Here is a 71,448-nt window from a genome sequence, read left to right on the forward strand (position 1 = left end):
CAGGAAGAAATAGAAAATATGAACAGACCAATCACAAGGAATGAAATTGAAACTGTGATTAAAAATCTTCCAACAAACAAAGTCCAGGACCAGATGGCTTCATAGGTGAATTCTATCAAACATTTAGAGAAGAGCTAACACCCATCCTTCTCAAACTCTTCCAAAAATTGCAGAGGAAGGATCACTCCCAAACTCATTCTATGAGGCCACCATCACCCTGATACCAAAACCAGACAAAGATACTACAGAAAAAGAAAATTACAGACCAATATCACTGATGAATATAGATGGAAAAATCCTCAACAAAATACTAGCAAACAGAATCCAACAACACATTAAAAGGATCATACACCATGATCAAGTGGAATTTATCCCAGGGATGGAAGGATTCTTCAATATATGCAAATCAATCAATGTGATACACCATATTAAAAAACTGAAGAATGAAAACCATATGATCAACTCAGTAGATGCAGGAAAAGCTTTTGACAAAATTCAACACCCATTTATGATAAAAACTCTCCAGAAAGTGGGCGTAGAGGGAACCTACCTCAACATAATAAAGGCCATATATGGCAAGCCCACAGCAAACATCATTCTCAATGGTGAAAAACTGAAAGCATTTCCTCTAAGATCAGGAACAAGACAAGTATGTCCACTCTCTCCACTATTATTCAATATAGTTTTGGAAGTCCTAGCCATGGCAATCAAAGAAGAAAAAGAAATAAAAGGAATCCAAATTGGAAAAGAAGTAAAACTGTCACTATTTGCAGATGACATGATACGATACAAAGATAATCCTAAAGATGCCACCAGAAAACTACTAGAGGGGCTTCCCTGGTGGCGCAGTGGTTGAGAATCCACCTGCCAATGCAGGGTACACGGGTTCGAGCTCTGGTCCGGGAAGATCCCACATACCACGGAGCAGCTAAGCCCGTGCGCCACAACTACTGAGCCTGTACTCTAGAGCCCGCGAGCCACAATTACTGAGCCCGTGTGCCACAGCTACTGAAGCCTGCGTGCCTAGAGCCCGTGCTCCACAACTGGAGAAGCTACTGCAATGAGAAGACTGCGCACTGCAACGAAGAGTGGCCCCTGCTCGCTGCAGCTAGAGAAGGCCCACTCACAGCAACAAAGACCCAACACAGCCAAAAATAAATAAATAAAATAAATAAATTTAAAAAAAAAAAAAAAAAAGAAAACTACTAGAGCTAATCAATGAATTTGGTAAAGTTGCAGGATACAAAATTAATGCACAGAAATCTCTTGCATTCCTATACACTAACAATGAAAGATCAGAAAGAGAAATTAAGGAAACAATTCCATTCACCATTGCAACAAAAAGAATAAAATACCTAGGAATAAACCTACCTAAGGAGGTAGAAGACCTGTACTCAGAAAACTATAAGATACTGATGAAAGAAATCAAAGATGACACAAACAGATGGAGAGATATACCATGTTCTTGGATTGGAAGAATCAATATTGTGAAAATGACTATACTACCCAAAGCAATCTACAGATTCAATGCAATCACTATAAAATTACCAATGGCATTTTTACAGAACTGGAACAAAAAATCTTAAAATTTGTATGGAGACACAAAAGACCCCGAATAGCCAAAGCAATCTTGAGGGGAAAAAAAAAAACGGAGCTGGAGGAATCAGACTCCCTGACTTCAGAGTACTAAAAGCTACAGTAATCAAGACAATATGGTACTGGCACAGAAACAGAAATATAGATCAATGGAACAGGAGAGAAAGCCCAGAGATAAACCCACCCACCTGTGGTCAACTAATCTATGACAAAGGAGTCAAGTATATAAAATGGAGAAAAGACAGTCTCCTCCATAAGTGGTGCTGGGAAAACTGGACAGCTACATGTAAAAGAATGAAATTAGAACACTCCCTAACACCGTACACAAAAATAAACTCAAAATCTATCAAAGACCTAAAAAATGTAAGACCAGACACTATAAAACTCTTAGAGAAAAACATAGGAAGAACACTCTTTGACATAAATCACAGGAAGATCTTTTTTGACCCACCTCCTAGAGTAATGGAAATAAAAACAAAAATAAAGAAATGGGACCTAATGAAACTTAAAACTTTTACACAGCAAAGGAAACTATAAACAAGACGAAAAGACAACCCTCAGAATGGGAGAAAATATTTGCAAACGAATCAACAGACAAAGGATTAATCTCCAAAATATATAAACAGCTCATGCAGCTCAATATTAGAAAAACAAACAACCCAATCCAAAAGTGGGCAGAGACCTAAATAGACATTTCTCCAAAGAAGACATTCAGATGGCCAAGAGGCACATGAAAAGCTGCTCATCATCACTAATTATTAGAGAAATGCAAATCAAAACTACCATGAAGTATCACCTCACGCCGGTTAGAATGGGCATCATCAGAAAATCTGCGAACAGCAAATGCTAGAGAGGGTGTGGAGAAAACAGGACACTCTTGCACTGTTGGTGGGAATGTAAATTGATACAGCCACTATGCAGAACAGTATGGAGGTTCCTTAAAAAACTAAAAATAGGGCTTCCCTGGTGGCGCAGTGGTTGAGAGTCCGCCTACCGATGCAGGGGACGCGGGTTCGTGCCCCGGTCCGGGAAGATCCCACGTGCCGCGGAGCGGCTGGGCCCGTGAACCATGGCCCTAAGCCTGCGCATCCGGAGCCTGTGCTCCGCAACGGGAGAGACCACAACAGTGAGAGGCCCAAGTACCGCAAAAAAAAAAAAAAAAAAAAAAAAACCTAAAAATAGAATTACCATATGACCCAGCAACCCCACTACTGGGCATATACCCAGAGAAGACCATAATTCAAAAAGACACACGCACCCCAATGTTCATTGCAGCACTATTTACAATAGCCAGGTCATGGAAGCAACCTAAATGCCCATCGACAGACGTATGGTTAAAGAAGATGTGGTACATATATACAATGGAATATTACTCAGCCACATTTGTAGAGATGTGGATGGACGTAGAGACTGTCATACAGAGTGAAGTAAGTCACAAAGAGGAAAACAAATATCGTATATTAATGCATATATGTGGAATCTAGAAAAATGGTACAAATGAACCAGTTTGCAAGGCAGAAATACACACACAGATGTAGAGAACAAACATATGGACACAAAGCGGGGAAAGCAGGAGGGCAGGGTGGTGGTGGTGGGAGGAATTGGGAGATTGGGATTGACATATATACACTAATATGTGTAAAATAGATAACTAATAAGAACCTGCTGTATAAAAAATAAATTAAAAAATGCATGCAAAGTGCTTAGTACAGTGCCTGGCCCATAGAAAACTCTCAATAAGTCTTTTTAATTGAAGTATAGTTGATTTACAATGTTGTGTGTGTTTCTGGTGTACAGCAAAGTGATTCAGTCATACATATATATATTGTGTATATATATATATTCTTTTTCAAATTCTCATCCATTATGGTTTATTACAGAATATTGAATATAGTTCCCCCAGTAAGTCTTAGCTGTTGTGCTTATCCATTGCTGAGACTTCACAGATTTCTGAGCCAAAAAAAAAGAAGGATTTTTATTTTTCAAATGCATACTAATTTGAGCGGGTTTCTGTTACTTGCAACACTGAGGCCTGACCAATACCACCCGATTCTCCCGTTGTACTGTGTACCTGCCCCCATTGGTCCCTAGCTGGACTGCGAGTGCCTCCCAGAGTGACTTCACACATGTGAAGCCCTTAGAAAAGCGCCTGACATGTGAAAAATGCTCAGTAAATGTTAATATCTATCACTTGGGATACTGTAACCAAAAGTGGGGTCCAGCCGGTCGCTGCTCAAAAGCCAATAAAGAGGCAAGGTTGGTGGAAAGGAAAGTTTGCTTTATGTCAGATGCCGGCAACCGGGGGAGGGGATGGGGCAGACGGCTGTCCACAGGCCCACTGCCCCCCACGCACACAATCAGGGGGCAAGAACTTTTCTAAGTGGAGGGAGGGGGCTACATGCAGAAACGGCACAGTCAGCTCCGACAGTCATCTGGAAACTGGTCACGCGGTTGTCTGATCAGCGTCATCTTGATTGCTTTAAGTACAGTTGATCTTCAGTTCCAGGATCGGTTTGTTCTCATTTATTTGAGGCCAATTCTCGGAATTATAGGCAGGCTGAGGACATGGGGCAGCTTATGTCATGGCTACGGTCTGGTCATCATGTAGTTAACTTCTTCTACCTGGTAAGGGTTTCAGGATCTACAAAACAGCTCGCAGGATATGGCTGAGAATATTATCTACAGCCCTTGAGGAGGAACTAAATGTCCTCAATAAAGCAAGTCTTCCGGGGAGCAGTTCAGTGTTCAGCCTCTCAATACCGGCCAGGATGCACGAGGTAGGTCATCAACAACATCGAGAAGCGTTTATTCAGCATGTATTGGTATGTGGGGCTAGGTTCTGTTCAGATCAAAGAGAACAGTCTAGACATGGCCCTTTCCTAGCCGTACCTTTCAACACACACAGAATGATAATGATCCCCGTCAGTGCCATGGGCCTTTTTGGTTTACAAAGACCTTTTAGCAACTCAGTGAATTAGGTAGGGAAGGTATGAAAATTATTTTCATTTTAGAGGTGAAGGAACCTCAGACAGGTTAAGTGTCTTGCCCAAGGTCACACAGCTCGTAAGGGTCAAAGATCCATTTCAGAGCAGGAATCGCACACTCAAAGGGGTAAATGAAGAAGGTTCAATGAAAGGATTCTTTAACAAGCTAGGGGCAGGGCTAAGGGAACTGACAGTGGACTAGGAAGCAACCCTGAGCGTTATGGGTTGAAGTGTGTCCCTTAAAGATGCTTTGTTGAAGCCCTAGCCGCCAGTACCTCAGAATGTGACCTTATTTGGAAATAGGGTCATTGCAGATGTAATTAGCAAAGATGAGATTATCCTGGAGAAGGGTGGGCTTAATCCAAAGTGACTATTGTCCTTATATGAAGAAGAGAGACACAGAGAGGCAAGGGGACAATGCCCTGTGACCAGGAAGGCAGAGACTGAAGTACTGCATATACTGTGAGCCGAGGAGTGCAGAGGAGCTTGGAGGAGTGCCAGGATCGCCAACCAGCCACCAGAAGCCAGGAGGAGGGAAGAAGAATGGATTCTCCTCCACAGGCTTCAGAGGGAGCTCCGCCCTGCCATCACTTTAATTTTGAACTTCTAGCCTCCAGAACTGTGGGAGAATGCATTTCTATTGTTTTAAAAAATAAATAAAGCGAGTCACATGAATTCTCTAGTTTCCTGGTGCATCTAAAAGTTATGTTTACACTATGCTGTAGTCTATTACGTGTGCAATAGCATTATGTCTAAAAAAAGCAATGTACATACCTGAATTTTAAATGCAAGACAAAAAATTACAATAGTAACATGAAAGATCACCGATCACAATAACAAATATAATAATAATGAAAAAGTTTGAACTATGGCGAGAATTACCAAAATGTGACACAGAGACACAAGGTGAGCAAATGCTTTTGGGAGAATGGCACCGATAGACTTGCCTGATGCAGGGTTGCCACAAACCTTCAATTTGTAAAAAATGCAAATGTCTGCAAATTACAGTAAAACGAGGTTTGAGTGTAATTGAACTACCCGTTTGGCAGTTTAATTGTAATTGCTGAGTGAATACCTTGTTTCCCAGAGTGTAAAGGTCTCTGCCAAGACTCACAGCTAGTGAAGTGGAGCTGGGATTTGAACCCACGGAGGTTTAGGCTCCCAGCCTAAGCACTGAGCTGCCGTGCTAATGACTCAGAGCTTCTCAGAACAGAAGCTGTGGAAAAGTCAGAGTGCCCGGAGGACTCATTCTCGCCGAATGCTGGCTCCCTGGTGCCAGACTCCCTCATCCTGTTAGAAACCCAGAAGGGAACATGTAGTGGCCCCTTCCCTACCCAACCCATGGCAGGCATTGCTAATAGGAAACAGCATTTCTTCCCCTTCCTAAGAGAGGGATAAGACCTCAAATCCTCAAGAACACCAGAAACCACCCGCAATTAACTGGAGTTGATAGGTCAGATACAATCTATTTGCTGTTATTAGCTTGAGGGCTTGGGACATGCCAGACAACAGTACAGTATGCTAGCTGGGGACTGCTTTTATATCAGTAAGAATCTTCGTGTCATTCCCTAAAAGACTCACTTCACTCATCTAGATGAACTGAAAATCACTAAAGTAAATATGCAAACATACATATATTAAACAGAATCCATAGGGAGACCCCCCTGCCAATCTTAGGAAAATCAAGGTGTTTCACGGTTGTATTGGTGGGCAAATCCTGATCACAAAGGGTCAGCTGGGCTCTGTGACCTCCCCTTGGGCATCACCTCCACCAGCACGGCCACAACTCCTGAGGAACCTGCAGGCCCTCAGGTTAAGAAAACAACAAGGGGGAGAAAAAACCAGCCTGGCAACGGAGAGGGGGGTGGGGGAGGGATAAATTAGGAGACTGGGATTAACATATACACACTACTAGATAAAACAGATAACCAACAAGGACCTCCTGTGTAGCACAGGGAACTATACTCAATATTTTGTAATAACCTATATATACAGGTTATTAACATATATATACATATAAAACTGAATCACTGTGCTGTACACCTGAAACTAACACGATATTGTAAATCAACTTAAAAAAAAAATTGACAATGGGAGCAGAACTGGCTGAAAGGGAAGGGCGGCCACACCATGAAACCCAGCATCAGGCTGGGTGAAACTGGAAGCCGGACATTAGGGACCTACACACAGTACCTGCCACCACAACAATGCTTTGGAACCACCATCTCTCCTTCCAGACTCACTATTCTCAAACATCCTCATACAGTAGAGCACCAAACACTTTTGGGGGATATCATGAAATATGGATAAATTAAGCAAAACATAACCAAATGCTATAAAAGTTTATGCCAGCTGTCACAGCATCTAAACTAGAATCAAGTGGTGACAAGGGCCAAGAAGCTTAAGAAATTTTATGCAGGGACACCTTAAAATTGAGAAAATTCTATTACCTTAAACTTCTTCTAAAACTGAGAGATTGCCGTTTAAATTTTAGCTGTAAAATACCTCTCTGTTCAGGATAAAATTGGTTGGAGCAGAGCTATCCTATTACATTACTATTAGTATCCCGAGGTAAACTCGATGCCAGATCCCAAGAGCAACGCTGTTCAAACTACCCAGTAGGACCGAGTCTTTACCTACCTTTGATCTACAGTGGAGAAATCTAATATATGGATGACCACAGGCCGCCAACAGAAGTTGGCCTGAGGTCGCCAGGAAGGCGCAGCAGCAAAGGTCGTATTTCAGCAGCTCACAATACTGGCTCTGTGGCCAAACAATGGCCTGACCTTCCCAGCGATGTCTGACCTTTCAACTCTGACAAACACATGTATTTACTCAGCAATTACAATTTAAGCTACTAAAAGGGCAGTTTAATGACTTATATCAAAGGGAATAAATTAAAGCTTCCCTGGATCCCAGAAGAAAAAAAGCTACATTAGCCTTTGACCTCTAAAACAAAGAAACTTTTCTTTTTCACCAGGGCATACAGTGGTTTCTCCGAAATCCTCATTGTCTGTAACCAAGACAGAAGGAAGGTTCAGCCCCAAATTACAAGTTAAAAAATCTGAAATCTAAAAGGACAGTCGTAGAGTATCTAAGTTGTTGTCATTTTTTAAGCCGAGGGAAATTGCTATTCTGATTTATTTTTAACATCATTCGAGACTGAAATATGAAAACTTGGGAGATGACATTTTCCAGTTTTATAATCTAGTGGTAACCCCCGGGGATTATACTTGACAGCATTGAATTTAACAGCTATTTAGAGGAGTTAGATACAGAGATAGAAATTTGAGAAATATTCAATTTCAGCGCATTTTGGGGCAAAATAAACACATATCTCCTCACACACTGAGGGTGGCAATGTAAACTGGGAAACACACCCTGGAAAACAGTTTGGCTGTATCTATTACAGCTGAAATCCACCTGATGATTCAGCAATTCCACTCCACCAAGGCAGGCACTCAGCAGAAATGAGAAAGTGTATGTACCAGTATATGTGTAGATGTTGATTTCATTAGACAGTCAGCCGCCCTCCCCCACCCCCGCCCCACAGGAAAAGCTGAACATCTCATTGACAGTAGAATGGAGAAATACTATACAACAATAAAGACAGCATAAGCTCCTGTTACAAAGCAACATGGATGAATCTCATGGAATCTTTTTTTTTAAAAAATAAATTTATTTATTTATTTATTGGCCGTGTTGGGTCTTCCTTGCTGTGCACGGGCTTTCTCTAGTTGCGGCGAGCGGGGGCTGCTCTTCATTGTGGTGCACGGGCTTCTCATTGTCTTGGCTTGTCTTGTGCACAGCATGGGCTCTAGGCGCGCGGGCTTCAGCAGTTGTGGCGCACGCGGGTTCAGTAGCTGTGGCTCGCGGGCTCTTGAGCACAGGCTCAGTAGTTGTGGTGCACGGGCTTAGTGGCTCTGCGGCAGGTGGGATCTTCCCGGGCCAGGGCTCAAACCTGTGTCCCCTGCATTGGCAGGCGGATTCTTAACCACTGCGCCACCAGGGAAGTCCTCTCATGGAATCTTAAGTGAAAGAAGCCAGACACCCGAAGGGTACACGCCCTGATTCCATTTACATAAAATTCAAAACCTGGCTAAATCAATCCATGCTGACAGAAGTAAGGATATGCTTACCCTTCGGCTAGAGTCTATTTCTTTGATTTGGGTAGTAACGGCATTTAAGTGTGTGCACTCTGTGAAATGCTTTGAGCTGTCCATGCAAGTTTTTATGTTTCTGTATGTATAGACTTCAACAGAAAGCTTTTATCAAAAATATAGGTTTGTGTGACAGTCTTACGGCTGTATCTGTATCTTGAAAAATGATTATATATAACTGAAAACTAGAGAATTACTTCAGAATTAAAGTGGATTTCTACATTAAAACATGCTGCCTTACTGCTCGGTTTGGCCACTGTGGTTCTTTTTGCTTTAACAGTCCAGTCACTTGGAAAGCCATGTGCTGGAAAAAAGCAAGGTATCTAGAGGATGTGGCCTCTCCCTGGGGCCAGTGCCTCAGATAATCCATGGTAGACAGTGCAGTCTGGGCAGACTTCACACACTGGAAGACGAAATATTATCAGATACTTACTATGTGCCGGACACCTCATGTACAATATTTTAATTTCACTCTGTCTACCCTACGAAGGCAGTATAATAGACAAAACCCCTGAGGTTCAGGGAGGCTACATAACCTGCCCTTGGCTAATAAGATGAAGTCAGAGTCAATGTCAAGTCTCATTCTGGCACATGGAGCCCTGTCTAGCGTTTACCGCCTCCCACCGTCTCCCTTGTGGGTGGGAATGAGAGTCAGGGTGAAAGGAGGTGATGTTGCCGAAATTCGGCCTCTGTTCACCAGGGACAAATAGGAACGCAGCCACAGTTTTGGGTGAAGTAGAAAAGAATAGCTTTATTGCTTTGCCAGGCAAAGGGGGCCACAGCAGGCTAACACCCTCAAAACTGTGTGTTCCCCACTGGAGCGTGTAGTGAGGGGTCTTCCAGTGTTCAAGGAGCAGGACATGATCAGCTCATGGACGTTCTTCTGATCGGTTGGTGGTGAAGTAATCAGGAATCAGCATCATCAACCTTCAGGTTCCAACGGGTTTGGGGTCTACGTGGCTTGTGGGCAGCACACAGTTAATTTCTTCCACCTGGTGAGGGTTTTAATCTGCAAAACAGCTCAAAGGACACGGCTCAGAATATTATCTACAGTCCTTGAGGAAGAACTTGACTCTGTTTAAAGGTTCTTGACTTTGTTTAATGGCTAAAGTATGAGTATTTTGTCCTGCCTGTTTTCCTTTCTTTCTGCATTTTCTCACTTCTCTGATTAAATTTATTCTTTGACTAAAGTTTTTCTAAGACAAAAGGCAGGCGGAGCACGTGGGTGGGGACCTCTTCCGGGAAGGCCTCACAGGGTCCTCCTTACAGTGAGGTGGCAAGAGTAGGAGAAAGATGACCCGGGCCCACAAGGAGTTAGTAAATACCTGTCACTCAATCTAGAGGGCCAGTAATAACCTAACGGCCTCCATCCCCACCCTAAGCGGAATGACTCCCTCCCCCTCTGGGTGTACCTTACAACTGGTTCATCCGCAGGACTTCTTACTGTGCTTGCCTTGAGGTTGTCTGTTTCCCTCTCCCTGAAGACAGGGCAGAGCCTGGCCCAGGGCGGGCACTCTGGAATTATCTCATTAGTCCCTGTGACTTAACATAATTTTAACAACAAGAGGGCTTAGAGCAGAACTGCAGGCTCTTAGGGTACTGGAGGATTCAGGTCCAAACATGTTTGTGAGGAAAGGCAAAAATCAGTGCACACAACTTCCCAACAGAATCTCCTTAATTGTGAAATCCCACTGCATGCTTATGATCAATGATTCCTCTTCCGAACCTGAAAGGGGCGAGGTTCTCACGTGTACCAACTCTTTTGCCAAAATCCAGCTTACCTGAGAGAGAACGAGCATTAACTACACAACCCACCTCCTGCCCATGTGTCATTCAGGAATCAACATAAAGTTAACACTGCTGTACCTAGGAAATGAGAAATACAATACGCTCTCCTTGGCTAAGGAGAAAAGAAACTTAGGCCTATTCTAGCCATCTTGAAAGCTTAATTAGAAGGGATAAAGGCTGAACGTATGCTGAGTTCCAGTAACCACAAAGTACTGGTAAGTACATATAAAATGCCTTTTCTCCTATCTGAGCATAACTGATCTCTAATTTCCTTCCACAAGGAATTATAATCTTAAGAGTGCTATGGTGTCATGGTTCTATATCCAGGTAAAAGTCAACAATATACAATTATCTACTTTATGCTGGAGTCCACAAAAAAACACCTAGGAGGATCAGTTTTCAGTGGTGGAATAAAGAACTATACATGTTTTCACCAATGGAGGTGAACTGAATAAAACTACTGATTTCTTAAAACTTTCCTTATTCAACTGCAATCTAAAAGAAAACAATGTACACCAAAGATTGCTTCTTCTTTTTCTTTTTCTCCCCAAGTCCTAGAAATCTATTTCGGAAAAGAGAGGAAATTCAGGCTGCTTTGATACTGGGTTGGCCAACAAGTCTGTTCAGGTTTTTCTGCAAGATGTTAAGGATAGACCTGAACGAACTTTCTGGCCAACCCAATACTATCAAAGTAAATTGCTTTAATAGGACCCGATCAGCTCAAGGTTTAACTCTGAAAGAAAAACGACGTGTTTAGAAGGATAATACAATAACTTTTTAAGGATATTCATAAAAATTTGCAGACCTGTTACAATGCGATTAACCTTGACTTTTATTAGTTTATTCTTACAACCACCCTGTGAGGTGGGTTTAAACAGAGAACTAGGAACAGGGTCTTTGAAAGCCTCTTTTTTCTTACTTCAGACCGAGGTAACAAACCACTCGTACCTGCCTGGAGCAAGATTAACCTGGGGAAACTTGAGTGGTTTTGCAATTTTTCAACTCTCTCCACCTAAATGCCCCCTGCCTTCAGCTGCCTGAATATTTAGACTTCTGCATCAGCACAAGTCTGGCTGTCACAGCCAATCAGAAGAAAGTGCAGCCCTGGGTTCACTCCTGCTTGGTCTCCCTGTTCTGAGCCTCAGTTTCCTCATCAGACTGCAAAATGCCTTGTGTGTCTGACATAAAGGAGGACCCCAGCCGGCAACACGTCTTAATCTTTTGGCGGGCAGAATACAGCCCACCTTCTCCCAAATCCTATTTGTAAACAGCATCACAGAAAATGGCCAGTGCATACAGTTGACAAATACCAGGAATGCCAGAAAGGAAGGTGTCGAAAAAAAATTTTTTTTAAGTGTGTCAAAATGCATACCTGGCAGGTTTGGGGAAACCCAAGTGCCAGACCCATCAGACCAGCAGAGGGACAGGCGGAACACGGTAGAATCCAATCTTACACTCAACTTAGACAAAATGAAGCTGTAAAGCCCAAAACAAATGTCATTAGATTGGTTCCGAAGTCCCCAGAGTTCCAATATCGTCTGTGTTTGAGTTCAAGTCAGGCAGGCAATCGCCAAAACCAAAGGGTGGTCTCTGTGCCAAGACCTTGGGAAGGAGCTGTAGATTGTGCTTTGCAGCCAGGCATGGGGAGACGTTCCTGCCACCAACTGCAGTTTCCAACGAAGAGACCTGCCCATGACACTGACCATCAGAATCGCCATTTGCTGGCCTTGCTTCGTCTGGGAGCTGAGGGGTTACCTCCTCCGGCCCAATGTTCTGCTAGCATTCTGGAACAGCCTTAAACGCATGACAGTAAAACTGACGGAAAAATAAAAATCAACACAAATCCTGAAATACTGTGGTGCTTGTAGTACCCCCAGGGAGTAGTGCTGTAGCCCCACCCCCATCCCCGGAGGACGGCGGTGCTCGCTTCTGCTCCCTGGAGTGCTCGGACAGGGACGTCCTGGACTGGACTCAGGGCTTTGCTTTGTCCCTCTGTGTGTTCTGGGTCAAGCTTCACTTTCCCACTTTTTCCCCCCTTTGCTTCCAAAACATCTAAAGCCTCTCGTGGCTCAGAAACCGTTCCTGCTAACAGTAGCGATGGCAACCACTGAATGGGTGTCTCTGGGCTTAGGTATGGTGTTGTGGCTTTACACAAATTACTCCCTTCACTCACAACCCAAGAGGGACCTTTACTGTTCCACTGTCCAGATGAAAAGAGTGAGGTTCAGAGCAGTTAACTATGAAGGGATCAAGCCAGGGCCTGACTCCAGGCCTGATTCTAAAGCCTGGGTCCTCATTGCTCCTAACACAGTGCCACTGAATCCCGCCATGACACAGCAGCACATCCCCAGATCAGAACAGAACACAGTGCAGAAGGAAAGCCGGCTCATCTGGGACTCAGAGGCTCACAGCGTATCTCCATCTGCCCTGTTGCCTCCCTGCTCCTATTAATGCCCCCCAATCCTTTTAACACTTGTTCCATGCCCCATTCTTGCTTTCACCTGTAGTGAGAGGTATTAGTGATGATAGTTAACACTGGTTAAAGGGGTGATTCTTACCACACACACCAGCTGTGAAGGGACTTGTGGGCAAAACCTACTCAAATATCAGAGAGTGGCCTGGCTCTCCTCCTGCACAATAAACTAGGATTTAGAGGACCAGTTCTGAAAGCATGTCAATCCAACTGGAGCACCGAATAACGGATTCAGTTTCCAACGAGCTGGTTCCCTATACCTGGTCACAGGCCACACCCCAAAATCTAGTCACCGACAAATCTGCCATCTGTGGCCGAAGATGGACTGGGCCAGAGTGGATGGGCCAAACTGTTACAGAGAAACCCCCTCTAAAGAGCAGAACTTCTGGCTGCGCAAGGATTATGACACACAAAGGACTGTTTCGACTGTTCCTGGATGAAATACTACAATTCACATGTACATTAAACCACGCAAAAAACTAACCCACAAAACCCTCTAATTGAAAATGTGTAGAAGTGATGTAGTTAAAACAACTGCTTTCTAGTCTGACCAAGTTATTTATTTTTGTTTTGTTTTGTTTTTTTGCGGTACGTGGGCCTCTCACCGTTGTGGCCTCTCCCGCTGCGGAGCACAGGCTCCGGACGCGCAGGCCCAGCGGCCATGGCTCACGGGCCCAGCCGCCCCGCGGCATGTGGGATCCTCCCGGACCGGGGCACGAACCCGCGTCCCCTGCATCGGCAGGCGGACACTCAACCACTGCGCCACCAGGGCAGCTCCCAAGTTATTTTTTGACCTGTCACATTTAAAAATATTTTCACTACCACAAATTTAGAACTTGGGACAAGAATATATTTTATTTTCTCATGTAAGTTCTACCAAAAATATATTTTTTTCTTAACTTAAAAATACAGCTTTGGAAAGCAAAATTTGAGTTGTTATCATCATTACATGTTTTACAAACAGTTGTGAAAGGAGAAGATCAACGGAATGGATTCAATTTTTAAATATAAAAATGTTCATTTTAAAAGCTTGACCTTGTCCTTTAATAACTTCAAGGTGGGGTTCTTGCTGATTTTCTTGTTAAAGATGACCAGGAGTTCCTCTTCAGATTTGTGATGTTCATTTGTCACTGCATAATACTGAGCTAAAACCTTCACAAAGGAAAACAACTGTCAAATGGGTGTATTTGTCCTGAAAATTGACCTACAATGTTCTTTCTCTGACCCACAATAAGGCCGACAGTGACAAATGAAAGAACCCAGGTACTGGTTACACAAGGGTGTCCTGCTCGTGACAATTCGTGTAGCTGTACACGTGTGAGCACTTGGCTGCATGTTTCAGACACTGATAAAAAGTTACAATGAGAAAAAACCATTGTTCTGCAATAATCAAAAGACAGCAACATACGTAGAGCAGTAATTTTCATATTTAATGTAGGCACTGCTCTGGCTGAGGAAGCGTGGATGGGGTCTGGCTCCATCCCTTCCCCACAAGCCCTGAGGGGCTAAAAGGAGCAACTTGAAAGTCACTGCGACACACACATACACACGACAGTATTTCAGATTTAGAAAAACAGAACAAAACTGTACATTTTAAAATAAAGAACTGATTCTCCCCAGCTTATATATACTTGGTTCATACTTCATACCTTTTTCCTTAGCTTTTTGATTGTTATTTCATTGTCTGGGGCCTGTTTCAGAACAGCTTTAATAGTTCCCTTCCAGTTGAATTTACCTACGATATAGAGAATTATATGTAAAACACTGTATTTTGTTGTACTACCAAAAGGGTTAAGAAACCATTTCTGCACCATCTATTTGCTGCTACCCAGGAATGAAGAAGCCCAGAACGGACAGGATGCCACAGTACCGTGCTGCAGACACCTGACCTGTCCAATCACAGTGGCCGAGAAGCGCTGACTACCATCCACAGAACTCATTCTTAGAGTGAGCAGGTTAACTAAGAACCATTAAGTACCACCATCCTATAAATTCCTATAAAAAAGATAGGGCTTGTATCTAATGAACTTAAGATTTACTAAGGATCCACTAAGATCAAGGGGCTTTCTAAGCACAGTAAGCAAGGCAAAGATGAGCGAAAGGAGCTGAACCTTGAACCAGAGAGGACAGAGGACAGCCACAAATAATTACTGTCAGCAGGTTAGGACTCATCTCGGGAACTTCTGCTTCTGGGGAGATGAAGACATGTAGGCTGAAGATACATAATGCTAATGAAAGAAATCGAAGATTTAAATACACGGAAAGACATGCTATGTTCATGGCGTAGAAGACTCAACACAGTAAAGTGATCAATTCTCCCCAGATCAATATACAGGTATAATGCAACTCCTATATGAATCACAGCAAGATTCTTTGCAGACATAGGCAAGATTATTCTAAATCTTCTAATTCTGAAAAAGAATAAAGCGAGAGGAATAAGCCTACCCAGTTTCAAAACTTTGGCTATAACTACTCTAGTCAAGAATGTGTGGTGGAGGGACGGATACACAAACCAATGAGACAGAACCCAGAACAGAACTACACAAATCTGCCCAACAGATATTTGACAAAGGTGCAAAAGCAATTCACTGAGGGAAAAGACAGTGTTTTCAACAAATGGTGTGGACCAACTGGACGTTGATGAGCAAAGAAATGAACCTTGAACCAAGTCTCATACCTCATAAAAATTAACTCAAAATGGATCATGGACTTGGGTGTAAAAATCTAAAACTGTAAGACATTTCGGGAAAAAAACAGAAAAAAAGTCTTTGGGATTTAGGGCTGGCAAAAAGAGTTCTTAGATGACATCAAAAGTATCATCTCTTAAAGGAAAAACTGACAAGTGAGGCTTCATCAAAATCAAAAACTTTTGCTCTACAAAAAGATACTGTTAAGAGGATAAAAGGACAAGCTACAGACTGAACAAAAACTTGCAAACCACATATCTCACAAAGGACTAGTATTTAGAATATATAAAGAACTCTCAAATCTCAACAGTTAAAAAAAAATCAAACAATTTAATTAGAAAATGGGCAAAGAACGAGAACAGACAATTTAATGAAGAGATAGACAAATGGGAAATAAGTACATGAAAAGATATTCAACGTCATTAGGGATATACAAATTAAAACCACTGTGAGCTGTTACTACATACCCATTGAAATGGCTAAAATAACAAACAGTAACACCAAATGTTGGCCAGGGTGTGGGGAGACTGGACCCCTCACACATTGCTGGAGGGAATATTAAATGGTACAGCCACTCTGAGAAAGTGGGCAGTTTCTTAAAAAACTAAACATGCAACTACCGTACTAGACAGCCATTGCACTCCTGAACATTTGTTCCAGAAAACATGACGCATGTCCACAGGAAAACCTGTACATGCACTTTATTCATAATAACCCTGAACTGGAAATAACCTAGATGTCTGTGAACAGATGAATGGATAACCAAATTGTGGTACATTCACACCAGGCCACTGCTCACAATGAAGAGGAATGGATTATTGAGATGTGCAGCAACCTGGATGAACCTCCTGAGAACAACGCTGAGTGACAAGAGCCAATCTCAAAAGGTTACAGACTAAATGATGCCATTTATGTCACATTCTGAAATTATAAAATTATAGAAATGGAGAGGTAAACGGAGAGGTAAATGGAGGTAAACGGACAGTGTTGACCTCTGGGGTAAAGGAGGGGGTGGGGCGAGAGGAAAGTGGATGTGGCTATAAGTGGGGACGGGAATGTTTGTCTCTTGACTGTACGAGGTCAACAGCCCAGTGGCATTTTGTCCTACAGTTGTGTGAGGGATCAGCCTCGGAGGAAATGGGGTAAAGGCTACAGAAGGGTCCGTAAGTCTGTATCATTTCTTACAACTGCACGTGAATCTACAATTATCTCAAAACTGAAAATTTAACTTAAAAAAAAAAGAGAAGCTTCACATAATCAAAGTTACAAGCTAAGAAATCTAACCCAACTCAAGCAGTTACTGAAGTTCTGTGAATAAAGTCTTGATTCCCATCGAGTCCTCGGGCCTGTTCTTGACTGGCAGGACCCTAGGGAGTGCTCTAGGCCTGAGCAGTGGGAACAGCTCTGCGGAGGGGGCAGTGCTCAAGAGGAACCTTGGAGCTGCCAAGTGCGCACTCTGGCTGAGGGACGGGGTGGCCATGGGGCTCTGAGCGCGGGGACAGCAGGGACAGACCCAGAGACGGGAGGAGGAAAAGCCAAGCCCGGCTGGACCTCAGGGTACTTCTAGGAGAGGATGAGAGGCAGGGACAAGAAAGCAGGGAGAGCGAACAGGGCCTCAGAACCAGGGTTTATTTTAAGCTCCAAAGATAACACATGCTTCCAATCCAGACAGCTGTACATTCCATCCTCAAAGCTGGACAGACCCTGTACGACCAACTCACACAGCTCTCGCTCATTACTTAGCAGTCACACCCTAGAAAACGGATTTTGCTTCAAGTTCTTCCACGTGCCTCTGGAGGGCATGACCATCGGACGGGCCCAGCTCTCCTCCTCCTCCCCCAGCCTAAAGAGGGCAGAGCTTCCAAATGATGGCAGCCATACCTTTTGCAGAAGCCTCATGGTTTTCCGGTTCTCCGTCCTCAGAATGTCCCAGGAGCTTAATCTTTTTCTTCTTAGAATCTGCTTCAACTAAGTAATTAGAAAGATTTAAAAAAATATTTCGCATTTATACTAGCGGCTACCATTTAATGAGAAGCCTACATGGCCAGGCCCCTCACATCCATCACCCTGCTCATTCCCCAAGCACCCCAGCCCCGTGGGGTTTCTCCTCCAAGGCAGATGACAAAATGGGCAGTTGCGAGGTGATGGCACCTGCCCAGACTAAGCCCAGGACGGCCTGATCCCAAACCTTATGCTCTTTGCCTTACGTGGTTCAAAATGCAAGGTCTAACAGATTTTAGACATCCCAAACTCACAGCTTAAAAAGTATTTAACAGGGGCTTCCCTGGTGGCGCAGTGGTTGAGAGTCTGCCTGCCAATGCAGGCGACACGGGTTCGTGCCCTGGTCTGGGAAGATCCCAGATGCCGCAGAGCGTCTAGGCCCGTGAACCATGGCCGCTGAGCCTGCGTGTTCGGAGCCTGTGCTCCGCAACGGGAGAGGCCACAACAGCGAGAGGCCCGCGTACCGCAAAACAAAAACAAAAACAAAACAACAAAAAAAAGAATCCGCCTGCCAAAGCAGGGGACACGGGTTCGAGCCCTGGTCCAGGAAGATCCCACATGCCGTGGAGCAACTAAGCCCGTGCGCCACAACTACTGAGGCTGTGCTCTAGAGCCTGTGAGCCACAACTGCTGAAGCCCGAGCACCTAGAGCCCGTGCTCCACAACAAGAGAAGCCACCGCAATGAGAAGCTCGTGCACCACAACGAAGAGGAGCCCCCGCTCGCCGCAACTAGAGAAAGCCGGCACGCAGCAACGAAGACCCAATGCAGCCAAAGGTAAACAAAAATAAATAAATTTATAAAAAAAACAAAAAACAAAACAAAACAAAAAACAAACCCTGGAGCATAAGCTAGCCACAAACCTTCCGAATGCTTCTGCTTTCTTTTCCCTAGACTGGTTTTTGTCTCCCCTTCCCGCTCTGCGCCTCTATCCACCGCCCCGTCCTGGGTGCACTCAGCCTTGCTCCTCTGGCTCTTCTTCCCTGCAGAGCTGGCGGCCTCGAAGACGGCCTCCCCTGCAGCCTCCTGCTCGGCCTCCTGTCCTGCTTTGCGCTTCTTAGGCTTCTGACTCTTTGAATTCTCTTGGTGGTTTTCTAATTTTAGTTCTTTCTTTTCCTTTTTTCTCTTCTTCTGCCGTTCTTCCTTCCTTTCTCTCTTATTCTTCTTCGTCTCTGCTGGCTCTTCCACGCTGTCATTTGCTTTGGAGGACGCGACCTTGGCGTTGTTCTCTGCACATGGTTTGGCCGCTTGCTCCAGCGGCTTCTGATCTTGCCCCTTACTGACTGGTTCCTTATTATTAAGCGAAACCAAGAAACACATAAATTCTCATTCCAGACACATATCATCTCATGTATCTACTGAATAAATTCTTCTAAGGAAATTTTTATTACTTACCATTTTACAACTGTGACCACCCCCAAAAACAGTTAACATGTGGCAGTAAATATACAAAGATGGAAAAAACTACCCACAGCCCACATTCCTCTCTGCACTTAACATTTTCATTCCACTGGAAAAGTGAAGAATCCGTATGCCATGTAAAAGCCAGACCTTTAATTCTGGCTCGCTATTTGCCTTTTTGGTAGAAGATGAGCATGTAGGTGTGGCAGAAACCACCAGATTTACGCATCTGCAGACCTGGGTTCAAGTTCCAGCTCTGTTCATTACTAGCCAGGTAACTCAGGGCAAGTTATTTACCTGCTCCAAACCTATTTCCTCATCTGTGAAAAGAAAGCTAGTGATATCTACCTGATACAGTTCATGTACAAATAAAAGGAGAAAAGCGATGCTCAATAAAGCAGCCAGATGTACGGGAAGAGTTTTGTAAACGACTGAGTACTAGACAGAGGTGCTGTTATCATCATCAGTGTTTAGATTGATGGTTACCCTTAGCGGACAGTCAGGGACACCTGGACAGAGTATAAAGTGGAGAGTAAGGAACCATGGAAACGTGAGCTGGAATAAGATAAACTTCCCATTTACTGCACCACCTTACTCAAACCAGCACACAGACTGTTTTAAAAAATGACTTCAAGCCCCATTGCCTGCTGCAGTCTCTAGGCCTGCCCTTTCTCAAGAGAAGATGTGGAGCAATTCACTGAACTGCTCAAGGAGCCCTGATGCATCTGGAGGGACAGGGCCAAGGTCAGTGCTGGCGGCTCCGGGGCTGCTGCCCGTGTGGTGGACAGTCCGAGGCCAGGGCCCACGTTCCATCTCTGTTAGTTAACGGCCAGGTGACTGGCACAAGTCACCGCAGTCCTCCTCCTTTGAGAGGCGAGGCCACAAGGGGGGAATGCTGCCCCCAACCTGGACCAAATGAAGGACTGGCTTTCACTGACAAACAAGAACTCTACTGAGCTCCCGCCTCAGGCAACCCTCAATGCCCAGCCCCGGGCTCAAAGAGTAGCATTTAGGATATTAATACTAAAGATTAAACTAAATAGTTGGAGTTTTCTCAGCAGCAGTTCAGAGAAGTCAAGTCGTCCATGTACATGCGGGCGAGGCAGGGATGAGTTCAGAAAGGATCTCAGGAGGAAGAGGGACACCCTGTCCTACAAGCTCCTTCCTAGGGTACAGTGTGTAGTGGGCATGATCACACCAGGGTCTGAGCGCCGCAGCCCTGAGACTGACCCGTTCAGCTAAGTCTCTAGCTGCTGCCTCACCTCCACTTCCAAACCAATCCTCCAGCTGCTGGAAGAAGGTGGAGAGAGGGAGGGGAGAGAGCGAGGAAAGGAAGGAGGGAGGGAGACACACATTCACCCACCCAGCAGCTACTCAATAAATGAGTGAACAAATTCACTCCCCATCTACTTCCTATGTCATTCCAGGCTCTCCTCCAACGTGGTCCCCTCAGGGACGACTTCACTGACTCTCTCCTGACAGAGCACCCTCCTTTACTCTCTGCCCCGTCTCCTGCCTCCCATTGCTTCCTGGCCCGTATCACCACCTCACACCATAGCATCAACCCTTATACGCAGCTGTCTGTCTGTCTCCCCCACTAGAATACAGCTCTGGAGGGCAGGACTTGGGCCTGAGGATGGCTGCGTCCACAGTGACCAGGTGCGATGCACACCAGGGTACAGAGAGTGTTGCAGCTGAGAAGAATATAAAGTCTCCAGCCCAACACCTCCGGGGCCTCTGAACTCTTTGCACCACAACCTCTAGGCACATGCTGGGACATTTACTGCACAAAGGCAATGCAATAACAAGCCTCGTTTTACAGAGCTCAGAGTTTACCACGAGCTGCTTGCTGGTTATTTTATTTAATTCTTAGTATGTTCACAGCTTTAAAAAGGAAAGTGGAAAACCCTTTTTTTTTTAACTCTGGAGTTAAACTAAGTAATTTTAAACTTTTGATTCTTAGTTAAAATGTAAATAACCTTTAAAAAGCAGGTGCCACATGACTGCCAATTAAATGATTGGTTGTAAGGTTTCAAAGGCCTAGTTTGTATGTTTAGAGACACACGCTAGATATACTGCCAAGAGAAAGTTTCATTTTTATCCCAATCTGTGGCCAAAACCATTCTCTCTACATAAAAAAGCAAATCAATTGCTGACAAGGTGACTAGAATAAAAGACCAGTCAGACCCCACTGTTTTTTTTGAAACACTAACAATATGTCTCCAGATGGGACTTAAGCTCCAAGTAGGAGCTAAGTGCAACTGAATTAATGAGAAAAATGTTTAACAATGTAACCAAGAATGTGCCTACAAGATATCAAAGTAAGACTCTCTGCATGTGTATTCCACGTCTGGGGCCTCTCTGATCAAACCATTTTGACTGAAGGTGGTTGACTCATTTACTCCCATGACTTCTCCGTCCAGCAGAAGGAAGGAGACCAGCACTTACCGAGTGCCCCCTACCTGCTGGGCATGAGCTGGGATGCCTGTATACCCTCATTTGCCTTCCGTGACCCCTCACCCCACACCTAAAAGAACACCTAGTCACCCTCTCTGTCCTCACCCTGTTTATTTTTCTTGGTGGCACTATCACACCTGAGATATTTTCTATTTTTTGTTTGGGGCCTGACACACATCAGGTACCCAGTAAGTACTGAGTATAAATACCCACTTTTATTTAAGATAAAGAAACTCAGGCTCAGAGAGGTTAAATAACATGCTCAAGATCAAACGCTTGGCAAACAGCTCAGCAGGGATTCCAAACCAGCTCTGTCAGAAACCCGAAGGTCCTGTTCTTTCTAACACTTCCCGCTGCCTGATTTCTAAGCGGATCAATTCATGTTAGCTGGTACCATTATCAAACATTGGGATTAAATACCTTTCTCTGCACAATAAGGAAATCTTCTCTGCAGTGCACTGTTTATTCCTTCCCATTAATGAAGGTACAGAGAGGCTCTCTGAAAAAGAAGGCTGTCTTGACCTCCAAAAATAAGACATTCCCGTTTCATTACTACCAATCATTTTTGCCACACTGCAAGTCTAGAGTGAGATCTGACTTACATTGCTGGAAGCTTCAGAAAAGATATTCCACACCTGCTCCAGGATGGATTCATTATGAACTTTTAAACTGTTCTTCATCCAATTCTGTATGAAAAAAAAAAAGAAAACACCTCACTTATCCCATATTCTGACAGGTATACATAAGCTGTCACCAATAGGCCCATATCCCTTCCATTCAAGGAAGTCATATCAAATACATACCTGAAATTTCGCCCTTTTCCTGGGAACGTTGTCAAAACCACTAATTTGCCCTAAAAGTTCCCTCACTTTGGGGCCGACATTGGGTCTTTTTATTAATTCATTAATTTTCTACAAAAAATGAAGATAAAACAAAAACAATAAATAATTGACAGATGAGTTTCATGAAAGTCAAACTCGCGGGTTCACACGTCACGTACAGATTTTGTATTAATGTCTATGTTTACAAATTCAACATAGTACTGAAAGTCCAGAGCAATTAGGCGAGAAATATAAAGCATCCACACTGGAAAGGAAGAAGTAAAATAATCTCTGTTCGCAGATAACATAGTCTTACACAGTGCAAACCCAAAAGATTCCACGAAAAGAATCTTCAGGGCCAATTAACAAGCTCAGCAGTCACAGGATACGAAATCAACACTCAGAAAGCAAGTTGCATTTATATACACTAACAGTAAACAAATCGAAAGAGAAATTAAGAAAACAATTCCACTTACAATACCATCAAAACGAATAAAATGCTTAGGAACAAACTAAACCAACCAAGGGGCTGAAAGACATACACTGACAACTACAAAACACTGCTGAGAGAAATTAAAGATACAGATAAATGGAAAGATATCCCATGTCCATGAATTGAAGACAATATTATTAAGATGTCAGTACTACCCAAAGAGAGCTACAGATTCCAATGTAATCCCTACCAAAAAATGAAAAAGCTCTGTAGATAGATGGTGGTGATGGTTGCACAACATTGTGCATGTACTTAGTTGTATATACTTTAAAATGGTAAACTGTATGTCATGTATAATCTATCACAATTTTTAAAAACTGAAAGAAAAAAGTATAAACAAACCAAAAGTGATCAAAAGAATAAGACAAAAGTGGATATTCTAGGGACTAAATTTAAGATCAAGACAACAATATTAAAATCGAACAAACAAACATGACATAGCAAGAACAAGAGATGAAAAATAAATAAGTGATCTAGAGAAAGGGCTTATGGCAATCGCAGTGAAGGCAGAGGAAAAAGGTAATTATTAAAGTTAGGGAGATGGCAATCCATAAGAAAGATGGTCACTTATGAGCCAACAAATAAAGACAAATAATGCAGCTAAACAAATATAGTGCAGGAAAGGGTCCCTGCATTAGGGAAGAACTGCAGCTATATATAAACAGACCAGAAAAAAACTGATACAGGATACAAAGAGGATAAGGCACCCAGGCAGAAAAACAAATCAAGAAAGCATGAACAAGGAAGAAGTCAGGCTAGCTCAGCACAGGGCAGAGCCGCGTGCTGAACCAGAGGAGAAGCGTACCAGCGACCGAGTTTGGAGGAAAACACTGAGATCCATGCCAAATAGGGTATTTCTCCCTGACCCACTATCCACTCTCTGTGTGTAAGCACAGAGACATTGGGAAGGATGCTTGGTGAACATTAACACTGATGGGATTCCAAAATTCAATCTTTAAAAATGGAGAATTTAAGGATTTAAGGAACAGAATAAATACCCAAATCCATGTCTGTTGGACAGGTCGCAGCAGGACCCGTGCACTCTCCCAGCAGACCACATTCGGTCTCAGGTGCCTGCTAACGATGCCAGCTAGCGAGCTAGAGAGGACTTGGATGGGGAGCGGACCGGTGCACCAGGACAGAATCCGGAACAAAGTCCTCGGATCTCTAATACAGTGGCACGGCTGCTGAAGCCTGACAGTTTAGAACAAGGGTGGGCAAACCTTTTCTGAAAAGATTTGAGGCTTTGCAGACCATTTAGTTTCTGTCCTAACTACTCAGTGCAGTCCTTGTAGCACTAAAGCAACCATAGACAACGTGTAAACAAATGGGTATGGCTGGGTGTCAATAAAACTTTACAAAGAGGCAGTGGGCCGGATCTGACCTGTGGGCTGTACTTTGCTGACCTCTGCTCTAGAGGATTTCATTCAAGATGTGATGTCAACAGACACAGAACTCACACACCAGGTACCTCCAGCTCAGGGGCCTAGGAATGTTATCCGGTACTCAGGGAGAGCAGACATAGGGCCCCAAAGTATGGCTGATGGCCGCCGGCCCAAATATCTCAGTTAAGACAAGGGGTCTCACTAGCGTCTCAATCTGCACTGGCAGACTTTGTTAGTCCTTCGTGAACCGATTTTCCCTCCCAGGAGTTTTCTAACTCAGTAAGCTAGTCAATATCAGAAAATTCACATTTAAACTCTGTCATCAAAGAGAGTAACTATTTATTTGATTTCCAGGAAAATACAGAGTTTCCACACAGATGACATGTCTTTTCATTCTCCTACCTTCCTTTCTGGATCTTTCCTCCTGCTACTCTTCTGTAAATGGTGAATAACATACTGGAAGCTATACCTCAGTAAACTAGGGATTTCGCTGCTTTTGCCACTTTTATAATGTATGCTTTCATTCTATTTTAGAAGTAGAAAATTCCTCACATTTATGAAAATGTCTCTGTTTTGCCCGACTCTGATGACAGACACCACAGCTTAACATAGTTTGAGTTATAAAAGATGCATCTTCACTAGATGCAGATACAGATTAGAAAGGTTCCGTTCGGTTTCGTAGCCAAGGGAAAGTCAGTGAGAATTTGGAAATATTTTTGCAAGAAATCTGCAAAACGTGTAGATTAAAGACAAAATACACTGCAGTTGCACTGAAAGAGAAATAAAGAGCTCTATCCGAAGACGTGATGTTTCTGGGTCTTGCCTGCACGGATGATAACATTTATTCTTGGTTTCTTAGGTGTCCCAAGAAACTAGAAGATGTCAGATGAAGCTTTTTGATGAATTAGATCTTACAGGGCTTCCCTGGTGGCGCAGTGGTTAAGAATCCGCCTGCCAATGCAGAGGACACGGGTTCGAGCCCTGGTCCGGGAAGATCCCACATGCCGCAGAGCAACTAAGCCCATGCGCTACAACTACTGAGCCCGCGCACCTAGAGCCCGTGCTCCGCAACAACAGAAGCCACCGCAATGAGAAGCCTGCACACCGCAACGAAGAGTAGCCCCCGCTCTCCGCAACTAGAAGAAGCCCGCGTGCAGCAACAAAGACCCAATGCAGCCAAAAATAAATAAAAATAAAAACAAATTAAAAAAAAACAAAACAGTTGAAGTCTTTAAGAAAAAAAAGAGATACAGTCCAAGTAAAATAATAATAAAAAGAAAAGAAAAGGAAGACCTTACCTGAATCCATGCCTGCTGTTTAACATCACCTTTGTGGGTTTTACCTTCATACCCTTTGCCACCATACTTCTGATTTTCGCTTATGCATTTCACATGGTTTTTATAGTCGTCACCCCTTAAAGTGAGAAAGTTCCACCGTTAGATAGATTCTCAAATTGGAGTCTCTGTCTAAAGCTAGCACGCTGCCCCAGCCTTCTGCCGTCCACACTTACATTCACATCTGTGCTCTGTACAGCCATCTCACCTCTTTCACTTACTATACTGGTAACCTCCTGGTCACATCACATTTTCCTTCTTCCCAACTGTTCAAAACCCACCACCAAACTTTCCACCCATTTTTATATACAAATGTCTTAAAATCAAATTGATAGGCAGCATTTTTTTTTTTAGTCATATATGAATATATACTAAATAAAAAAGGAAAGAACTCTCTACAACAGGGTGGCTTTATCTTAAATTACAAAACCTGTAGGACTTCCTGGTAATATAGTAGGCAATCAATAATCAGTTGTAGACTAAGTTAAAAGGTGGTGTAAAATGGTGGTATCAGGTCACAAAAAAGATCTAGGAGTCTTGGAAAAAAAGGAAACTTGATTCTGTCTCAAACGATCTTTCTAAAGCTCTATGGGGTCCTCAGGGAAACGTGGGAGCAAGGTTGAGGGCAAAGTCCCCTAAGGAGAAACCACCCAATTTTCACCTGTTCTATATATCCCTCCTCCTAGGATTAGGTATGAACGAAGACTTTAGCAGTTTCCAAACTTTTTTTTTTCTTTTTTTAAATATCACTGCTTTAGAAAGAAATTAAAAGGGACTGTCAGCAAGTATCCCCCAAATGCCATAGAGGCCATTAGGACGGATGCACCAAAAATGACCTTTTTACCTGAACCGTCTGAAGCTGAAGGGAATCAGTATGAGGCTGAGGTTGGCCAACTACAAATGACCCTCCCGAAGAAACAGTGGACGAGCAAGATCCATCCTGCCCCTCCCCTCAGTCCTCCCCTTTCCAGAGACCCTCTCAGTGGAAGCACCTGACACACGGGGGGCCAGGAGCTTCACTGCCACCATCACCGCCGATTTTCTAGGGAGGGCCGAGCCTCTTCTCCCAGATAGCTCCTCCACTGTGAATTAATAAATTCATTTTCCGGTCTATAAATCCATTTCTTCACTGTGATCAGCACACCACACCCCTGAAACCCTACTCCACATGGTCACCTCCCTGGGTCTGGTAACGGTGCCAAGGACACAACAGCAAGTGTCACAGACTGATCAGATTATGACCGAACCCATAATTCCCTTTCCCTGAGTCTTCTCTTTACATCACCCTTAAAAGGCAAATGGTCTTGTAAGGCACTTTTAATTTTTTTTCTTAATTTCTTTTCTCAAATTTGCCTCTTGCTTATTCTTTTTTTTTTTTTTTTTTTAACTGCTTTGTGGGACCAGGGGTTCCATAATTGGTCTGGACCTTTACTATGGATCTACCTGAATTCTGTGGAACTTACCAGAAGTCTTTACCGCAGTCAATGCAGGAAAGACATTCACAGTTTCGGCAAAGAGCCACATGCTTTTCTACTTGTATTTTCTTCACTGATTCACCACATGCATTGCATGTAAAAAATACCATTTTTAGCTAAATGATTAAATATTTTTTTATCCAAGACAGGTTTTAAGTCTTATCCTAAAAGAAAAATCAAAAAGGAAAAAAGATAATTATCATTGTAGTCTGAAACTGCTTTTCCAAATACATGATTCAGACAGCTAGCTTTTCACATGAAAACAACAACAGAATCAAAGCTGATTAGCAATCTACATAAACCTCTACCACCACATAAGTAAAATTATAATCAACAATAATAATATGGCTAACTTTTGTTGAGTGCTTACCATGTGCTGGGCTCTATTCTAACAGCTTTAAGCTAATGAACTTATTTAATCCTCACAGCAACCCTATGAGGTAAGGACTATTACTGTTACAATTTACACAAGGTATTGGTTCTCAGAGAGATTAAGTAATTTGCCCAGGGTCACACAGTAGCGGAACCAGGATTTAAGCTTCACAGGCTGTCTCTAGAGATGAAGAGTTTTGGGGGCGTTAAATGAAATATCCTACCTTTCCCAATAACTTAAAGTGCATACATGCGTTCTCTTTCTCTCTAATGCCTCTAGGTATGCGCTGCAAATTATTTCAAGTCCCCAAACACAATAAGAACACAGCAAAAGGGGAACTGAGGAAGGTTTGGAAAGTGGAGAAGAGGCCTAAAAATAATTTCTATAAGCACAAAAAGCACTCCTATAGGCATAACTATGTACCCACCAGATGTTAAAAATGAGGATGTGCCTCTCAGTTTTAATGGACAGGAGTAGGTGTGGCTCCCTGTCAGATCAATAAGAAAGAAACGGGACCATATTCAGGTGTCCCAATGCTGGGTGCTGCATTACTGGAGGGTGTTCCCAAACCCAAGTGTCCCGAGCACTGCCCCATGATCAAGTGGGTCCACACCTACACATAACTACCATTTAAAAAGTTCACGGAGATGCTATTGTGCTTAACAAAACATGAATTCACCTAAAAGTGTGACAGAAGTCATAGTAACTTTCCAGGGTTATATAATTTTTTATCACTAGATTCTAAGAGTGTTGTCATTTTACATTATAAATAAGTTTCACATTATAAATAAGTTTCACAGCAAAAATATTGAGAACAATTGTTTAACCCAGCACTTTCTTCCTCATGGTGAAGGTAAGGATCAAGTAAACTGATACAATTTGTTTCCAGATAAGACTTCATTTGAGAATCCTTCAGCACAAATGAGTGACTCCTGGGTCGTGGAAAATTCTCATTTATGAAATCACTGTCTCTCCTCCACTCCCACGTTCTGAGTCACTGCTGGAGAGGACATACCTAAGCAAGGATCAGGGCTATTCCCATCCATTCAACCCTGAATGGAAATGTACATCCTGGCTGCAACTCCAGGGTTTACAGAGGCCCAGCTGGTCTCTCTTGGGGGTCTCTTGCCCCACCGAGCACTGCTGGATGTCAGTTTGCCTGATGTGCTACACACAAAACGCGGGTCCCTGACCCCAGGACCCCTTCCTCAGCTCACCATCAGGGTTACATGTGGTCAGCTACAGCCTAGCAGAGAATCCAGAGGAAAACAAACCTGACTGTTCTGGGATGCGCACCAACAAAGACCATCTTCTCACCTGGTTATGGTAAAGATGTGAAACAGTCACAAGTCCTGGGGGGCTGGCATCACTTGGACTATGACCTATTCCCCCAAAGCCAGCATTCTGTACCCAGCAGAAGGATGATAGATTACTGGCAGGCAACAGAGAAGCCACCCTGCCTCACAAGGAGAACAAGGCCAGAACAAAAGCCCACACCACACTGTCAAATAAACAGTCTCTAGCGGCACTTTGGTCTAAGAATGACAGTAAACCATTAATTAAGCACCCAGAAATGGACTGTCATTGTACACACAAGGTAGAAGCAGCTGCGATGAGCCAAATTACCTGCTGGAAAATTTAAAAGTACTTTCATAAGGAGATTCAACAATGAAAAAAATACCCCCTCAAACTGAAGCTATGGACTGGAGCTTTCCAACCTTCATTTTTGAGGTCTATTCTGTATCTTAATCAAGGGGGAGAGGGGAGGGGAGGAGGCTTAGGCAAGCTTTGAGATCCAGTTGGGTGGTGCAGGCTGCAGTGGAAGGTCAGGAATTAAAGGCCTGAAGAGGACCGCTGGAGACAAAATTTATCAACTCAAAGCCAGTGATGTTGACAAAAAAGATGATCGGAATATCTGTGTAAAACATGTTTTTACCTCTGGGGATTAACCATACACAGTGTAAACATCAGTTCAGGCGAGGATTAGAACTTGGTCACGTGTCCGTCAGAAAAATACCCCTCCAAACGTTTTCATTTGGTTTTTCGTGGCATATGTTTACATTTAGAAATCTGTTGCGATTCTTTAAAAGGTAGAATGGGTAGCTTGCACAGTAAGCCAGAACTCAGTCTCACAGTGCCTCTGGATTTTTAGAGCCATCACTGCATTTTTAGAGTTGATGAGCAATGGGGGCAGTGTGGCCACCTGCTTGCTAAGGAGGTAAGGTCTGTAAGGAGCTTACCCCTTTCTTTTATGCAGTAAACACTTGCCTGTGTGCCTGTGTGGGGAGAGGAGGGAGGGGCTGCAAAACAGCAAGCCCAAAACCACCCTAACTGCACAGCCTGCCTGGCAAGCCTGAGCGCAGGGCTGACAATTTCAGAAGTGCAAACGCTACAAACTTACAAGAAGACACCCTGTGAAAATTCAGTTCCTCTAATTGAAGATAGCACTGCACTTCCTGAAACAAAAGACTCAACTCATTCAAACTTCACAAGACTAAATAAATGTGGAAGAAATTTAAATAATTAAACTTTCAAATGATGTTTTTGGTAAATTTGTAACATTTGTAGCTCAGAGGTTAGAAAAGCTAAAAACATGCTGCATTAAGACTTTTAGGACACCTGTCTACTGGGTTCAGGTGCCATATATGTCATGACCGTCCATTTAAAGGAAATCTAAGTCTTTAGCCTAAAGCCAGGCCACACTGGGCAAGGAGACCACCCTTGTCACAGCAGAGTATGATGGGTATTGGACAGTAGCGCTGAGTTGATGGGCAACAGACAGCATCAGTATGGGGCCGGGAACTTGTGAAGCAATCCCGGCACCTCAGTCTCCTCTTATCAAGACGGTGGCCGAGTTCTGTTGACCTGGGCCTGGAGTCAGGGCCAGAGGATCTGAGCTGGAGCCCGCATCTGCCAAGTGAAAACTAAATGACCTCGAGGTACCTAAACTTCGCAGATTCCGTTTATCTGTAAAATGGGTCTATTATCTATCGTAGAGCACTGTGTGGAAAGTTAAACAAGATCCCAGATGTCAGTGATGGATCCTTACCCAATGGTAGAATTTCTTGTGATCTATTAATCTGCACGTCAGTGACATGGCTCCCAGTCCCCTCCAAACACATGCTTCTTTAAATGTGACCCTCAGTCCATCCATCCATCTTCATAAACTCTCTCTAGTCTCCTATGGCTCCCCACCCCATGGGTGCCCACGCTACTGCCCTGTTCCCTGATGACATGAACTCAGGTTTGTTCTGGGATTGTATTTGGGGTGATTTTTTACCTTCCTCCCTACACATTTTTGTATTGTTTATTAAAAAAAAAACAACTATTCTTAAAACGTTCCTTCGCATACACACACAGACCTAAACCCCATTGCCACCATCACACACCGAAACAGCCCACCTGAGGGGCCAAGCTGTCAACAGCCCCCAGTGAGCTGTGGCCTTGAGCACTCAACCCTCAAAACTTAAATTCTCCCATCTGTGAAACAATGCATCTGGTCATCTAGGCCAGCCCTGAGCCCCTTGGGGGGTGGCAGGGAGGAGGGAGAATTCCAAGAAACGAAGGGTATGGTGAAAGGGAAGGACAGACAAGTACAAACTGTCCACCATCACACCTAAACCTCTGAATGTGGGGTGATGAGGGTCTGGATGTGCACTCAGGGAGGACCTCTCCCTTGCTCTGCAAAAACTCTAGTTGGCAGGTACACCCATCTCCACTGGACAGATGAGCCAGCTGAGGCTGGGAGAAGCTGAGCCGTGTCTCTCTGCCTCCCAGTTCCAGTCTCACACCCTCCCCACACACTACATCACCAGCACGGGTTTAAACACTGGTGTAATAACTATCTGTGCAAGCCTACCTGTCAGGCACTATGCTAGGCACTGGTGGGGAAGGCTGGGGCCGCTCTTTGAATAAGTCCCAGATGGGTCCTCTGCAGGAAAGGCAGCCTTGTACGCACTCACACCCCACTTCATGCCCCTAATCTCTCCTCAGAGGCAGGGGCTGCAGAAAATCCTGACATTTATTGAGCATCTACTATGTGCCAAGCCCTATCATAGGCGGTTAACACGTTTGGGCTCATGTAATCCTTACAAGAATTCTCTGAGTTAGATTCTATATTATTCCCTTTTGACAGACCAGGCACGAAGTGGTTCAGTAACCTGCAGCAGGTCACACGTACAGTTAGTGGCAAACCTGGATTCACACGCAGCTATTCTGGCCCTAAGTCCCGGGCTCTCAACCACTATGCCCTAAGGCCTCCTCCTTTGGGACCCAGCTCCCCAAGACTCAAAGAAGGCAAGCGCCTCGTCCCCAACATGCCTTGTAGCCCAGTCCAGCGGTGACCAACCATCCTGGCTGCAAACCCCTCTGTGGGTTCAAGGCACGGGGGCCTTTCCATTTTAAAACCCGGAGGGATTGGTCATCCCAAGTCCGGAACTCCTTCCACTTCCCCAGAGTACGAATGGGACCTGAATGCATTTCCTCCTTCCATGCGTATACGCCAAAGGAGAGACTCTCTAACGGTGGAAACGCAGGCATCGGCCACAGCGCGTCCCCCGCCCCACTCTCTGAGCCCCAGCCTCCTAGGTCGGACCTCTGGGCCACCGCCCCTCACCTCTGAGCCAGCGCCCGCCAAAGGTTTCAACCGGCCGCGAGAGCACGTGGAATCGCCACCGCCCGCCCAGCGGAGCCGTCACCTCCCTCCAGAGATTCCCCCAGCAAAACTCGTTTCTGCGCCTTCCCGCGCGCCTGCGCGCCGCGGCCACACCTCCTGGCGGAAGTGACGCAACCGGAAGCCGGAGGCGGATCGTGCTGGACGAGGGGGCGTTGTCTGGGTGGTTCGGCTGCCGGCGGAACCCGGCTAGCGGCGCTGAGGGCGGCGGCGGCGGCAAGAGAAGAGAAGGCGGCGGGGCGTGGATCGGCCTCCGAGGGGAAGGTAGGCGCCGGGCCAGGAGGCCGGCCTCTTAAGGGCGTGCGGGTTCGGCGCGGTGGGAGCACCCCGGAACCCACGCTGGGTTCCCGAGGGTCGGGCAGAGCATGGAACCACTGCCGCCCTCGCATCCCCGGGCACCGCGAGGGTCCGTGGAGCTGCCGGATCAGTCGTGTTAACCCGTGGCCGCGCGGTGCTCTGGCTCAGAGACCAAGACCGGTCCGGGGCCTCGAGCGGGGCCCTCCCCTTCGTGCAGCTCCCTCGGCATGGAAACCCCACCCGCGTCCCCTCCCGGCCTCCTCCGGCTAGTCGCTGTCGGCCGCCCGGGCACCGCCCGCGGGAAGAAGCGGGTCCCTCCCCGCCCCGGCTCGCTGCATCACGCTGTAGTTGATAATAGTGCTTAAGACTACAGAGCTCCTAGCCCCCCCCCCCCAGCCCCACTGGCGTAAGACCTCTCCGTGCCTCGGTTCCGCGTCTGTAAAACGGGTGTAATAACGGTTCCTACGTGGTGGGGTTCTTGTAGGATTTCAGGAGTTGGTGAATGTAAAGCACTCAGAGTGCCTACGGCTTAATCGCTTGGCTGCTCTTCGCAGCCCTTAAGACAGGTCGCGCACACAGAGGTGGAGACTAAGTGTGTGTTGCTTCAATGAGTGAATGAAGGTTGAACGGGGTTTGAACAGGGAATTGTGAGAAGCATTAGGCCTAGAGTGGGGCTGTGTGGGTGATAAGGAGGCTTTCTTTCTGGAGGTGAGCAGGGTTGGGAATGGAACAGAGGGTGTATGTGAGGGCTGCTATAACAAAATACCGCAGCCTGGTGGGGACCTTGAACAGTAGACATTTATTTTCTCACAGTTCTGGGAACTAGAAGTCCAAGATCAAGGTGTCAGCAAGATAGTAATCTATACTATCTTGGTATAAATTTGTAGCATTTAGAACAGGAGGATACCTTAGAGATTATCTGACCCAATGGGGGAACCCCTCCACTTTCACAGAGGAAAAAACTGAGGCCCAGAATCTCCATCCATCCTGAAACCATGTATTGAGCACCTACTGTGTCGAAGGCACACTTCTAGGTACCAGAGATACGCTGATCAACAAGACAGAAGATTTTTTTACCTTGTGACAAAGTGAGTTAGCTGAAAATATATAGAGAGCCCCGTGCCTCTTGTATCACAACACAGCGCCTGTGTTGCACGTGTTCATCCTCATGTGTGCTGTGCTGTGCTTTACTTTGGTGCTTATCTCTGGGATCACCTGGATAGTCAGGTATAGGTAGTAGACTGAAGAGGCTACTGACTTATTCCAAGGAAGGCCTTTGAGCTATTGCATGTAACTTGGAGAAGTGGTTAAGCATGTGGACTTTGGAGTCAGATTCCCTGGGTTTAAATCCCAATTCTGTGCCTTATTGATTACCTATTACTTATTAGCTGTGTTTGTCCTCTGTAACTCTGTTCAGGTTATCTATTGCTGTGTGACAAACTATCCCAAAACTTGGTGACTTAAAAACTGTTTTATTTTATCTCACGGTTTTGTGGGTCAGGAATTCAGTCAGGGCCGTGCTGGGTGGTTCTTCAGCTCCACATGTGTGGACTGGGAGTGGTGATCAGCTGGAAGGGCTGGTGTGGAGCATTCATTGTGGCTTTGCTCCCACATCTGGTACCTGGGAAGGAATGGCTGGAAGGCTGGGCTCAGCTGAGACCTTCTCCTGCCCCATGTGCTCTCTCCAGCTGTGTGTCTGACAGTCCTGCTATTGACTCAGGCCTTCTAGAGCCTGTGTCCAAAACGTGGAAGGTGGAAGCTGTCGGCTTGTAGGGCTTGGGCCCAGAAATGGGCACAGCTTTACACCCTTCCTTTTACCTGTTCTGTTGATTAAGGTAGAGGCTGTTCAGATTCAAGGAGACCTAGATCCCACCTCCCCTTGGGAAGAGGGTCAGAGAAGTTGTGGACCTCTTTTATCCACCAAATGCTTCATTGTTCTCGTCTGTAAAATGAGGCTAATAGTATGTAGTATCTATTTTACAGTTATTCTGAGGATTAAATGAGTTAATATGTGTAAAGAGCTTCAAATACTGCCTGGCATAGAGGAAACATTTGATAAATATTTGTTGTTATTGTTACTAGGTACATGATACATTATTATTCATAGCTGTTATTCATAGGACACATAAGAAATACAAGATGCAAATTCGTTTTCTGGAGTTTTTTATAATCTTATTGGAGAGGCACAGGATTGACATCATGAAGCAATTAGAGAACTATATTAAGTAATATAGAATAGTTACAATTTTTATAGTCAAAGTAAACTGTGGAATGGTTCATAACTTTGCATGTCACTTCTCTATAGCTAGAGAATGTCTAATATAGATTCAGAATATTTTCTGTATTTTAACATTTAAGTCTTTGGAGGAAGGTTCTATGTTGTGTTTTTAATGTCCTTTTTCTCATGGGCATAAGAGCATGGGCTCCATCCAGGGTTTAGGAACCAGGAGGTGAGATGATGGGAGATGAGATGTGGAGATTCTGAGTTGAAGGGTCATACGGTTGGAGATGTTCACAGAAAGCTGGACATTTGGAACTGGTGGCTGAAGCTGGAGTTTCAAATTTAGGAATTGTCTGCTCTGAGCAGGTGAAAGCCAAGAATAGATGTGATGGTGATGGGAAAGAGAAGAGGGCCCAGGTGCTGAATCTTAAGGGACATTAACGTGTGGGGGGCTCACAGGGGAAGAAGTGCAGCCTGGAGATGGGACAGATCAGGGACATGGAGAACCGGGAGCCTTCTGGGCAGGAGGAGTTCCACAGTGGAGGTGGGCAGGCTGCACCACCACCTGTTGTGGGAAAGCTTGGGGGGAAGGGACTGAGGGCAGGCCACTGTGGGGAGTCTGTTTCAGCACAGTGAGAAGGGCAGCAGGTTGTAAGGTGAAAAAAGGAGTGGTGAGAAAGTAAAGTAGGGTATGTAGATTGCTCTTTCAAACGTGTGAGAGGGGGGCCCTGTGATGACTAGATATACCTGGGGGAAAGGTTTGTTGTCCTGTTTTGTTTTGTTTTGCTTTTTTCAACACGGGGCCATCTTGGCGTGTTTACAGGGACTGGTGAACCAGTGGAGGACAGAGTGGAGCACTGAAAGGGGTGATGAAGCAGAGTCCTAGAAGGGGAGGAGAAGGGAAGTCAGCTTTGGAAGGAGAAGGCGCGCTTCATCCTTTGAGGTGAAGGGATTGAGGGGGGTGAGCGGGAAATTTGGAATCACAAAAGGAATTTAAAGGCACTCAGGGTATAGTAAGTCATTCATGGAATCAACCTGAGTGAAGTCAGCGTCACAGTCATTTTTATGGAAGAGGGAGACAGACGTGGTGAGAATGAAGAGAATGGAAAGGATTCAGAAGCACTGTTGTGGGGAATGTAGACGGAGTTGAAAAGAAACAAATAGAAAACGTTACTAACCAGCAGCAGAGATCAGCTAGCGTGCATTTTAGTGGTTGAGTATCTGCTGTGTGCCAGGTGAAGGTGGATAAGATGGTACCTTCAGAACTCACGGCAGAGTTGGAGACACAGGTGATAGGACATAATGACAGGGTATCTTACTGAAGTATTTATGCGGTAAGATCGCACAGATGTGACCCCAAAGTCAGACTTGAGGAAGGAACGGTGGGGAAGGGGAAACGTGGCCGGAAAGACTTCAGGAGCAGGTGACAGCTCAGCCAAACCGTGTTCAGAGCGTGGGCGTTATCTGGAAGGTGGGAGAGTCATTTGTCAATAAAGTATTCCCAGGGCAGGAAGTGTCAGAACCAGAGACTTTTGAGGAGAGAGCAAGGCAGAGGTCTGCAGTCCACCTGCTTCAGAATCACCTGGATGCGTACAGTGCAGATGCCTCGGCCCCAGGACTCTGCATTTTAACTGGCTCTCTAGGTGTTCCTTCTAGATAACATGAGTTGAATATTTAATACATTGCCAGGGGCTATATTAAATGTTCACATGGGTTCTCACAATTATCTCAATAACTGTGAGATAGGATGAGGAAAGTAGGACACAGAGAAGTCATTTGCCCAGTCGTATAGCTAGTGAGTAGTGGGCTAGGGGTCCAAAACTGGCCAGGAACACAGCTTGTTTGGGGAGCTGCAGGTAGTTTATTTTGGAGGGCACACCTGGGATTAATAGGAAGTAAACCTAATAATAATAATAATAACAATAATAACAATAATAGAAGTAGAGGCCATGTTAAAAAGATTTTGCCTTCATGGTTTAGTGACTTCTTCAGTAATGCTTATGTATTGAGAATGAAAGCAAAGAAAGCAGGTAATGGCTTTTTAGTTTTTACCACCAAACTGCCATTTTAACTTCCATAGTCTCACCTCAGTCTGACTCCATTTCTCCCCACTGTTCCTCTTCCAAACACCATCTCTTACTAGACTGAGCTCCTCATCATCAGAGCCCGTGTCTTAACTCATGAAGTATCTAGCTCAGACTGTTTGTCTTCATTGTCGTGTACTTGTGTGTGTGTTTCCTCCCCTAGAATGTAAGCTTCAGGAGGGTGGGGACCTGGGGTGTTTTGCTTACCGCTGTAGCCCTTGAGCCTGGCACAGAGGAGTCAGTAAGTAGATGATGAGTGATGAAATTTTCTGTATCCATATAATGGCTTCCGTCTCATTCAGAGTCAAAGTCAAGGTTCTTAAAAGGCCCTGCAAGGCTCTACGTGGTCTGGCCCTCTGCTTGTCCTTCCCCTCCCTGCCTCTTCCTTCCCCCTGGTGTCAGGTCCTCCCTCTCCCTTGGCTTCAGCTGCCCACTCAGCTCTGGCTCACACTTCATGATTGCCAGTGTTTCTGTTCCAGGAGCCCCGGCTCATTCCCGTTCCTTCCTCAGGTCTCTGCTAAAGTAGCGCCTTGTCAGAGAGGCTGGAGGGACGAATGGATGGAGGTGCTGCCTTGCGGTACCTCTCTTATTGCCGTCTTATGGTGTGTGTTCATTTATTTTGGCTTGTGTCTTATCTCCCCAAATAGGCTCGTAATTTTCCTCAACTTCTACTTCAGTGCCCCATATACAGCTGCTCAATAAGTATTGATTTCATCTTATCCAGTTGGCCATTTTCCAACCTCATAAGTGTTTATATATGTATATTTTTTCATTGAAGTAATCTAGGTAGAAATGAGAGACGTGCATGTAGTATTAGCATGGTCATATTCTGGATTTGCACTGCCAAATATGGTGACTGTTTAAGTATAAATTACATTACATGTTCAGTTCCTCGGTCGTACTCACCACATTCCCAGTGTTCAGCGGCCCTGTGTGGCTCACGGCTGCTGTATTGAGCAGTGCAGATAAGGAACATGTCCATCATTGCTGATGGTTCTGTTGAACAGCGTTGGTCTAGATGCTTCAGAAGCTATGTTTTTTGCTCGTTTTTTTAAACTGTTGTGACAGGGAATCATGACAGTGAAGCACAGGTCAGCCACTGGGTTTGGGTGCCATTTGATTTCTGGTGATGGCATCAGGAATCACAACTTATCCATGTCCTTTGTCCTAGGTCTCCTGGATGGTGGAGCATGGACCCAGTTGCTACTCACAGCTGCCATCTCCTCCAGCAGCTGCACGAGCAGCGTATTCAAGGCCTGCTTTGTGACTGTATGTTGGTGGTGAAAGGAGTCTGCTTTAAAGCACATAAGAATGTTCTAGCAGCTTTCAGCCAGTACTTTAGGTACATATTTTAGACTTTGTTCTTCCAATTGTACGGAGAGAAAGCTCTTCTAGAATGGAACTATTTTGACTAAATTTTATTTTCTCCTTGGATTTCACTCTCCTTATCTTTTGTAGCACATTGTGGGTTTTTTGCTTTTGTATTGAATATTTAGAGTAACCTGAGAGGGAAAGAGCCTTTTAACTAAAATATATTTGGGGCACTTGAAACTATTTTGGCACTTTGTCTTTGATTTTAATAGTTCCAATTAACGTCCGTCTTCTGTATACATTTCTTATCCTTTCAGAATAAAAAGATTGAGAAATAGAATTTCTGGTAAGAACATTTCTTTGATAAGAAATCAGAGAGCATTCTATACGCTATTTTTTTTTAATTAAAACATTTTAGTTTTTGTTTCTCATTTGACTATTCTAAGTAAACAGGTTTGAACTCAGTTTACTTACCCCTGTAATCATTTTTGCCTCAGTGAAAGATTTACTTATAAATAATAATATCAAGCGATAGTATTTCATTTATTTTTAACATTAGATTATGTATTCTACATACATTTTCTGATTAACTAGATTTATCTCTCTTTAAGCACTAAAGCTTCTTTTTCAGTACCTTTTTTCCCCTAAAATTCATACTATTTTATTGCTCTAGTAAACAACATATGGAAAAGGATTTACTCATTCCTTGATAATCCGGAATCATCAAATTAAATCCCAGCTGTCATATATGCTACAAGTTGTATTATAGTGGATTGGCTCACTGAGGTAGGCAGCACTTTTTGCCCGTGTGCAAAATGGTCCCCTACTTGGTCTTTGCTTGTTCTGTTTTCATAGAACAGTTAGGTTTAGATGTTGTGATACATTGGCTATTTTGAGTTTTCCCCACTCTACTTCTGATATGTACTTTCCTTAAGTACATATTAGAACAGAACTGAAGGCTGTTTGGGGGATGCAGGTGATTGCATTTGATAAAAAGTCTTTAACAAACTTGCAAGACAATTTACCTGACTCAACTTGGTAGTTTTACATGCGACAAATTCATTCACCAGTGAACTTGACTTGTGCCCAGAACAAAGTGCCTGGGCTTTATGGTGCCTTTTCCCCCCATTAACTTATAGGGCTCTCTCACTGCTGGTTTATGGACCATTGGGTTGCTGAGAAACATCTGACAGCCAGATAAATTACCACTTAAAAAATGAGTATCTGTCAAGTACCTAGAGTAGTCAGATTCCTAGAGACAGAAAGCAGAATGGTGGTTTCCAGGGGCTGAGGGGATGGGGATAATGGGAGTTATTGTTTCACAGGTATAGAGTTTCTGTTTGGGATGTTGAAAAGGTCCTGGAAATGGTTAGTAGTGATGGTTGTACAACAACGTGAATGTACTTAATGCCACTGAATTTATCGTATGAACCATAGTCAAGTGTTTGACATTATGTGTATTTTGCCACAATTAACAAATTGAAATTTTAAAAAATTAGTGTATATCTAGGGTTGGTTTATTATAGCTATTTTTATTTTCAGATGTTTTTAAGACATATGGAAATATTTTTGTATGTGTTTTATGGTCTGAGATATGTACTTTGTCAGACTAAACACAAAATATTGAAAAATGTGTGTTCTTTAGTTTCTATACTCTGCAATTAGTATTACATTTAGATAATTGCATTTTGAAAAAAAGAACAATGAGTATATTTCAAAATTTTATGTTGAGATTTCCTTGGAAGTTTGGATATTCAACACACTAATTCAGTGCGTCCGAGTTGCTTTATTGGATGGCTTGCCAAAACCTTTTAAAGGATTAAAGCATACTTAATTTTAAAATCTTGGCATTTATAGAAGGATGGTAATTTTGAATATTAACATGGATATTATTTATAAAAAAAGCTATCAGAATGTATGAACTGTTAACACTGTAAGCAGATATCCTTTCTTTTATCAGGAGCCTCTTTCAGAATTCTTCAGGTCAGAAGAATGATGTTTTTCACTTGGATATTAAAAATGTAAGCGGCATCGGGCAGATCCTGGACTTCATGTACACATCGCATCTGGATCTTAACCAGGACAATATACAAGTCATGCTGGACACGGCACAGTGTTTGCAAGTTCAGAATGTTCTGAATCTGTGTCACACATTCTTAAAGTCAGCCGGTGTAGACCAGCCACCCGGCCTGCCTTGTCACAGTACATTCTCCCTGCAAAGTGCTTTGACTCCTGACGCTAATTGTGTTATCAGTGAAAACTACGCCCCTCATTTGCTGCAGGAGTGCTCAGCAGGTGTTCAGCAGGGTAGAGTTGTGGATGAATCACATTCTCATGCCCCACCCTCAGTTGGTCTTCATACTTCCACAGCTGAAACCTCAAAACAAGCCCCTGATACGTTAGATGGCAGCTGCACAGAACTGCCTTTCAAACAGCCAAACTATTACTACAAGCTCAGAAACTTGTACAGTAAGCAGTACTATAAACAAGCCACCTGTCCCAGTCATGAGAGAATAATCAAGCAGCCTTTCACTTTCAGCACATCCTCAGACCTTCATGCCGCGGAACACCAGCCCTGTGCTGTTGGTCACGCCGAGTGTGTCCTGGAGTCCTCCGAGCACTTGCCTTCCAACTTCCTGGCCCAGCCTTTGAGTGAACCTACCCCAGACCCTGAGCCAGACCACACAAGCCAACAACCTACCAGACAGATGAGGCTCAAGAAGGCCATTCACCTTAAGAAGCTAAATTTCTTAAAGTCACAGAAATCTGCAGAGCAGACATCTGAACCCAAATCAGATGACAGGTTAACCAAGAGGATAGAATCTGCCAGTGACCATAGTGTAGAGAAAGTTAACAGCCAAAGTGCTGAAGAAAAAGAAAGTGAAGAACTCATCAGTTCTGAGAATTTTAATTGCATGAATGAGATGGAGAGGCCCGAAGACACTGCGGCCCTGGAAGACCAATCCCAGACACTTCAGTCACAGAGACAGTATGCGTGTGAATTGTGTGGAAAACCTTTTAAACATCCCAGCAATTTGGAGCTTCACAAACGGTCTCATACAGGTACACTGATTCGGTCCCCGCAGGCAGAAGGAAAGGAAATAATGCAGACGATCAGACACCACTGCCTGCTCCTGTTTTTGTAAGAAGTTTTGCTATTGCTTGATGACGTCATTGATATTTACCCCAAAAAATCAAAGAGTGTTAGCTATTTTTTATTTTATACTTTTGGTGATGCCTTTTAAAGAATAATCTTCATTTCTGTAAATGCTTTCATAGAACCAGTTTAAAAGAATGGTACACGTTTCATTTTAACTTTAATTGCGGTTGTATATGGGAAACTTTCCATCTCTACAGTATGGCAGATTATTTTGATGCACTCAGATTTTCAAATTAATTCTAAAACAGATAAGCAATATTTAGTTCTCTCTTTAGAATTAGATTGTTTATTTTTTAAAAGCCTAAGGTAGGTTAATTCAGACTGAAGTAATTTAGTTTGAGTAATCCTGAAAGCTTTGGAAGGTAATTTGAATATCAGGTTTAAAAAATTGTGATTTGGGAGGCAGGAGGCAAACTTTTTAATAAGGATCAGCTTTAACCATTTGATATTTTCAAGTGAAAATCCTTCCATCTGAACATTGAATTTTCAAAGTTTTGTTACCTTAATTCATACCTTAGTTCATGTAATTCATACCTCCCCTTTCCAAAATGTTTATTTTTTCCAAAAGCTTTAAAAGAAAGTGTTACACAGTATGTGTACATTATGTAATATAATACATATATATTACTTTCCTTCCTGCATTTAAGCATGATGACTCTAGTACACATTACAAATTAATGGCAATTATCTTAGAGGCATGAGAAGGAATATGTTATAGGATGCTTCTAAAGTAACTGCTTTTCAAGGTACTTGTGTAATTGTGACCATTGATGTGATGTCCTGTTATCACTTTTGATTCCCTGTTTGCTTAGGTGTTTACTACCTCATTGCACTGTTGAGACTGAATTAATATTTATGAAAGCCCTTTATAAATTTTGGTGTATTTGAATATAAGATGCTATCATTATTATTACTCCATATGAAGACAGTATCATTGACTCAGTTTTGCCCTGTAAAAACTTAATTCAGGTCATTCTGTAATTTTCTGGAGCCTAATGATCACTATAATTTTTATTTGAGAAACTTACCTATTTAGCTTTAAAGGAAACAAGAATTGTTTATTCTGCAAGAACATCTTTGGTTAATAGTAGTCATACAGTTATATGGCACAGCTGCTTCCTGGGACATAAATATATTGAGAAGGGCAGCAGTTCTCAAAGTATGATCTGGGGAACCCTTTCAGGGGGTCATTGAGGCCAAAACTATTTGTATCATAATGTAGGATGCTCCTTGCCTTTTCCTTCTCCTTCTCCCACAAGTGTACAGTGGAGTCGGCTAAAGGCTGCAGGATCTGTGATGAGGCCTTCACTCTGGAGGCCAGTGAAAAATGTCTAGTCGTGTGTTTCAAAAATCACTCAGTTTTGATTTCTAATATGGACTATACTGCCAAATATGGCCCATGTGAACAAAAGCTCTTAGGGTCCTCAGTTGTTAAGAGCGTAAAGAGGTCCTGAGAACAAAAAGTTTTGAGAACCACTGGAGTAGGGTTGTTAACCCTGGTCACTTGAGAGTCTTAGGAACTAGTGATCTCTTTTTTCAGACTCTCATATCTCATAGGGCGGACTTTAACGTAACATCTATTATCCCTTAACTTCAGACATAAATGTAGTACAAAATACAGCATCCATATGATTATAATTACAGTTGACCCTCGAACAACGCAGGGCTGAGGGGCACTGACCCTCTGAGCAGTTGAAAATCCTAGTCTAACTTATAGTTGGTCCTCCATGTACTGGTTCCGCCACATCTGCAGACTCAGCCAACTTCCATCATGTAGTACTGTAATATTTACTACTGAAAAAAATCCATGTATGAGTGGACCTGTGCAGTTAAAACCCTGTTGTCCAAGGGTCAACTGTACTTGGGGTCAGAAGCTCCCCCCTTATCCTTGAGGAAGCCATTAAATAGTTTTTAGGAAAAGATCAAAATAAAAGTACCTTAGCAGAAGCCCATAAAGCTGGCACACCCCAGCAATACAGTAGGAAGGGAAACATTTGTGTTATTTTTTTAAAAGGCTCTTAATGAAAGCACTTGATTTGAGGGGAGTGGGAAAAATGGAAGGTTCTTGGTCTTAACAGTCTGTTTATTAGGGTTCTAGAGGTGTTAAAGGCAGTACCTGAAGTATGTTTTTAAACAGATTATTTTCTAGAGACTGTCTTCAGAATTGCTGTGGTTTCTTTGTAGTAGAGTCCATTCTTTCCATCTATTCTGTACCAAACTGTAATTATTCAGAGTTGCTGAAGTCGGGGCCAAACAGTCAGCAGGGGAACATGTCTCATCATGGAATCTTCTTTTCCCCTGTCAGCACGTTGCAACCAAGGCTGAAAGGCAGTGGGGAGGGGATTTTTCCCATCACACTTTCAGGAGATCCCGCTCTGCTTTGGGCTGTCCCAGGTTCATACCTCATGTGGTGTGAATGAGTCACCCTGGTTCTGTTAGGAATCGGTGGTCATTGCAGGAGTCAGGCTGAGGACGGGTGACCAGGTTCATGCTGTTCAGCCAGAAAACTCACATTTGATTTTCAACTGAAGGAAAAGTATGTGTCCAAAGCCTAAATATGGTTTGAATGCAGATAAATACGTTTGATTTCAACACAGGTGTAAATTTGGAGAACAGTTTAATTTTTTAGAGAAAAGTAAATATAGATTTCACTTTTATCATCTCTGCCTGTCATCTAAGGGCGCGAGAGATGATGAGGATGAGGACAGAGGCTCCCGTTTTCATAGTCTGTTGATAAAGTATGTAATGCTGTGGTTTGGAAAGTGGGACAAAAGAGACAGCTTAAACATTTTACACAGAAAACTATCCTGCAGATGTTACCCATGGTTTTACAAGTTGTTGTTTTGTTTTGTTTTGTTTTAGGTGAGAAACCTTTTGAATGTAACATTTGTGGGAAACATTTCTCTCAGGTGGGAATTCTTTTATTTATTGTTAATAATTGGAAACCTGAAACCCAGTGTTTATTTTTATTACAGATAAGACATACTTTTGGACTTGGGAGAGAAGCCTCTGATGATATCTGTAACTTAAAAGACTTCAGACTAAATCAAGAAAAAAATAATTTTCAAGAAAAGAAATTTCTAGTTCATTGGGCGGAAAATACCATTTTTTATAAGTGTGTGAACTCTCATAATACCTTTTTCCCCCATTAAGGATGGGTCCATTTCTAGTATATTTCTTTTCCTCCACAAGTGATATAAACCATATTGAACACCACTTGGGGGCTGCACGTTGTGCTGGGCTAGATCCAAGACAAATGTCCTTATTCTTACTGAGACACTAGGTGTTAGGATGTTGGAGAAAAGACCAAACACATTTCATTCCCTGCTTTCACTACCATTGCACATGTATTCTCTCACTCAGCCGGCATGTGTTGTGTCCTCCTGTGGGCTCTGTACTGATCTGGGCACTAGACGTAGAGAAACCTAGAGATTGAATGTTCTAAAGAAAATTTTGAACATGATAGAATGGCTGTGGGATCCTGCTTTTCCTTCTGAAATGGAAGGTAACTCTTCCCTTGCCACGTGCCGGGCATTGGCATTCCAGAAGCTTCTCGCAGGGTCCCAGTGCACAGTCCTGCAGAGGAAGCAGTCACCCCACAACTGTTTTTTACACACGCATGCTAATCCTGGAGTAACAGCATGTGCAAATGCTGTCTTGCTGGGGAAGGACCTTGGGGCTGGGCCTCAACGGAGGACTCGAGCCCTCTATTGTGGAGAGAGCGGGGCAGCGTGGCCCCGCAGAGCACGGCAACAGCAGGAGTGCGGCCCCTGCTTTTGTCACATCCCCACGGAGCCGGCTCTTCCAGTTTACCCTTCATCAGTCTCCCACACACCCAGACCTGCCATCTAATTACTTCTCACTCTTCCTACTGGCTGCAAGCAGTGATTCACCTCATCCTAACGTGTTCCTGTGTATTACTAGTCCAGGCAGGGTCCGTGCACCCACCAAGTGTTCAGTGAGCTGCTGCTGAACTGAGTGGAGGGGTCGTTGCTCTACCTGCCTCTCTCGTTGAGGCCTGTGCTTCTTCCTACCAGCCTCACCTGGGGGTCAGAGCTTGGCCTCTAGAGCCAGACAGTCTGGATTTGGATCCAGCCTCTGGTTTACTGCTCTGACCTTGGACAAACTACCTAACCATTTGGCACTCAGCTTTCTTATCTATAGAGCAAGGGTGTGAGACCCTTGACCCCCATGGTGTGTGAGGAGTCAGTGAGTTCATAAGATGATTAGCATCTCACCTGGCTCATGGTGAGTCCTCAGGACACGTCACTAGTCCCTCTCCTGTTGCCATTGCCTCCCTTCTCTCTCTGTCCTCTCTGCTCTTGTAGACCAGTCTTCCTAAGGTGCACTTTCTCCACCCCCCATCCCACCATTTTAACCTTTCTAGTTTTGGTGTAGTGGGAAAGCGTAAAACCTGGATTAATGACCGTTAATAGTTAGCAATCTCTACTCTGGGCCTCATTTTTCTAATTCTTAAAAATAGGGATAATACCACCTCATGGGACTATTAGAATTAAATGAAAAAATGGACATGAAAGTCCTTTATACGTTTACGTTGTGATAACAATTTAGGTTCTCTCCTTTTCTTGCTTGGAACCCTTCCTTGACTCTTCAGTGCTAACCAAATAAAGTGTACCCAGGCATTCAAGCATCGAATCTGCCTTCGGCCTTCTCTCCTGGCGTTAATGCCGGGCTCACCCTCAGAGATTCTGACTCTGTTGGTTGGGGCTGGGGCTTGAGTGTTGGTACTTTTTAATACAGTGGTTTGGATGGCAGCCCTGTCCACTGCTTCAGACCTTGTCCTACACTTTCCCTCTCGAGTCCCACCAAGGGCAGCCCTGTCAGATAAACGTTACAGAAATCCTCTTCTGTGTTGGTGTCTCTATGTTTACCAGATTTTTATGACTGTAAAGTTATGTATAATAATAGTTTACAGATGTATATCACTGTTTTATTTCATAATGAAGTAACAAAATTTTTGTGAATAAGCTCTGCCATGTGCTAGGGCACAAAGACAAGTAAAGGCTTCAAGGAGCTTTGCGGTTAGAGGAAGAAACAGTTGTATAAACTGATAAAGCACAATGAAACGCTGCAAGTGCCGTGACACTTGTATAGGCAACGGTATGAAGAGGAGAGTAGTCATTTCTACCTGAAAGCTGGCGGGGGCGGGGTGGGCACTGAAGACGGAGTCATTGATCAGCCTAGAGTCTCTGGCATTCCAGGTGGAGAGAGCAGTGGTGGCGTTTACACACGAATACTCAGTAACCTGTCCTTCATTTCTCATACGAACTGGAATACCTGTGGTTACAATGGACTGGAAATATTTTCCTTTCTGGAAGATTTAGAAAACAGACCTACCAATAAGAATTAATCTTTTATGCTGTGTAGTATTTCGCAGTGTTAGTCTTTTTTTAAAAAAAAAAGGTCAGCCACAACCTTAATTATGAGTCAGCAAGCAGTTTGAGACCTCAGCTTTAAAACGCTGTGATACGCCTGGATTGTGACAACAAACTATGCACGTATTAATATAATTCTGGACACTGTACGGGCCTGGATCTCAGCAAGTAAGAGTCACGCAGTACTTTAGAGTATGAATGAGGCTCCATTTGGAGCCACGTGTCTCCCGTGTGGAGGAGAACCTGGGCCATTTGATGCATCCAGGGGAGAAAACTAAGATAGTGACAGGTCTGGAGTGCCTGTCACATGAGAAACAGGAAAAGGGAAACAGTGTATTTAGCTGTCTTTGGGGAGAGGAATGGAGTTGCTTTGTCTCTCCAAGGAGGCAGAATAGAAACACTGAGCAGCTGCTGCAGAAGGACAGGTTCTAAGAGGCTCGGTGCCCTCCCAGCAGCTCCTGTGTCGTGTCCAGGGCATGACTGACGGGATACAGCATCCCGTAGGAGGCTGCTTAGACACATTCCAGGGCAGTGATGTGGCCCGATGCCAGGGGTGGCAAAGTTTCATCCCATCCATGGTGAAAATGCAAAAAATAAGAATATTTTAATGAACTTTTCTTAAATTTTTAAATTTTCAGCTCTGAGGTGATATTTCCCACATTTTCAGTGTTAAATATCCTTTTATCAATATAATGATCATTGTTCTTTAGGTGATATCTCAGTGTTTATCTCCATATTTTTTTTTGTTTTGTTTCAAAGTCTTAAAACTTCTGAACTAGATTACTTTTAAGATCTGAGTTCTCTTTCTCTGAAGTTTTACGGTTCTCTATTTTTTTATATAAACAATCAGCAGCCACTAGAAGAGTACTCTGCCGGAGAATCTCTGCCTGGTTTGATCATGTTTAAATACTGAGTTTCAGGTACCTATTAGAAAGAGTTTATTTTTTAAACTGCTCAACAAATCAGGTGTTAACTTCTTTTCTACAACAGAGTTTTTCACTTCAAAATTCTGACAACTCCATCCTAATTTAAAATGGTATCCACTTAGAAAGGGTGGAACTTCCTTTTGTGCAGATATTTTTCAGCCCAACAGCAGCACAAGCTTTTGAGTCCACAGACGAAGCTGAATTAGAATATTCCATCCCAGCTATGGGGGCTGAGGCTGCTTCCCTCCCAGAGCCTCTGTTTACTTCCTGTAATGTGTGAATTATACTTTATGAGGACATTGTGACGACTCACTGAAACACTATTTGCAACTGCTTAGCAAAGTGTTCCATTCATAGTAAACTCTTCATAAATGAGGGCTACTAGTATTAGCACTTACTGGAGTTTTCATGGATCCAACTATAGATTATTTCTAAGATGTGTAATAAAGCATAGCAAAGTTTACCAAAAATAAATACTCTTGACTAAAGGGCAAATAATCTGGGCCCCACTGTGCTATGTAATTCGGTATAAATTATCTGAATGCATTATTGGATGTTTTTGCCTGAATGTTTCCATTATTTAATCTACTTTTATACCATTTATCAGACTAATTTGTGCTCCTTTATTTGGGGGAATGATAATTACTTTCATTAGACATGTCCAGTATTAAATAGCTAAGGAAACATCTTAAAGTTTATTTTACTGTTGTGTACTATAATATTAAGTGGAAGATCATTCAGTTTGAAAACAAGTAATTGTTTACTTTGAAAACCAAAGTAATTGTTTACTTGTTTACTTTGAAAATAAGTAATTGTTACGCTTTATTTAAAAAAGAAAGATGCAGCATTGCTAAGAATCAAATCAGAATGCATTTCAATCATAATACATAGTTTACAAAATAACTTGAAACAAGAGGGATCTAATTTAACTGTTGAGCAGATGGTGCTATTCAAATTGTTATTTAAATGAAAAGCTTTTCTGAAATTTGGAAATGACTGATTTAAAGCCCTCAGTGGTGCATTATCTCCACTCCAGTGAACTGGTTCCTGTATGGCAAAGTGACTGCTTGTCATACTGAATTCAGCACAAGCTAGTTTATTCACAGAAACTTGCACGCACTCATGTAAGACAAGAGTTTAAACTCAGACAAACTAATACTAATTTCTGGCCTACCATGTAACTAGAGCAACTAATTTATTTATCTGAATCTCAGTTTTACACCTAGAAAACAGAGATAATAATACCAATTTCTAAGAGTAATTTAGTTATACTGTACTTGTAAAGGCCTGAGTAGACCAAATATCTATTGCTGTTGACATTTGCTGTTTTATTACTGTTATTAATAGTCATTCAGTTAAAAGCTGGGTATTTCCCAGTGTTTTGCCAGATTCTTTCTCTTTGGTTATCTAAAATAAACAAGTTTTTTCCTAAGCTATATTTATCATATTCTGAAATGTAGTCTCTAACTTAGTGTTTCCCAGAGTCTGATAGACATAAAGAATCTTCTGTGTTATATAACATAAAATCTACAGACAACATTCTTTATACCTGTCCACGGGTTCAGAACCACCTTCAAACCTATAACCATGAACTATCTTTGCATTTCGTTTAAAATATACATAGCAAATTTGTAAATTTACATAGCCAAGTTTGTGAGTTGGATATTACTGTTCATTCTCTTTTTTTGGCTAATTTTGTGCATAAGGCCTGCAACATTATTACCTTTAGATATAGTCATCCTGCTCAGTGTTTTTTTGTAAGAGAACACTATAAAAAAATTAAGTTGGGAAATGACAGATTGAGAGTATTATATTATAACAATGGAAGACTGTGTTTCCAAATCCTAATTTGAAACATTTGCCAGTAGCTTTTGTAATATCTGAGGCATTTGCAGGTTTAATTTCACTGTACTTTAGGCAATTTAATATTGATTTCCTGTTGATTAGTACATGGAAATCTATTTTGTGATCTCCATTTAAATCAGTTATTCTTCGTAAAGCCCTGCTAGTTTCAGAGATTAGAAACGTAAAAGGCCTGCAGCTGAAGGACTACTGTGAATCTCCTGATTTGCTTTTTTGCATGAAGGTGAAAATGACCAACCTGTCAGGCAGAACAACTGTACCGCCAAGAAGAAATACTTTTTGGAAATGTCTTACTTTCTTTATAAACAAAAGCTGTTTTTCAGGAAGAAACAGTGAATACTGAAATAACCAAGTACAAGTGCTACCTTTTTTCCAAATGATGTTGCATATAGGTGGTCCAGGTTTTAAAAAAAAAAATGAAATAAAATACATCAAGAGCTGTTTACAACACAAGCTTAGTGACCCCTAAAGCAGCCTCCACAGTGTGTCGGGCCCATTTTAGAGGGGTGTGACACCGTGGATGGACCAGGGGCTGGCGTGGAGCAGAGCTGAGAGGCTCCCCTGTTCAGCTCACTGCTGGGCGGGGCTGCTCCTGACTCAGAACCAGGCCGCACCTTGATCTCCTTGCATGTGGCTGCGTCTGAGTCGTGCATCCGGAGTCTTCATTTGGAAGTTGGACTGGAACCTGGCTAAATCTGCCAGTTTTCCTTTTGAATTTATGTGCTCTTAAAATTTTTTTTTCACTATTGGCATGTTTTTTCTTTTCCTTTTTTACAGGCGGGTAATTTGCAGACTCACTTACGTCGGCATTCTGGGGAGAAACCATACATCTGCGAGATCTGCGGGAAGAGGTCAGTGCTGGGTTCGTTCATTCACACGTCAGGAGCAGTCTTGGCATCTCTGAGCCGCGTAGGGGCTCACTGTCACTCAGGAACACAGTAAAGCCAAACCCTCTGGCTTTTCTTGTGACACACATGAGAATAGCAAAAAGAAATGGAAATGTTAATTAAAGGAAAGAGAATCTAGGACACAAGTCTTAGGAAATGGGATTTTACATGAAACAAAATTATGCTAAAATTTCCATTCATTCCAAAAATGTGTGTTAAAATAGATGACTGGCCCCCACGGAGGTGACTGTCTGGTAGGGGTAATGAGACTCGCAGCCTGAATGCCTGGAATCAGGAGAGGAGGTGGTAGGAGGCACCCCAGCTGCGCACCCAGACCTGTGAAGGGCCGAGAGTTCAGCAACAGGAAGGCGTGGCAAGCCTGAGGGCTGGGGAGGCCTTGGACTTGGAAAGTGAGGCTTGACTTGGTGACAGTCTCCCTCTGGAGGTGGAGAGCAGTATGAGAGATGGTCCCTCCTCTGGGCACACCGGCCTGCAGCGTGGACTCCCCGCCCCTCACTGGGGGTGTTTGTCGGGAGTCCACATAGTCTATGGTCTATTGGTTGGTCATTCTAGGACAGCAGGCAACAACCAGGACTATACCAGTCACACAGTGTTTTCTTCATTCGTTTAACCAGTCATTCATTCAGCATTTATTAGTCACCTACTGTGTGCTAAATGCTGTGTTGGGCACATACAGATTCTCGGCCCCTGATAAGTTCGTACTCAGGAGTTGGGGGCGGGGTGGGATGGGCATAGGACAGCTATAGTCACAGTCCTCTGCTAGGATGGGACAGCACTCTTGATTCGGTTCCAGGAAGACAGTTACCTTTGCAGATGGTAGAAAACAAAGAAGTGAAAGCTACCTAGCCTGACATGTCTCCCTTTCTGCCATAGCTGCCTGAACACCCAGGTTTAGTGCCCAGGTCACATGTACTGCCTGTTTGAGGCGCCTCTTAGCATAAGCCCCCTGCTGCTTCGCTTGGGGTCCCTGTTTTGCAGGATGTTTTAAATGTGAGCCTTCTGAGCTCCATGCATTTAAAATCATGTCTTTATGCAACACCTTCCCCCAAATGCAACCTCTTATCCTGCTATCGAGTGTGGTGGGAAGGAAAGAGCATAGAGCTTCATACTGGGGGTTGGGTTGGAGTTACTCCCCAAGCCAACTTAGTGATCACCTCTGAAGAAGAAAGGTTAGTGAAAGTAGGTAAGAAAAAATGTTGTAGAAACAAAACACTTGGATCATTTTCTACTTTCCTTTAAAAAGAGAAAAAAAGTAAACTTTTGTTTTTTTTAAACCTCTGAAATGAAATCAGGCCACTCCTCATCACATTCCGAAGTAATAGAGGGAGCAGCTCATCTCCTCCCTCAGCGACTTGCAATTAGAAAGATTTGCAGTGACGTAGAAAGGCTGTTAATTGAATTTCCAAATTGCATTACAGGTTTGCAGCCTCTGGTGATGTCCAGCGTCACATCATTATTCACTCAGGAGAAAAACCACACTTGTGTGACATCTGTGGTCGAGGTATAGCTGAGGGTTTCCCTTTTCTTCCTTGAAAATTTCTGATTAAAATGTTTTCAGCCCTTCAATTTAACCCCTGTTGTGGTCTCTCTAGGGTTCAGTAACTTCAGTAATTTGAAGGAGCACAAAAAGACACACACGGCTGATAAAGTCTTCACCTGTGATGAGTGTGGAAAGTCTTTTAACATGCAGAGGAAGTTGGTAAAGCATAGAGTTCGGCACACGGGTGAGCGGCCTTACAGCTGCTCTGCCTGTGGTAAGTTCCTGCCCACTGCAGACCTGTGGTCACCTGGTCATCCCTGTGGGGAGGGCACCGGGGTCTGTGTCCACTCCATCCTGGGCTGTTAGGGGTCTCAGATAAGTCGTCCCTGTTTTCATGGGTGAAATGGAAGTGATGCTGTTTCTTAACCACCTTGGTCCTCTGATTCGTCTGCATTTGTGTAGCAGACATTTACTGAGTGTCTTCAAGGTATCAGGAACTGTCCTGGGTGCTCCAGTTACAGAGATGACTGATACTGAGTCCCAGGTGCCCTGTGCTCCTGGTCTGGGCCCGTGGAGGGTTGGCAGTTGGAAAAGCGGGGGAGAGCGTGGGGTGCAACAGCAGGGGCTAGAGCATGGTGGCCTGCTGGGGCCTCGGGGGCACACGGTAGGCTCAAGAGGGAGGGCTTCTTGAGATCATATTGTGTATCATGAAGTAAAGGTCGTTTCTATGGCATTTGACGCTTCAGAAAAGTCATCAGGAAGGAAATGGAAGGCTGGCAGCTCTCAGTTTCCAGGCACATCACTGCACAGATGAGGAAACTAGGATTGCAAGTTAGGTCGCCTGGTACCTGTGATAACAGAGTGTTGGAACCTCTGAAGAACTGGGAGGGCCTGTATGCATGTGTGGTGCAGCTGTGCACATGTGCACACATGTGCCCCTGACAATGTGGATTGAATCGCGGGCAAACGAGTGAATAACCATTTTTACGATTACCTGTTTAGAACAAATAGGAAAAATGCTCAGAGTCAGGCTGTGGGGAGCCTGGAATTGGGGCATCCTCGGAGTGGCTTGTTCTAGTTGTGGTTGGTATCTAAATTAGGGCAGGACGCGTGGGATGTAACCAAAGGGAGGCAGCTTTGTTTGTATCTCCCACTTACACTGTGTACAGATCTCCTGGACACCAATGTCGGCAGCTCCATTACTATTAAAGGGTAAAATTGCATCACTTTAAATCACAAATGCAGTCTCAAATCACTAGTTTAAAATGTCAGTTCTAAATTATTATTACAACTGTGAACTTGATTTCAGGTTCACTCTTCTCTTCCTTCCCCAGCCAGGCCTGCTGCTGGCTAAGACCCTGTAGAGAAAGCAGTGCAGCAGGACCCTCTCTTCCCCCCACTTCGTTTCCACCCCTCCAGCCACTCACTGACCATGGTTTCTGACCCTAACAAGGTCAGCTTTCAGGGAAAGGGGGAGGGAGAAAGGGAGCAGGAATGGTCTTTCATGACAGGTTCAAAGCTTTATAACACCTTTATTGAGATAAATCCCGTACTATAAAATCTAGCCATTTAAAGTGAACGGTTCAGCGGTTTGGGTGTATTCAGTGTTGTGCTACCCTCACCACCATGTAATCTTAGAACCTTTTCCTCACCCTAAAAAAGAAACCCCACACCCATTAGCAGTCACTCCCCATCCCCTCCCGCCAACCCGAGGTAACCCTTAATCTACTCTCGGTCCCTATAGATTTGCCTGTTGCAGACATTTCATATAAATGGAAACATGTAATACGTGATCTTTTGTAACTGACTTCATTTCACTTAGCAAATCTACTCTGAGCATTCATGTACATGTTTATGTGTGGATGTATGTTTTCATTTTCTTGGATTCAAAAGACAGTTTCCGTTTTAAGGTGGCTTCCCATTCTGAGCTTTGCTGAGTTTAAAGCTTGGTCCTCTCTCTGCCCCTTCCTTCCCTCCTTCCCCCGTCCCTGTCCCTGTCCCTGTCTCTCCAGCATTTCATGCTTCTTCTAAAGACAGCCTTCCCTTCCACTCTGTCCTCCTTCCCCAGCACTCAGCTGTACTTTTCCGAGATGGAAAGGTGCATTTTCTTTCAGCGGGACTTCCTTTAGTGCTTGGTTTTGTAAAAGCAGTTTCCTCCGAGGAGACTTTCTCTGTTGGCACCCCGACGCCTCTCTAGGCAGTCCTCTTAGGCCCCAGGCTGGCTCATTTCCCATCTGGGGACATACTCACATTCCGTGCTCTGGGGGATTGCAGGCCCACACCTGGAGGCAAGCGCTGCCCCACCGTGACCTCCTGATGGACACACATCGAGCCTGGCTGCCCTGTCTTGACTTGAGGGCAGAGGGGAGACCCCTCCCATATCCCCTGCCTCGCTGGGAACTCTACTGTGGCTGAAGTTTATACACGTTAAGGACCCTGAAAATAGTTAACACCTTTTGCCTACTAATTCCACTACTGAGAATTTATCTTAAGGAAACAATGAAAAGAAAGATGTTAGTCGAACCTCAGGTATAGTAGCAAACAGCTGGAAGCAGCCCAGATAGCCCACTGTTGCTTGACCAGGGCTGGATAGCTGAGAATTCAAATATAATGACATAAGAATAAGTGAAAAGTTCTAAAATATGTGTCCATGTAAATTGTGTAGTTTGTTTCAGACCTTGGTAAATGTGTTATGACTTCTATAAGGATATTTATTGGTTTTTCTCTTCCGATCTTCTAACCTACTCTCATGACGGGACTAGATCCCCTACCTCTAGCTTATACCCAGAGAAAGGAAATAGGACCTGGAGAAGGATGCGTAAAATTATGTTAAAAGCTGAATACATAAGTACCTTCAGAAAAGATGCTTCTAAACTATAGATTGGCTGTGTTAGATTTGTGAAAATCTGAACAAAACTGATGCGGTTTCCCAGTGTGGGCGTTTGGGGCAGGCGCCCAGGCCCACCCAGCGAGTACTCCTGTGCAGGGAGACGGGGCTCCAGAGCCCTCGCACGAGACGCCCAGACCAAGGCTGCAGGTTGGAGGGGCTACAGCCGGAGAAGAGTGGAAGAGTCTGGAATCAGAGCGAGCAGGTGACAGCAGGGCTCAGCTGAGTTCACATGGAAGCAGAGTCCTTTGGGGTTTAGCAGGGGTGGAGGGGACTCCTTCCAGAATGTTCTCCTCTGAAAAGATCCCTTTTTCTTCTTCCAGGAAAATGTTTCGGAGGATCCGGCGACCTCCGCAGGCACGTCCGCACTCACACAGGGGAGAAGCCGTACACGTGTGACATCTGCAACAAGTGCTTCACCCGCTCTGCCGTGCTCCGGCGGCACAAGAAGATGCACTGCAGGGCTGATGACCAGGGGCAGGACGCTCTGGAGGAGCTCACGCAGGCCATCGAGACCTCGGACCTGGAGAAATCTCAGAGCTCGGATTCTTTTTCTCAGGACGTGTCCTTGACTTTGATGCCCGTGTCTGTTAAAATCCCCGTCCACCCAGTGGAAGAAGACTCAGTGGCAGAATTTGACGGCCACTGTAAGTTCCGGTCCCTGGTTCAGTCTCACGGAGCAAGTGAGCAGGAGAAGCTCAGCTTGGGTCCCCTCAAGCTCGCCAAGCCTCATGTGCCGCAGGCGCAGCACCAGGCCTACAGCTACTCGGGCGTGGAGGCCTCGGCTGGCACGGAGCCGCTGCAAGCCGACGGTATGGCCGCGATCCGCTCGTCCCTGGCTGCCCTGGACCATCACTGCGCCGACCCCCTGGGCAGCCGCGCGTCTGCCCCTGGGTACAGGAACTCGGAGGGACAGTTCTTCTCCAGCATGACCCTCTGGGGGCTGGCGATGAAGACGCTGCAGAATGAAAGCGAGCTGGACCAGTGAGGTCCTCTGTCAGCAGCTCAGCATCAGAGGCGGCTTTAGCCCGAGAGGCTAGACTCTGTCCCTCCTGACAGGGGGTGGTCGTCGGAAGTGCCTTGAGCTCAGCGTGTGGGAAGAAAGGCCTCCTGGCACATCGTGGAAGTGGACGAGGGACTGAACAAGCCTTGTGCCCCAGAAGGCTTGAGAGACCGTCTCCCAGACGTGGTGTGAACTGCGTGTAACTACTGTACATTTTGGTCGTGGTAAAGGGAAAATATATGGGTATAATAATACAGATATTATTTTTGCATTTTTACATGACTGAAATTTGTAGCATTTTGTATTTTTATTTACAAAAAGATTTTATTTGTATAGGAAACTCATACTATAATTTAATTTGAATAAATAAAAGTTGCCTTTCTGTATAATATTGTGTTTCCACAAATATTTTTATTAACCCAAAGACCATAGTGGTATGAAAAGAGACATCAACGAGGGCTCACCCTGCAGGGATAAGTGCCAGGTTCAGTTCTTGTGCCATCTTGGACAGTGGGCTTTGGGAGCCCTCAGAACGGAGCCTGAGTCCTGGCTGCCACTTCCTGGTCAGGTCATGGGCAAGCTCCTCAACCTCCTAGAACCTTCTCTGGGTTTGCTTTTCTGCAGCATGAAATGAATAACTTTCAGCATTCTTACAAGGCTCAAATGATCTCCTCGTCCACTTGAAAATACCTGCCCAGGGTCTGGTTGCTGACAGAGCTTCTAAACGCGTCCAGTCTCTCAGCCGCCCAGCAGACCTGCCGGCCTCTGCGGGACAGTGAGTCGCGCCTGTAGCGCTGTCGCGGGAAGGTCCAAGTGAGAGCAAGTGCACTGAAAGTGCGGTTACCTGTGTGGGCCGCGGAAGTCACTGGCCTGTAGAACTGCTTGCACAAAGGACTAGGATGCTTGAGGGTGCCGTCGTCATCAGCTCTGGCCCGGAAATAAAATATGACAAACGAGAGAGGCACGGGTAGGTGAGGATTTTCATGGAAAACCCGTGGTTGCAGAATAGGACGTCAGCTCTGAAGTCAGATTCAGGTTCAGCTCCTGACGTTCCCAACCGTTAAGGGCGCTGCAGTCCCGCAAGGCTGCCCTGAAGATGGAAGAGCCTGAGGTCGCGGGGGGCTGCAGCCTGCACGAGGACATGCGGCTGGTAAAGCTGAGACCCACGGTCTCCTTGGGGCCGCACCTGGCTCAGAACTTGATGCCTGGCAGTCGCACATGGATGGTCATCGCCCTCTGCCTTCCCGCTTGTCCCCTTTCTCATCCCCGCCTTCTCTTTCCAGCTCCTCCCTCTAGTACTCCAGCCCCAGCAGCCCTGCATCCCCACCAGGACCTGGAGCCCATTGGTCAGCTCATCTTCTCACTGCCCCTCACCCCTCATGTCCCTGTCTACCTCTTTCCCAGGCTGCACCCCATGGGCCAACATGCTGTGATCCACCTGCCGGCCTCTTTATCAAGCTTCCCTGGTAAAGCCTTGCCCTCTCCTCCTGCACGTGGGGAGCTGAGCCAGGCTGGTGAGAAGCAGCCATCCTCTGGTTTCTACCACAAATTCCTGGTGAGCCTGGGGTCCGTGTGGCCTCCTTCCTCACTGATCGAGGCCCTGTGCCGTCCTGGACAACTCCTTCTCAGCCTTCGCAGTGTTCTCCATCCTCCCGCCCATGAGCTTGCTTCCTGTTTCTCTGGGGACTTAGAAGCAAATAGGAAGGCCTCCTCAACCTCCCCCCACACCTACCAAATCGCTGTGCCTGTAGATTGTACCCTCACCTAACTGCTGCCTCCCCCCACCCCACCTCTCTATACCCCGGCACCCAGCCTTGTTTTTCTCATTAGGACTTTCCACTTTCTAACCTACTATAGGTTTCTCTTGTTGCCCCACCAGGAAGTAAGCACCTGAGATGTTTGTCTCTTGTTCTCTGCTCTATCACCAGCGCCCGGACAGTGCCTGGCGTTTAATAGATGCTCAGTAAATAATTGTCAAAGGAATGATCTTGGAATTCCTTTTAGTCACAATATGGGCCCGCCTGGATTGGTCCTCTAATTTCCTTTCCTCTCTGGCACCCTGTTCAGTCAGTTGACCTTTGTCCCCACTACTCCATTGGAACCCTTTCTGTCCAGGTCTCCATTGCTCACTCAGTGATCAGTTCTCAATCCCCATCTCAGTTGACTGTCGGGCAGTACTGACAGCTCAGCAGTGAATTGATCCTTCCTCCATGAGACAAGAACCAATACTTCCTGGAGGACCAGTCGCTCTAGGTTTCCCCTTCCCTCACTGACTGCTCAGTCTCGGGCTCCTGTTCCCCTCCTCACTGGCCCACATTTAAAAGTTGGGGTGCCCCAGAGCACAGGCCTGGACCATTCCTGTCCTTCGTCTCACTAGACCTTCTCCGCATGTCTAATGACCCTAATCCGTTTGCTCATCTCTCCCAAACTTGTGTGTGTCCTGGGCCTCTCCCCAAAACCCTAGAATCCTGTACCCAACTGCCTACCTGTCATCTTTCTCTGAATGTCCAATAGACATCTCCGAAAATTTTCGAAACTAAGCTCGTCATCCTCTCCCCTTCTCTTGCCCACCTCACTAAATGGCAACCCCATTCTTCCGGTGGCTCAGACTAAAAACCCGAAGAGTTACCCACTTCCATCAGTAACATTTATGCAGCGCCTCCCATACACCTGGGTTTTGCCCAAGGGCACAGAGAATAAGATTGCCTAGGCTGGGGTAACCGTAAATAAACCTGCTTGACAAGGACAATAATTTGTTCTTGTACAATAAAAGTATAGGAAAAAATTAAAACCAAAGCTTTAAAATTCATATTTCCTGCCTCTTTCCTTTTCTCCCCTTATTACTCTGCCCCAAAGACTTAACCTAAGTAAGGAAAAACTTAGGATTAGTGAAAAGGCTTGGAAGTGTGCCAATGGGTTCTTGGATGGAAGATTATCTTGCAGTAGGCCAGGCCTTGACTTTGTGTTGTGCACATAGCATGGACCATCCTCAGCAAGAATAAGAGAGAGAGAGAGAGAGAGAGAGAGAGAGTGTGTGTGTGTGTGTGTGTGTGTGTGTGTACATGTGTATGCGTGCACACGCACATCATTGACCCCAGGGTCAGGAGACCTGGATTGTGTTCTCAGCTCCATCACCAACTGTGTGACAAATGCCGTCCTCTCTCTGGACTTCAGTATCCAGACAGTGGAATGAGGTTTTCTCAGTTTTATTGTTCTGTGAACATTCTCTAAGGACAGCCCGTGACTAGGGGCCCTTCCTGGGCCAAGAACTGCCTTTCATTACAGAAGTGGGGTACAGAGGCCAAGAGATTGGGCAGGTCTCCAGAAGAACCCCAGCATCTTAGAATGTCTGAACTGGAAGAGACCTTAGGAATTATCTCCTGTTTCCATGCGTCTCCGCTTTCTATGGGGTCGAATGGAAGCCTTGTTAACAATGCAGATCTTTGGAAATTTTGATTCTGTAGGTCAGGGCCAAGGCCTAGGAGCTGCTCTTTAGCAAGTTTCCCAGATGATTCTCAGGCAGGTGGTGTAAGGACAGTAGTTGAAGAAACTCTGCTCTAGTCTGAGTCCCTCATCGGATAGATGCCCTGAGTTGGGAGGTGACTTACGCAGTCATAATAGCAGCATGGTGTCTGTCTTGTGCTAGGCACGATGGAAACACTTTACCAGTGTCAACTCGTTTAAGCTCCATGACCCCTTGCAAGGTAGATCCTGTGATCGTCCCCATCTACAGATGAGGAAAGTGACCTCCAGGAGGTCATGGAACTTGCCCAGTTCCGCCCACCCAGGAGTTTGGGTCCCAAGGTCCTGGGTGAGTTGGTGGCCCCAAAGCCAGGATCAGATCCAGCCCGGCTTGCCTGCCCGGGTGGGTGATGCGTTTTCAGAGAACAACCTGCTGCTGTGATATTCATGAAACGTGACCTCGCCTCTGCGGGAGCTTATCACACCCTCTTCTTTTTAATTTCTTTTTTCTAAGTAACATGATCAAAAGAGAAAAATCAGACAATACAACAAGTAACAAGGAAAAATATTTCCATCACCCAGAGATGATGTTAATGACAAATGTGATTCTAGTCCTGACGCCAGCTTGACGCCTGCTGGGACACCCCAGCCTGGGAAACCCCAGCCTCCGTACTTCTCATGCATCTTCTCATTAAGCCCCTTCAACAGCCAAGGAGTTAGAACACTGTTTACATCTTGGCTTGTTTCCTCTGCAATCAGATACAAATAAATTTAGGCACTTCGCCTTTTTTTAAATCAGCTCGTACCATACACATATCTTTTTGCTTTTTCACAAAGCAAATTGTCATAAATATCTCTTCTTGTCAAAGAATGTGTTGACCTCACTGCTCTGATTCCTCGTCTCACATCCCATCACGACCCCTGCAGTCTGAAGCTGTTTGTGAAGGGCAGATGCCAGGTGCTCCACAAGAAAAGCCCTCTTTTCCTTGAAGTTCCAAGGAAATCTACAGGCCACACCAGCTGTTTCATGTTGTGTTTTCTCCTAGCCACCAGATGGCAGTATAGCCCCTCACAATAGCAGAGACCATGACTGGAGGACCTCAAATGCCAAGGCTGGCCCCAGAGGCTGCTGGGGCCGCTTGCGCTCACCTGAGCCCCCCACCCCACATAGAAGCCTGTTGGCAACATAACATTCTCCTCCCCAGTTGGAGGGATGTGTCACTAGGAAGGGAAGTCACTTGCTCATTTATTTTTCAACCTTGCTGAGTGCCAACAACGTCCCAGGCTCCTGGGTTCAAGTGGCTCTAAGAGCAGACGCCACAAAACAGCTGTGTGAACTTGCCACGGTTCTCTGGGTTCTCATGTCTCCTCTGTACGAATGGGCTTTAAAAATAGCTCCAACTCACAGTGACCCGTGAAAACCCGATGCTAAGTAAAGGAAGCCAGACATAGAAGTTCACATGTGATGCATGATTCCATTTATATGAAATGCCCAGAATAGGCAAGTCCATAGAGAAAGAAAGCAGATGAGCAGGTGCCAGGGGCTGGGGGAGGGGGGGATGGGAAGTGACGGCTCATGAGTTTGGGGTTCCCACTTGCGTTGATGAAAAGATTCTAGAACTAGATAGTGGTTGTTAAGGACTGAATTGTGTCTCCCTCCCCAAAAAGTGAGGCCGTGAGGCTGGGACCCGATCCCATAGAACCACGTCCTTATAAGAAGGGACCCCAGAGGTGATCAGGAAGTGGGGACCGGGGCTTCCCAGGCTCCTAAGGGGTGACCTCAGTGAGTTCACCCACAGGATGCCTGAATCAGGATGGGTCTGCTCTCCTCCCTCTGGCTTCAGGACAAAAGTATCCTGTGTCCTGCGCCCCAGAGCGGGTCTCACCATCTCCTGAGAACCCTCTAAACCAGCTGGGCCTGGCCCATGATGTGCTGACAGAGGAGAGAAAGGAATTGTGAAAACCCTGTCTCTCTCACAGAACCCTGGCTCTCCAATCTGTTGTCTTGCTGCAGTATTTGTTCTGCATGCCAACCTCCGAGTAGTACCTGGAGCTTTCTCTCTGCTTCCTCTGTGATCTTCCTGACCCCACCTCCACCCAAGGCAGATAGATGTTTTTGATCATCGTGGAGGAAGTTCTCAGAAGCAAAAGAGAAACAAACTGAATAATTTTCCAAGCAGTACCCTTTAAACATACATAATGCAAAAGCATAAACGTGATTCAGCCTGGGGCCAATAGCAATGCAAAATAATTCTTGTCTACGGACAGGCAGACCCTGTCCTGTCCAGCAGAGGTTCAGCTGGCTTCTCCCCTGATGTAAAAAAACAGCCCTGCCTCCATTTCATATCATTTCAATATTCCTGACCTGAAAATGTGTCGGTTCTTTGGAGTCTCTGTCGAACCAGCTAGAACATCTGCCCAGTTCCCTCCCTGATTAACACGTTAAATAAAATCTACAACACATATTCATTTTTATATCTATGTGAGAGGCATGATTTTTTCCTCTTTTTTTTTTTTGGAAATTATTTCTAACAGACTTCTGAAGGTGAAGGTTGATCCAGAATAGAGCAAACTTTCTCCTGTTTGTTGTTTAATTTATGCCTGTATTTGGTAGATTTCCAAGCATGGAGCATATTGGTTTGCCTGGGCTGCCGAAACAAAGCACCGCAGACCGGGCAGCTGAAACAACAGAAATTAATTTTCTTCCAGTTCTGGAGGCTGGAAGGCTGAGATCAAGGTCTTGGTAGGGTTGGTTCCTTCTGAGGCCTGTCTCCTTGGCTTGTAGACCGCCGTCTTCTCCCTGTGTCATCACAAGGTCGCCCCCTGTGTGTGTCTGTCTCCTAATCTCTTCTCCTAAGGACACCCGTCCTGTTGGATCAGGGCCCACCCGTATGACCTCATTTTACCTTAATGACCTCTTTAAAGACTCTATCCAAATACAGTCACATTCTGAGGTCCTAGAAGTTAGGACTTCAACATATGAATTTGGTGGGGGGCAGATCATAATTCAGCCCGTAACGTAGCGCAAGAAACAGGACGGGGGGCTGGAGTCCATGGCATGGAGGGATGGCCAGGGATCCTGCTGGGTGACCTGGTGGAGGCAGCTGTGCCTGTGCCCCCAGGGGCTGCCACCAGAAGTGTGCTGAGTTACCCAGTTCATGAATCTGCCTATGATTCTGAGAGACCACAGCAGCAAGGCCAGTGACAGACAAGTCTGACTGCTAAAGGAACTTGGTCATTTTACTTTTGGTCCCTGAGATTCTCCAATTACCAAGTGATTTTATCAGGGCCCTTGGCTGTAGACAGCCTGACCCTTCAGCTGTAGGAAAAAAGAGAGAATGGGCCATCGGCTTTGAGAATAGAGTCTGCTTCCTGCCAGCTGACCTGTTGGGGCTGGTTTGGCCTCAGGGTTTCCCAAGCAGTCCTGGCCATAGGATCTTTCATCTGTCACATGGCAGGTGAAAGCCCAACCCACAGAGCAGAAGAAACCGATTCACAGAGGATGGGGCCAGAGGCTTGTGTGCACGGCCCCTCATCCCTCTATTGCCCGCCAGCCTTGACCCCAAGGAGGCTCCATGAGGCCCCCTGGGGACTCCAAGGAGAGCAGTGTGCAAACTGCTGGCCTTGGGGTTACTGCTGGGAGTGTCACCGCATTTCCTGCCACCCGGCCCCTGCATGGTTCCATTATTTTGTTCTTTATTAAGACTTGCTTTGCTCCAAGAAGATTATAGAAATATAAATAAACTTTTATATTTCTAAAGTATACAAGGAGACTGAGAGAAAGAGGACACAGAGGCAGGGGTAAGGTGAAACGGGGGTGTGTATATAACATACAATGTACCCTGTTCAGGGGTGTTATGGACTGAATGTTCCTGTCCCCCTCCCCAATTCATATGGTGAAGCCCTGGCCCCCAGTATGGCTGTATTGGGGGATGGGGCCTCTAATGAGATGATTAAGGTTAAGTAAGGTCACCAGGGAGGGGCCCTGATCCAATAGGATTAGTATCTTCATGAGAAGAGACACCAGAGATTTCTCTCTCCATGGAAAGGCCATGTAAGGACATAGCAAGAAGACAGCCACATCCTGCCAAAATTCTCATGCTGAAGTCCTAACCCCCAGGATCTCAGAACATGATCCTATTTGGAAATGGGGTCATTCAGATACAATCAGTCAAGTTAAATTAGATCATCCTGGAGTAGGGTGGGCCCTAATCCAATATGACTGGTATCCTTATAAAAGGAGAAATTTGGACACAGACACACAGGAAGAATGCCATGTGATGATTACAGTTCTGCCACGACCAAGAAACTAGGAGAGAGATCTGGACCAGATTCTTCCTTAGCACCTTCAGATGGGCCATAGTCCTGCCATCACCTTGACTTTGACTCTAGCCTCCAGACTTTTGAGGTAGCAAATGTCTGTTAAGCTCCTTGGTGGTGCTCCTTTGTGATGGTAGCCCTAGCAAACTCTCAGTATGCATACAGTCCTGCCAATTTACGCACGTGAGAATCGCCTTCAGCCATGAGATTCCTGGCGGCGAAAGGAAAGAGGGAATCTGTTATTGGAATCTCAGCATTTCTTATGGGCTAAGCTGGCCACCTCAAGAGAAGTGCTGGGTCCAGGGTGCCCAGCACAGTGCCTGACACCCAGGCAGTGCTCAAAAATAAATGTTACCTGGCATTTTTATTTTTAATTTTTCTTATTTTTAATTTTTTAGCCACTGATTTCTATGAAATCATCACTTTGGGAAATGGCAGACTAAAATCTGAGTTTCCCTCCAGCTCTGTGGTTTGAAGATCTTACAGTCCTCTTGCAGGGGCTGGTGATGGTTTTCATTGCAGAGGAGGAGCTGGTATGGGAATCCGAGGGCTGTGGGCTCGGGCCAAACCACAGGGCCGGGCCAGCCAGGTGCCAGCGGGGAGGAGCCCTGTTCCCAGGTGTGTGCCAGGGGCCATGCCAGCATGTTTGTAGCTGCTTGCCTGCCTGCACCTGCACTGGTGGGCAGATCCCAGCATTTTCTCACCGAGCTCACACCGACTTCAGGGTTCCCCCAACACTGTGCTCCAGGCAAACAGGGCCAACCAGACCAGCTGCACCAAAGAGGAAGGATGAAATGATCCCCAAAGCCCCTTCAGAGTGAATGGTCTAGAATTCCATCACCTGTGTCATGGGCCTCCAGACCATGCTTCTTTAGCCTTTATGCTTTCATTCTCACAGTCTGGAGGGTCTTTGGGTTGGTCCGAGTGTCCATCTCTCGCTAGTTCGTGCCCTCCTTGGAGTGGACGTGTAGGGGCGCCTCACAGCCCCTGACCCCATCACTCACCCGCTGAGGCCTCTGCAGGGCACAGACCTTTGCAGTGACACCCAGTGCAGTGTTCATCTTCTCATCCTCCAGCCACCCAAGTGCATCCCCTGGCACCTGGAGCATAGTAAGTTGCTTGATTTTGTCAAGTAGAAAACAAATCTGACCTTATATCCATTAGGACAGCTACTATCAAAAAAAAAAAAGAAAAGAAAAGAACAAATGTTGGTAAGGATGTGAAAAAATTGAAACCCTTGTGCAGTGTGGGTGGGAATGTAAAATGGGGCAACCACTATAGAAAACAACACAGGGGCTCCTCACATTTTTTTAATTTAAATTTAAAAATTAAAATGTTTTAAATTAAATTTTTAAAATTAATTTTTAAAAAATTAAAAATAGACCCAGCAAACCCACTTGTGGGTATATATCCAAAAGAATTGAAAGTAGACAAAATAGTTGCACATCCACGTTCATAGCAGCATTATTCACAAGGGTTAAGAGGTGGAAACAACCCAAGTGTCCATCAACAGAAGAACGAATCAACAAAATGTGGTCTAACTCTGTCTATTCAATGGAATATTATTCAGCCCTGAAAAGGAAGGAAATCCTGGTACGTGCTACAACATGGATGGACGTTTGAGGACATTATGCTCAGTGAAATAAGCCAGCATGAAAGGACAAATACTGTAGACTTCCACTAATATGGGTACTTACAGGAGACGAGTTCATAGAGACAGAAAGGAGAATGGTGGTCACCAGGGACTGAGGGAGGGAAGGATGGGAAGTGGTTTAATGAGGACAGCGTTTCAGTTTTGCAAGATGAAAAAGTTCCGGAGATGGATGGTGGTTGAGGTAGCATAACGATGAACACAACTGAACCGTACACTTAAAAAGGGTGAAGGTGGTAAATTTTACGTTATGTGTTTTTACTACAACTGAAAAAAAAGGAGACAAGCACATATAAAAAACAAACAAACCAATCTGGACTTAGGTAAGGAGAGACTTTTCCAGACAGGATCTTTGCAAGAGTGGGGAGGGACAATCACATTAGGGTAGAGGCTGGGATCACGAGCTGAGCAAGCCTCCCAGGGCCAGGCAGGGGAAGGGCCCTTCCTCCACAGGGAGGTGCCAACGTGCCAATGAAGAGCCCGGTGGACGGGGTGGAGGTGGAGTGATGGGCAGTACATCGGAGGACGTCTTTCCTGCCGTCAGCCTAGCGTCCTTGGGAGGCCGCTAAGGGCTGTAGTATGCTGGCCCAGGCCAAGGGCAGCCAGACCTCAGGAGCCTTGGGGGAGGGCAGAAGCTTCACTAAGGTTTGGTGAAGTCGGATGACCAAACATGGACCTGTCCAGCTTGGTCAGTGGGGACAAACAGTTCAGCTAATTATTTTTTATTTTTTTGGCCATGCCACGCGGCATGCGGGATCTTAGTTCCCCGACCGGGGATCAAACCCGTGCCCCCTGCAGTGGAAGTGCAGAGTCCTAACCACTGGACCACCAGGGAATTCCTCAGCTAATCTTTCATGAGCAAAGGATGGTAATTTGGAGGGTCTGACCTTGTCACAGGTAAATAAATGTTGGGGGTGGGGGGTGGATCTGTGAGTTGCAACCGAGTCACCTGGGGAAGGTTGGTGCTTTGCAGTGAGCCGTCTTTGAAGAGCACAAAAGGGTGAGGGGGTTTCTAAGTCTTCGCTGTTTTCCAGGGGCAGGTAAAAGTCAGCATCGTCGATTTGAGTAGGATGGAAGTGATTAGTGCTGGGGAGGACCTGTCTTTTCTGGCACAGAGCAGACCCTCAGTAGACACTCATGAACGAATGAGTGAATGAATGAACGAATGAATGAGTTGGCAGAAGGGAGCAAGCACTATGGGCTGCGGTGGTCAGAGGGAGGCTCCCCAGAGAAGGCGGGATCTGAAGTGGGTGTGACGGATGCACAGGAGACGGGACACCTTGAGGATCACAGCAACAAAGCAGTTTCAAGAGACAGGAAGGCAAAACCATTGTGCATTATATATTATACGCGAGACCCTAGGCAGTTCCGTCAGGAAAACAGAAACCTCTCAAGCAGAAAAGACAAGGAATTGACTGCTTACAAAGCCAGAGGAGCGAATGTCCGGCCCTGCTCCAAACTCATCTAGAACCCTTTTTCTCTTTCCCACCCTGATTTTCCAGCCTTGGTTGCCATGAGGCTCTGGGGCTCAGTCTCCCTGAATACAAAGACCAAGTCCCAATCTCTGCCAGTCGCAGCCAGAGGCCCCCTCTGCTTGCCGTTGACTGGAGCCCTCCAGTGGCCTCCTTGTGTTTCCTGTGAATCCCCCAGAGGAGACACTGCTGGAACCCAAGCTTTCCAAACAGACCTCCCACCTGTACAAACAAGATCAAGGGAAGCTGGGCTCCAATCCAGCTGCACCCATCAGGGACCAGCTCCCCTCACCGGCCTGGCGATTTTCAGGGCTTGAGGGATGGAGGTGGTGGCCTGGGGCCAGCCAGAGACAGTGGTAGTGGCCGAGACAATGCTCAGGTCTCGGAACAGGGCCCTGGGCTCTCAGCTGGTCGAGGTGATGGATTGGGGATCAGAGGAGGCTCAGCATGTACACAGGGTGTTCCCACATCACCCCCAAGGTCCAAGATGGTAGCAAGTGACTGAACAGGAAGCAGAAGCTCGTCACTCAGACTCCACTACACCTATGCCGGGCTCCACCTGGCTCCCCACACCCAGCTCCCTCCACGCAGACAATCCCAGCAGTTCTCAACTGCTCATGGGCCACCCATACTCTCACATGGCAACACCATCACCACCGCCTCCTGCCCAGGCATCCGTGCCTTCTCCCCTCCTCTCTGCTTCCCCTCAGCTCCTACCCCACAATTCAGCTCCTGCAATAAACCTTCCCCATCCCTACCCAGAGGACAGTTGCCTATGAGACCGCACAGTATAGCAGTTATGGGTGTGACCACTTGTCCACTCAAGCCCATATCCCAGTCACGTCCATCCTTTCTCGTGGTCAGAGGCAAGTTCATCCCAGCTTCAGTTTCCTCGTTCGTACGTGATACACCTACCTCATGGGGCTGGTACAAAGCGGGTGTGGGATGGTCCTTCACAAGCTCACCTGAACCAGGTATGCAACTGTGCTGTTATCATTCCTGGCGCCCTTCCCTCCATCAGGGACCGTGCTCCCTGGGTTTGTGCCTGTCTCACCCACTAGAGCAGGGGCTGAGACCGTCCACTGTTACAGCTGCCCTTGGCTCCGTGCGTGGCACCTGTTCATCCCTGTTCATGGTGATGGATATGAATGTGCCGGGACACGTGGGCTCCAGAATGTGGCAGGCAGAGGAAATTAGTCTCTGCTTCCCCGACATCTTGCACACAGGCAGTGTGAAAAGGTTGGTTGGGGTCTAGAAAGACCTCCAGCAGAGGCCCAAGCTTCTAGGTCAAAATACCAAGAGCCTTCTAGAAACGGGCCCATTCGCCCAAGGTCCAGCTGTCTGAGCAGCACGTTCATTGCCGGTGGCGCAGGTAGACCCTTCTGTGTACAAGACTCATTGTGATAAACGTTGTGAGGATCAGTCCCCTTGCTGCTGTCGTTCATTAGAGCAGATTTTCAAAGCACAGCTTGCTTGTAGTGGAAGCCCAGGCTGGAAAGGAAGATTCCTCAGGGTTTCTCACTCCTGTATGGGGCTTGGTGTTGTCCTACCAGGTTTTCTTAAAGCGAGGCCACCTGAGCCCTCCCAGGAGGGAGGATGACAGCGAAACTAGTTTATTGAACAAGAGGCTCCGCGAAGGGCAATGGAAGTGGAAGAGTGTTTGCTTTCTCGTGTCTGCCCCTTTCAGACTGGTCCCCAGAAGAGATCCTGGCAGATCCCGCAGTTTCCCCAGTCACTCACGGAGGATGCGCTATGTGCCGTTATCCAGCTGTTAGAGCGCCAGTCCCGTCGGCTCTCAAGGCTTCAATCTGACATCTAATTTACAAATTCTCGGGTGTGGAGCCGTGCCCACCCCCGGCTCTCCCGCCGTTCCTCTCCCCACTTGCATGCTTCTGCATCCTGGGAGCTGTGTCCGGCGCCCCCAGCACGTGTGTCGGGGCTGCTGCGGAGAAGGCAGGACAGTCTCCCGTAGCCGGTGGAGCTGGAGCTCACTCTCAGCTGTGAAATGACCTTGGCCATGGCGGACACAGGCCTGCAGTCATTCTGTGCCCACTTGTGTGCCTTCTTTGGAGCCTGCCCATCCCCGCTGCCCGAGTCACTGGAGCCGATAGCGGCTGACAACACCCTGTCGGGCCCTGGCTTCCAGAAGGCCCCCCTGCACAGACGCCTTCTGCGAGGCCCTGGGGCCAGCTCAGCCATGCCCCCAAGATGTCCAGGTCCTCACCCCCCAGACCCTGTAAATGCCACGTTATACAGCAGAAGGGACTTTGCAGGTGTGATTAAAGTCATGGATCTTGAGATGGGGAGGTTATCCTGTATTATCTGGCTGGGCCCTAAGCATCATCACGAGGGTCTTTATAAGAAGGAGGCGGAGGGAGATTTGACACAAAAGAAGGAGGCGACGTGACGGCAGAACCAAGGAGAGATTTGAAGTGGCCAGACACTGCAGACCCAGCCTGGTGACCAGGACGTGGACCTCCTGGAGGTTACGTTGTAGTGGAAGGAGGCAAGCAGCTAGCAAGGTATTTTCAGAGAACGGTAAATGCTACGAAGGCCATACAACGGGGTGGCCCATGACCCGCCCTGGAGAGGGCCGTGTGGGGAGGAAGGTGCTTGAATGAGATGCCAGGTGTCCCCGCTACTGAGTCCGTGTGTGTGTTGGGTCCTCAAGTACCTGTGAACTAAAATTCAGGTATGAAATGCAGGCAGGAGGACAAAATGCAGCCTTGCCCCGGGGCCCCGGAACACTCTTGCAAAACTCCTGAGTGGTTTCCTTTCTCTTCCAGTGTGCTGGTGCTACCTGTTCATTCATTCATTCATTCACCTAACAGTTATCTTTTTTTTTTTTTTTTTTTTTGCGGTACGCGGGCCTCTCACTGTTGTGGCCTCTCCCGTTGTGGAGCACAGGCTCTGGACGCGCAGGCTCAGCGGCCATGGCTCACGGGCCCAGCCGCTCCACGGCATGTGGGATCTTCCCGCACCGGGGCACGAACCCGTGTCCCCTGCATCGGCAGGCGGACCCTCAACCACTGCGCCACCAGGGAAGCCCTAACAGTTGTCTTCTGAACACTCCTTACTCCGATTGTGTGCAGTGCATTTTGCCATCTGTCCCCTCATTCGAGCATCGTAGGCCTCACCCCAGGCCGCTGGGCCCAGCAACCCCAGGACCAGTGGGCTCAGCAAACGCCTGCCTCCCCTTCCCGAGTCAGGCTGTCCAGCTCCCCCCGCAGGAGAGCCCCACCTGCTCAGGTGGGGGCCCCCCCATCACCAGGAAAGGTTAGTTGCAAGGTGTTCCCCAGGTCTGCCCCCGCAAGAGTCGGAATCCCCTGGTCCAGGATGAGGGTCTCGGAACGTGCAGTCACAGCCCATTTCTGGGGTGCAAGTTTGGGAAACACTGCGTTTCAGTTAAGCGTCTCAAACTTTGCTGTGCAGGCAGCTCCCTGGGGCTGGGGAGAGGGGCTGGTTAAATGAGATTCTGGTTCAGCAGCAGCTCGGGGAGGGCCAGAGTCTGCCTTACTAACCAGCTCCCCGATGGTGCCCATACCGCTGGATCTTGGACCAGCAGGGAGGAGAGAGGAGTTACCAGACTATAGTGCTTCACCATATAGCCCTTCCGATGCATGGATGACAGCTGCTTTCTGCGGAGCCCTTCCTGGGAGCCCGGGAACATGCTAAGGGCTTTGCATGCAACGTCTCGTTTGATCTAGTAATAGCCCCCTTTTACAGATGAGGAAACTGAGGCGTAGGAAGTTAGGGACTTGCCAAGTCACGGAGCTGAGGATGTGGAGAACCGGAGTCTGAACCCAGGCGGTCTGATGCCAAGACCAAGGCTTACAGCAGCAAAGGAGGAAAAGGGATAACATTTTCTGGGCAACTGCGTGTGTCAGGCCAGTGTTGTTTAGTTCACCATCGCCTCTAATCCTTACAATAGTCCTGCGGTGGACTTGTGAGTGTCCTCAGTTTATAGAAGAGGAAACTGAGCAGTGGAGTGGCTCCGTCAGCAGCCCAGAGTTAGTCACCGCCGAGTGGCAGGGCTGAGCCCAGCTCCCTGACGTCCACGCTGGGACCTCTCCAGCCATCCACCTGGGCGCAGCCTCGGAGCAGAGCACAGAGCTGGTGCCGCTCAGTGACCTGGCTGGCCCACGGCCCTCCTGTCACCCTGCCAGCTGTCCCTGTCCCACCATAAGCCCTGTGTTACTTTCCTGCAGCTGCTGGAACAAATTACCACCACTGGCTGGCTTGAAACAACAGAGCTGTATTCTCTTACAGTCCTGGAGGTCAGAAGTCTGAGGTCAAGGTGTTGCAGAGTCTCTTCCAGCTTCCGGTGGCTCCTTGGCTGTGGCCGTGTCACTCTAATCCCACCTCCATCATCACATGGCTTCTCCTCTGTGTCTGAGTCTATGTCTCTTCTCCTTTCATAAGATATGGGATTAGGGCCCATCCTACTCAGCATCATCTCATCCTAACTAATGACATCGCAAAGACCCTAGTTCCAAATAAGGTCACATTCTGAGGATCCGGGTAGATGGGAATTTTGGGGGATGCTACTCAGTCCAGTACAAGCCCACCATCTGCTCTCAACCCCAGGCTGTAGCACAGAACAAGAAGACAGGAGAGGCTGGGGGAGCCACTGGCAGTCCCCACAGTGCCCAGAGCTCTGTCACATATGGGGCCAGCTGTGCAATTCCATCCTAACAAAACAGGGACTTCTGCTCTGGTTTGGTTCATTGTCCTTTCTAGAATTTCCCCTCCAGGACTTTTGCCCCTGTGGTTGGGAGCTGCCAGGCTGCTGCTGTGTTTATAAGAGGTCAGAAGCAAAGAGTATAAACAGGCAACGGGGGTGGGGTGGGGGTGGAATGTCACCCACAGGAGGACATGTCGCTAGTTAACAAGACTGAAAATGTGTTC

At 45.6% G+C, this 71,448-nt stretch overlaps 2 protein-coding genes across 3 annotated transcripts; one reads left to right on the forward strand and one right to left on the reverse strand.

Annotated features, from left to right (window-relative positions):
- Nucleotides 1–13,841: 13,841 nt before the first annotated feature.
- On the reverse strand, nt 13,842–32,169 carry LYAR (Ly1 antibody reactive). The gene is made up of 9 exons (XM_082652659.1): nt 32,043–32,169; nt 27,043–27,218; nt 25,544–25,658; nt 22,350–22,457; nt 22,149–22,232; nt 18,552–18,978; nt 17,570–17,656; nt 14,651–14,736; nt 13,842–14,153 (listed from the first exon to the last, which is right to left on the reverse strand). The coding sequence occupies exons 2-9, from the start codon at nt 27,162–27,164 to the stop codon at nt 14,019–14,021; spliced, it is 1,164 nt and encodes a 387-aa protein (XP_082508785.1). The 5' UTR covers nt 27,165–27,218; nt 32,043–32,169; the 3' UTR covers nt 13,842–14,018.
- A 61-nt stretch (nt 32,170–32,230) lies between these two features.
- ZBTB49 (zinc finger and BTB domain containing 49) lies at nt 32,231–55,855 on the forward strand. Of its 2 annotated transcripts, XM_082653723.1 has the most exons (8): nt 32,250–32,363; nt 37,873–38,043; nt 39,973–41,075; nt 44,035–44,081; nt 50,135–50,208; nt 51,684–51,766; nt 51,858–52,019; nt 54,956–55,855. In XM_082653723.1, the coding sequence occupies exons 2-8, from the start codon at nt 37,892–37,894 to the stop codon at nt 55,618–55,620; spliced, it is 2,286 nt and encodes a 761-aa protein (XP_082509849.1). In that variant the 5' UTR covers nt 32,250–32,363; nt 37,873–37,891; the 3' UTR covers nt 55,621–55,855. The 2 variants fall into 2 exon arrangements, with proteins under 2 accessions (XP_082509850.1, XP_082509849.1); XM_082653724.1 differs by lacking the exon at nt 37,873–38,043 and having other exon boundaries at nt 32,231–32,363.
- Nucleotides 55,856–71,448: the final 15,593 nt, after the last annotated feature.

The sequence above is a fragment of the Grampus griseus genome, assembly GCF_964374135.1.
Source record: "Grampus griseus genome assembly, chromosome: 4".
NCBI classification, from domain to species: Eukaryota; Metazoa; Chordata; class Mammalia; order Artiodactyla; family Delphinidae; genus Grampus; species Grampus griseus.

Excerpts from the sequence above, each read along its gene's own strand:
- LYAR (XM_082652659.1), bottom strand. The coding sequence starts at position 27,164 with ATGGTATTTTTTACATGCAATGCATGTGGTGAATCAGTGAAGAAAATA. Across the intron at positions 22,458-25,543 it reads AACAGCAGGCATGGATTCAG|AAAATTAATGAATTAATAAA; the intron begins GTAAGGTCTTCC and ends CATTTTTTGTAG. Across the intron at positions 22,233-22,349 it reads GGAAAAGGGCGAAATTTCAG|AATTGGATGAAGAACAGTTT; the intron begins GTATGTATTTGA and ends TTTTTCATACAG.
- ZBTB49 (XM_082653723.1), top strand. The coding sequence starts at position 37,892 with ATGGACCCAGTTGCTACTCACAGCTGCCATCTCCTCCAGCAGCTGCAC. Across the intron at positions 44,082-50,134 it reads GTGGGAAACATTTCTCTCAG|GCGGGTAATTTGCAGACTCA; the intron begins GTGGGAATTCTT and ends CCTTTTTTACAG. Across the intron at positions 50,209-51,683 it reads TGCGAGATCTGCGGGAAGAG|GTTTGCAGCCTCTGGTGATG; the intron begins GTCAGTGCTGGG and ends ATTGCATTACAG.